At 40.9% G+C, this 67,093-nt stretch overlaps 12 protein-coding genes across 17 annotated transcripts; 7 read left to right on the top strand and 5 right to left on the bottom strand.

The window, feature by feature from the left end:
* Window positions 1-870: 870 nt before the first annotated feature.
* Window positions 871-4,651, bottom strand: LOC116205566 (F-box/kelch-repeat protein At3g06240-like). 4 transcript variants are annotated; one of them, XR_004156532.1, is made up of 3 exons: window positions 3,391-4,651; window positions 2,029-2,116; window positions 871-1,372 (listed from the first exon to the last, which is right to left on the bottom strand). XR_004156532.1 is itself a non-coding variant. In XM_031538194.1 (2 exons), the coding sequence occupies exon 1, from the start codon at window positions 4,541-4,543 to the stop codon at window positions 3,437-3,439; it is 1,107 nt and encodes a 368-aa protein (XP_031394054.1). In that variant the 5' UTR covers window positions 4,544-4,651; the 3' UTR covers window positions 871-1,372; window positions 3,391-3,436. The 4 variants fall into 4 exon arrangements, 3 of the variants coding, with proteins under 3 accessions (XP_031394054.1, XP_031394053.1, XP_031394055.1); XM_031538194.1 differs by lacking the exon at window positions 2,029-2,116; XM_031538193.1 differs by lacking the exon at window positions 871-1,372 and having other exon boundaries at window positions 1,912-2,116.
* Window positions 4,652-9,666: 5,015 nt separating this feature from the next.
* Window positions 9,667-11,755, top strand: LOC116203756 (F-box/kelch-repeat protein At3g23880-like). 3 transcript variants are annotated; one of them, XM_031535659.1, is made up of 2 exons: window positions 9,668-10,112; window positions 10,341-11,755. In XM_031535659.1, exons 1-2 carry the CDS (start codon window positions 9,869-9,871, stop codon window positions 10,991-10,993), a joined length of 897 nt encoding a protein of 298 aa, XP_031391519.1. In that variant the 5' UTR covers window positions 9,668-9,868; the 3' UTR covers window positions 10,994-11,755. The 3 variants fall into 3 exon arrangements, with proteins under 3 accessions (XP_031391518.1, XP_031391519.1, XP_031391520.1); XM_031535660.1 differs by having other exon boundaries at window positions 9,898-10,112; window positions 10,198-11,755; XM_031535658.1 differs by having other exon boundaries at window positions 9,667-11,755.
* A 146-nt stretch (window positions 11,756-11,901) lies between these two features.
* Window positions 11,902-18,058, bottom strand: LOC116203755 (probable sugar phosphate/phosphate translocator At1g06470). The gene is made up of 13 exons (XM_031535657.1): window positions 17,772-18,058; window positions 16,600-17,306; window positions 16,329-16,498; window positions 16,110-16,195; window positions 15,926-15,975; window positions 15,056-15,123; window positions 14,798-14,898; window positions 14,476-14,488; window positions 13,823-14,007; window positions 13,621-13,707; window positions 13,244-13,338; window positions 12,741-12,902; window positions 11,902-12,388 (listed from the first exon to the last, which is right to left on the bottom strand). Exons 2-12 carry the CDS (start codon window positions 17,130-17,132, stop codon window positions 12,782-12,784), a joined length of 1,509 nt encoding a protein of 502 aa, XP_031391517.1. The 5' UTR covers window positions 17,133-17,306; window positions 17,772-18,058; the 3' UTR covers window positions 11,902-12,388; window positions 12,741-12,781.
* Window positions 18,059-19,865: 1,807 nt separating this feature from the next.
* Window positions 19,866-21,663, top strand: LOC116206359. The gene is made up of 3 exons (XM_031539204.1): window positions 19,866-20,234; window positions 20,335-20,414; window positions 20,905-21,663. The coding sequence occupies exons 1-3, from the start codon at window positions 20,070-20,072 to the stop codon at window positions 21,512-21,514; spliced, it is 855 nt and encodes a 284-aa protein (XP_031395064.1). The 5' UTR covers window positions 19,866-20,069; the 3' UTR covers window positions 21,515-21,663.
* An 881-nt stretch (window positions 21,664-22,544) lies between these two features.
* LOC116206356 (ATP-dependent zinc metalloprotease FTSH 2, chloroplastic) lies at window positions 22,545-25,938 on the top strand. The gene is made up of 5 exons (XM_031539200.1): window positions 22,545-22,701; window positions 23,310-24,526; window positions 24,610-24,923; window positions 25,040-25,280; window positions 25,382-25,938. Exons 2-5 carry the CDS (start codon window positions 23,342-23,344, stop codon window positions 25,721-25,723), a joined length of 2,082 nt encoding a protein of 693 aa, XP_031395060.1. The 5' UTR covers window positions 22,545-22,701; window positions 23,310-23,341; the 3' UTR covers window positions 25,724-25,938.
* A 153-nt stretch (window positions 25,939-26,091) lies between these two features.
* LOC116206357 (pentatricopeptide repeat-containing protein At2g41080) lies at window positions 26,092-28,356 on the top strand. The gene has a single exon (XM_031539202.1). The coding sequence runs from the start codon at window positions 26,225-26,227 to the stop codon at window positions 28,220-28,222; it is 1,998 nt and encodes a 665-aa protein (XP_031395062.1). The 5' UTR covers window positions 26,092-26,224; the 3' UTR covers window positions 28,223-28,356.
* Window positions 28,336-34,609, bottom strand: LOC116206355 (probable alpha,alpha-trehalose-phosphate synthase [UDP-forming] 7). Its single transcript, XM_031539199.1, has 4 exons — window positions 34,354-34,609; window positions 31,849-33,878; window positions 31,016-31,289; window positions 28,336-28,914 (listed from the first exon to the last, which is right to left on the bottom strand). Exons 2-4 carry the CDS (start codon window positions 33,828-33,830, stop codon window positions 28,600-28,602), a joined length of 2,571 nt encoding a protein of 856 aa, XP_031395059.1. The 5' UTR covers window positions 33,831-33,878; window positions 34,354-34,609; the 3' UTR covers window positions 28,336-28,599.
* A 1,125-nt stretch (window positions 34,610-35,734) lies between these two features.
* LOC116206360 (ras-related protein Rab11D) lies at window positions 35,735-37,027 on the top strand. The gene is made up of 2 exons (XM_031539205.1): window positions 35,735-36,104; window positions 36,387-37,027. Exons 1-2 carry the CDS (start codon window positions 35,884-35,886, stop codon window positions 36,823-36,825), a joined length of 660 nt encoding a protein of 219 aa, XP_031395065.1. The 5' UTR covers window positions 35,735-35,883; the 3' UTR covers window positions 36,826-37,027.
* Window positions 37,028-37,042: 15 nt separating this feature from the next.
* LOC116206361 (60S ribosomal protein L11-like) lies at window positions 37,043-39,035 on the bottom strand. Its single transcript, XM_031539206.1, has 5 exons — window positions 38,808-39,035; window positions 38,588-38,695; window positions 38,452-38,494; window positions 37,881-38,076; window positions 37,043-37,429 (listed from the first exon to the last, which is right to left on the bottom strand). The coding sequence occupies exons 1-5, from the start codon at window positions 38,949-38,951 to the stop codon at window positions 37,231-37,233; spliced, it is 690 nt and encodes a 229-aa protein (XP_031395066.1). The 5' UTR covers window positions 38,952-39,035; the 3' UTR covers window positions 37,043-37,230.
* Window positions 39,036-40,099: 1,064 nt separating this feature from the next.
* LOC116206358 (shaggy-related protein kinase eta) lies at window positions 40,100-44,879 on the bottom strand. The gene is made up of 12 exons (XM_031539203.1): window positions 44,716-44,879; window positions 43,457-43,549; window positions 43,117-43,176; window positions 42,755-43,027; window positions 42,595-42,669; window positions 42,450-42,506; window positions 42,021-42,161; window positions 41,857-41,907; window positions 41,676-41,771; window positions 41,113-41,196; window positions 40,831-40,932; window positions 40,100-40,691 (listed from the first exon to the last, which is right to left on the bottom strand). The coding sequence occupies exons 1-12, from the start codon at window positions 44,794-44,796 to the stop codon at window positions 40,596-40,598; spliced, it is 1,209 nt and encodes a 402-aa protein (XP_031395063.1). The 5' UTR covers window positions 44,797-44,879; the 3' UTR covers window positions 40,100-40,595.
* A 9,748-nt stretch (window positions 44,880-54,627) lies between these two features.
* On the top strand, window positions 54,628-57,188 carry LOC116205728 (AP2/ERF and B3 domain-containing transcription factor At1g50680-like). The gene has a single exon (XM_031538374.1). The coding sequence runs from the start codon at window positions 55,712-55,714 to the stop codon at window positions 56,192-56,194; it is 483 nt and encodes a 160-aa protein (XP_031394234.1). The 5' UTR covers window positions 54,628-55,711; the 3' UTR covers window positions 56,195-57,188.
* A 4,625-nt stretch (window positions 57,189-61,813) lies between these two features.
* LOC116205501 (phospholipase A1-IIdelta) lies at window positions 61,814-64,660 on the top strand. Its single transcript, XM_031538127.1, has 3 exons — window positions 61,814-62,209; window positions 63,348-63,653; window positions 63,771-64,660. Exons 1-3 carry the CDS (start codon window positions 61,982-61,984, stop codon window positions 64,506-64,508), a joined length of 1,272 nt encoding a protein of 423 aa, XP_031393987.1. The 5' UTR covers window positions 61,814-61,981; the 3' UTR covers window positions 64,509-64,660.
* The last annotated feature ends 2,433 nt before the right edge of the window (window positions 64,661-67,093 follow it).

Here is a 67,093-nt window from a genome sequence, read left to right on the forward strand (position 1 = left end):
GACACCCACAAATTCGTATGAAACTCCCCACTGAGAAAGGAAAGAAAAGAAGAAAACAAAATTGAAATTGAGATTCCCACTTGGGACAACTTCGGTATACAGGCACTACTGGTCGGTGAGCAAATATTCGGTTCATCCAAAGTGAACGAGGTAAATTCGATGATTGATTGCACCGTATCATCAATTATTAATTTATTACTAAACCTGTGGGCAAAAAGTTAAGGCAGTACTTGGTTTTTGTTACTCCACCCAATTAAACTCTATTATTTATAAATTTAACAACACAATCATTATTTTTTTTATCATTTTTTTAATTTAATAATAATTTCTCTTATGTATTTTTTTAATCATTTTTATAATAAATTTTTAATAATAAATTCTCTAATTATTTTCATAGACATATAAAATAATTTTTTAATAATAAATTTCTCATCTTTTTTCATATCTATTTACACATACATTATATATTTTTACATATCAATATATTTATCAACACTTATAATCATTTCACAACATCAAGTTGAGTTGGATTATTATCCAATTCGAAAACCAAACCCAAGCTAAGTAATCTACTAAACTATTAAGTGAAGTTTCTCGAAATGTGTGTAGTTGATTTCAAATTTACATAACTTATATTTGAAATATGTATAATTTATTTTGGAATATGTGAAAATTAACTTTTTTTTTAATAATTTCCTTCATTTTTAGTAATTTACTAGAAATTTATTAATTTATTTTGATTATACGGTGAAACTGATTGCACTCCAGATGTCCCCCGCTCAACTAATATATATACATATATATATATATGTATATTTATGTATTTGGGAAAATTTCACCATGTAGCATAGTTTTCAAAACTTTTTCACATTGTAGCACAAATAAAAATAATTTTACTAGATAGCACAAAATTTTAATTTTTTTACTGCCGATAACATTCCGTCAAAAAAAAAAACAAATGGCGTACTGACGTGGCGCTTTTTTCGCACAAACCGTGCTGTGGACGCCATGGGAATGTGCATGGGACTCACTCCCTCCTTCCCTGTCTTTCTCGTTGACTGCATTTTCCATCCAAAACAGGGCTTTTTGACAATGTAATTGCTGCCCAGGTAAAATCTGCCACTGAGCTTAAAAGACAGCATGAATTACCAGTAAATGTACCCAAAAGATTACCAAAAGAGGACGAAGAATTGTGAATCAACTGGGACGACGGAGAGTCCAATTTCGAAGACAGGAAGCAGAGCATGTTCTGCTGCTGCTCCTCCTGCTGCTGCCGATGATGATGATGATGATTCCCGACGGAGAAGAAAACGGGGGAGGAGCCATCAGATTGCACAGGAGCTCCAAGCCTCCATCACTAGTTCTAGCCCTTCTGTCATTCATTAGAAACAAGGACCAAAAGCTCAATCAAGAAGACCAGACCTTCAATTAAAGCCTCTACTGTCCCGAGAATTACTTTATATTCACAATCACAATCAATAAATTAATTTTTAAACACTTAATTTATCAAATGGCGACTCACAAACAAACCAACTCAGGGCCCAAATCCATAATATTTTTTTTTATTTTCAAATAACAATGGTATCAAACTCACCAATATTTTTGCTTGAACCCCGATTGCAATGTACAAATTTTAATTCAAAATGTCAGTCTAGATGTCGAATATAATGAAAATTTTCATTCGTAAGAAGTTTTACAGACCATAGATTTTTCGTCATATATTGTGATTCTAGTCTATAAGTAATTATTATATATCCTTGATTTATACTTTCACTTCGATATATCCTCAATTTCATATGGGACTTTGTGGTGGACACGAAACGAAATTTTCCATGTCTAGGTGGGTAAGAAAGTCTGAAAGCGTAGAACTTTTACAATAAACTTTCTGGCAAAAAAAAAAAAAAAAAGAGGAACTTCCAAAAAAAAAAAAAGATATATAAATTTAAAAATTGGAAGGTGATGTAACAAAGTTGCTAGGTTCATCAAAGTTCAGAACTACTAGTTTTGGGGTCCGGTGATATCTCGTACATGGTGTATGAAATCGTAGGCCTCCGACGCATTAGCTCCTCAAACAATGGCCTCAGCCTCTGTTTTTTACCCGTAGCGTCTTGCAGTTCTAAGAATGAAATAAACACAGATTTGATATTTACTGCACAAATTATATCTGGAGAAAAGATCACAATATTGTATCCCTGATGGATTGAACTTTCAATCATAGGCAGAAGAACGTGAGATGTAATACAAAAACAAGGACCATGACGTCGACTGACAAGCAAATATCGATTCAAGTGATATGACTTTGCAAGCATGAACTTGAAACTTTTCTATCAGAGGAGCTAAAAGTCCAGAAGAACTACGCTGACATCTATGGTGTCCTAAATGCAAAGGTAATCGTATCTCATTCATGCATGTATTGTAGGCCTCCCCCTTGAATATTCGTAACATAAGTTAACACTTGCAATCAGTGATTAACACTTGCTATCAGTGATTGACACTTGCTATCAGTGATTAACACTTGCTATCACTATCAGCAGCCAGTAAACATAGTCTCGGTATAAACACATGCGGCAATAATCAGAAACGCAAACAAAATGCCTTGTCAAAACTTATAAGTCTACTGGATATATATTCACTTCTCTGAGTAATTCTGCCTGTCTGTAGACTGCTGAGAATATAGAATGAACACAAACAATCTGTTTATAATCCTATATAAAGTTCAAGAATCCGACTTAGTCAGCAAGAATTCCACTGAATTACGTCATTCCAAATCCCAATAATTACTTCATACAAGTATCGTGCTTGAATTGAAATCTTGCCAAAATAGCTAGAAAACAGTCCATAGTTTTGAATTTCAAACAGTAGTCTCGAATTCACAGATCTTTTCGTCTTTCATATAACATGATCCTAGATGTTGAGTAATATGAAAATTTTCATTCGGAATAAGTTCTCACCCCGTCATGCATAGACTGGGGTCAGCGGGGCTCATGAAGTATATGACTGTATGATGCTCTTGAACTATCAAAAGAACTTTGAACTTAAAGTCGCGCAACACATTTCATATTGATGACAGAATTGCTTTCAGGATCAGGAGCCTATGATTGCATTATCATGCTTCACAGTTCACCTAAGTACCAAAGCAGCTTGAACTTTACATCTCATAAAATTTCCAAATGGGATGAAATTTTGTTCCTATACACATACATACATCAATTAGACATGGGACTTCAGATCACTGCGAGGGTTGAAAAGTCGATAAAACCCATATGCAAATCCACATCTTCTATAGGGGTCCTAATCTGTTGGCAGAACATCCGGCTCATTTAGATCAGAAAATGCATGTCATACTCCAAACAGAGGCTTCCAGCAACAAAATACATTAACGAGCCATACCTAGAGATTTTCCGGTGGAAAGAGGAACAGAGTAGAGAACGCCAACTTATCTCGTGAGCGGAACTACACTCTCCACGTAGGGATGGAAATCGAAGTAACATGGAATCTTCTCAGCATCAACACGTTTGTTTTGGATATTCTGGTTATTTACTTCATAGACAACCAACTTTCCATAATTGTTTTCCATAAGAAATTCGCCCCTTGCTCCCCAGCCCACCGGCCTGTGAGTTCCAAAGGTTGGCTCAATTCTAGCTAGTCTAGTCCAAACGTCTTGAGAAGCTCGAGAATTCCTCACCCATATGACGAGGCACCTATCTCCCCTCAAGCGAGAATAGACTACCAACCGAAGTGATTCTTCAAATACAGTGAGCCTCTTACAGTCTCCATCATCCTCCCCGAGATCAGGAAGGCACTGCCGCTCAAACTTATCATTGCCCAGGTCAAAGGACAAGACAACCTCAGAACCTTCATGTCTGCCTCCGCAAGCAATCCAATGAACAACTCCTTCAGCGACGGTCCCGTCAAGCTTATAAACAATATCACAGTTTGGAGCTGGGATTTCTTTCCATAGACCATCTTTGAGTGAGAAAACCTTGGCTCGGTAACCGTAATGCAGCTTGCTTCCGCTATCGATGGTCGCGATGATCCTAACCAGCTTGTAATCATCGATTCCACGATGGTAACCGAATCCATAGTAAACCCCCCTGTATACCGAGGTCCGGGGAACTTCTAAGGGGATTGAAGGATCGGCCAGGAGCCTCGATTCTCTAGTTGCAGGGTTCAATAGCGAGACGCGATAGCCAGGGAGGTCGGATACCAAGCAAACAATGCCATTAATTGAGCCGACGACCCTAAAATATCCGGAGCGGATAGGATGCGGGATCTCGACACGGCCGATCACCTCGAGGGTTTCGCAAGAGAGCAGCGAGATGAGGTACTGACCGTGGAGGTCCGAGTAGTAGTTTGCCAGGAGAAAGCGGTTGGAGCCGGACCGCGCCAGATACTCGGCGACGAAATGAGGATCGCCGACCAGAGAGCGCCATGACCGGCAGACGGATTTCAAGCACATCAGCGATTTCACGGGGAGTCTGGAGAGGATATCCGCCAAGACTTCCACGGGCAGCTCAATCATTTCTCTTCGTCGCTTGTCCATCGATCAGAATGGGGAGCTGGGGGCCGCCGTCGCCCAAAGGATATATTGTCAGCTTTTTTCCGACTGTGGGGGTGGCGTTCCTATTGGCCTTGCGGGTTAAGGAAAAATTTCACCTTATAGCATAGTTTTCAAAACTATAATGAAAATAATTTCGCCACGTGACACAAATTTTTAAAACTTTCTTAACGAAAACGAACGGAATGCTGACGTGGCTTCATTTTCTAAGAAGCCATGTATACGTGGGACGTTCAAGTTGTGGACGCGTGTGGGACCTACCCCTCCTTCCCTCCTCGTTCCGATATGTCTTTCTGGCTCCCTTGCACAATTTCATGGCCATGTCGAGGTCAGCACTGTCCTCAACCGATCACGAGGACATGCCGAGGTCGCCCTGTTCACTTTCAAGCCGAGGAGGTGGAGATCGAAAAGAAGAAGATGAAAGTGCGGGAGCGGGAGCGGGTCATCTGTCAAACATCAATTAGGGTTCTATAATAATATATGGGTTTCAGGGGGTTTTGGCCTAGTTAACTGGCGGCAGTACAGTATCCTCGTTTTAATGTTTGCTCGTATGAATATGCATACTGGTCTTTGTGTAACTGGAGGTTTTTGGTTTTGTCTGAGTTTTATACTAAGGAAGTTCTGCTCCAAAGCTGTACTTTGTATGTCTTTTTATCCGTCTTCCATAATCCAACATGCTAGCAGTGGCAGGGACTAAAAGAGCATGGATTACTTAGGGCATGTTTGGTTTCATAGTAACATTCTAAAATAACATTTTGATTTTGAATGATGCTAATTTTGACCGTTTGTTGGGGACTTGTGGACCCCGCATATTCAGCAATCCTTTACAAGCGTTGGACCTCTGTTATCTCTAACCCGGCCCCTACTCCTCCCCTTCCTTCATACCCGCTCTGTATCATTCATCAGCCGGCCCCCCTCCTTCCCCCCGCCCCTCTTCCTTCTTTGATCGACAACTTTGCCGACTTCTATCTCGCAGTGAGTTGTTGTTCAAGCGAATCTTTTTGCACCGGTCAGCTTCGCGTGCATCCAGCCCCCTCCCCCAACTCATGTGTCTCCTCCCCTGTCAGTTTGAGCAGCAAAGGCATTCGGCAAAATCCGGGCCCCTACCACTGCCATCTCTTCTTAAAAGGGTCGATTGCGATTTCACGGTTCCATACCCAAATCCAAGGTAATTTCTCCGCCACATTTTACTCAAGAGTCCTTCCAATTATATCTGATACTCTGTGATAGGGTTAGGGTTGCATTTCACTTGTCTGCCGTGAGTAGAGGTCGCCCTGTTTTGGCCGATTTTTTGCAAGGAATTTTGGTCAGTAGTGAGTTGGAATGGTTCCGCTTGGCTGCTTACTATGTAGATGTGCCCTGTGTTGGTCAAATTTTTGCAACAAATTTGGGACAGTAGGGAGATGGAATGACAAGCTCAGTCCTCATTGCTGTCTGAGTTGATGTCGCAAACTGTGTTGGTCGATTTTCCTTGGGCAACAAACGGTGTGTTTGGAAAGTATGGAGTTGGAATGTTTCTGCTTGCCTGCTTACTGTGTATATGTGCCTTGTGTTGCTCGATTTTTTGCAAGAAATTTGGCATAGAAGTTTCCTTGGAATGGTTGTATTTCCGAAATTGTTGGTGCCTTTGTTTGTTGGTTGCTGGCTGCCATTTCTGTTTGTTACGCTAAGCTGCATATTATTCTTTACAATGGTGCCTCTGATTGAATGATGTTGTTGCTGCATTGGAACATAATGTGCTTGTGGCCTCGCTGTGGCATTCTTTCCTTGCATTTATCTATCAATGTCTCTAGTCCGTAATACATCTTGAATTCCTAGCTTCTATATGTCTTGCATGTATGAGTGTGTATTTGCCTAGTTAACCTTTACTGTTGTATGTGCATTATTAAGTTATCGGCACTGCTCTGCAACTGAGATGGCTCCCAAGGGTGATGGCATAGTTGAGTGGACAGACGAACTTGAGAGTGCTTTCGTTGACATTATGGTCGATAAATTCCAAAGGACGCATACATCAAGTTGGAAATTGAAGGACTGGGAACAGATAAGTAGGGAACTGGAAGAGAAATTCCCAGGTGTGATTCTTGGCATCGACAAGGTGAAAATAAAAGCACAAAGGCTGAAGACACAGTACACACAATTCACAGAGCTGATTCGGCACACTGGAGTAGGTTGGGATGGGCCGACTAACACCGTGAAGGCGAATCCTGATATTTGGGACAAGTTTATCAACGTACTCTACCGCTTACTTTTTCTTAAAGTTGCCTATTTAACGCAAAGTCGTTGTTACTAAGTATTGCATGTGTATAACATGTAGAGGCACATAACTTCAGGACTTTTCGGTCAAAAGGATGCAAGCATTATGACGCCTTACAACTGATGTACAAAACATCGACAGCAACAGGGGGCCTACGAATTTCGTCAACCGACCCACCTCATAGCCCCCGATCCTATGCACGCATAGAAGAGGAATTTCTAGCATTACGGAACAGCCGTGGCAAAGAGCCTATCGATCTTGCAGAGGGATCCGGCGACAGTGATGACCCAACTGATGAAGCTGAGGAACCTGTCGTTACAGGGTCGAGGCGACGAGTGAGAAAGAGAGGTTCAAACAACAAGTCGCAAGTTGTAGGAGTTGATCGACTTGTACAAGGAAAGTAAGGTGAAGAAGGACAAAGCGAAAAATTCTACCCCTCCGGAGTCAAAGAAGAGCAAGTCAGTGACGAGCCCCGAGAAACCAGCATAGAACAGCATCAGAGAAGCCATGGTTGTCCTCAATCAAATTAAGGGAACAATTTCTATACGCGAGTATCTCGCCGGTACAGCACGTATTACGGAGGATGAACGATGGCGACAGGCGTTCGTTTAGATGTACGATGAAGCTAGGCGCGAATGGTTGCACAACCTTGTTCATCCTTGAACGCCCGAACGTTTCTCCTCATATGTGTTTGTTACTTTCGGTTTTTTCTGTTATGACATTAACCAGACCCTTGTTTTCCTTTACTGTTATGTTTGAACCTGATTGACTTTGCTAATGCATTGGCTATGTGTTTGAAATGTTATTCCCTTCGTCAATTCGTGTTATTTGTTGATAATCTATCATGTTAACGTTTGTCAATACAACTCGTCACCTTCAACGGAAGAGGATTATGGCAAGGTATGTGAACTCACTGCGATATGATAATTCATCCAGCGATGATGACGACAGCAGCGTAGATGATTTGCCCGTCCTTTTGACGATCCACGATGCAATGTCTGAACAGCAAGTCCCCCGTGCACGTCCATGTAGAACGTCGGCACTACGAGGCAGTGAGTACATTAACGAAGTGCTTTCAAATGACACAACATGTTACGAGAATTTCAGGATGGACCCTCACGTATTTCATAATTTGTGCGACACATTAAGAGCAAACTATGGCATTCGAAATACAAGGAAATGTATGACCGTCGAGGAGATGCTTGGAATGTTCTTATTGGTAGTTGCACATAGCACTCGATATGCCGTTGTTGCCGAACGCTTTCAGCATTCTAAGGAGACAGTCTCACGAGCATTCAATTTAATACTTCAAGGACTTCATTCGTTAGTGCCAACGTACATAAGACCGAGGAACGTTGAGGAACAGCCTGAAATTCGTGGGTGCCGACAATGGTATCCATTCTTTAGGGTAATTATCGTACAACTGTCGAAATGAACTTCTATTCTTTTATTATATGTACTGTAACTCGTATTGATTTTTATTATTACTGCAGCATTGCATCAGGGCAATTGATGGGACTCATGTTAAAGCTATTATGCCAGCTTCGGTGAGAGGCGCATATCGCGATCGAAACGGTGACATAACGCAAAATGTTCTAGCTGTTTGTTCCCATCAAATGATCATCACTTATGTCATGACCGGATGGGAGGGTTCGGCACACAGACTCTAGAATTCTTTCTGATGCCGCAACGTTACCGACATTCCCTGCACTACAAGGCGGTAAGTTGTTACTTTCCATATACCATGTTCTCTTGTTAAGCTCTTATGTATTTCGATAAACATATGGAACTACAGATATATACATTATTTGTACATGTCTGCACGCAGAACAATATTATATAGTTGATGCGGGCTTTCCAAATATGCCCGGTTATTTGGCCCCTTACATAGGACAACGGTATCACCGCAGTGACTTCAATAATGACAATCCTCCAACGACGATGGAAGAGTTGTTCAATCAGCGACACGCATCCGTTCGTAACCTAATAGAACGGTGCTTCGGTGTCGTGAAGAACAGATTTGGAATATTGCGGGAAATGTCAAACTTCAGACCGCGTCGTCAAGGACAAATTGCGCTTGCCTGCTTTATGTTGCACAATTTCATTCGGATCAATAGTTATCGCGATAGATTATTTGAGGAGTATGGTGATGCGTGGCAATATTATGATGAATTTCGTAATCCGCCTCAACAAAATGGAATCCGAAATGATATTGACATGAGCAGTAGGGAGATGGATACAGTACGTGACCGTATTGCATATCAAATTTGGCACGTTGAAAGAGGACGAGCCTATTAGTATGTACAAGAACGGGTGGAGTTGAGAATTAATTGTAATGGAATTGTATTATAATGGAGTAATAAAAATATTTATGTGTGGGACCCACCTTTATTGACTTTTGATGTGTTATTTTGTTTTGTAGTTGGTAGAGTTGAGTTAAAATTGTAATTTTAAAATGATATTGTGAAACCAAACACTACCTTAATGAGGAAGAGCAACCATCTGTCCATGTTGGGTATAAGTCCATGACTCTACCTTTCTTTTGTTTTACAAATTGATTTTAACTTTATTTCACTTAACTTCAATAATGTTCAATTCAACCACACAATCATTACTTTCTCTCAATTATTCATTACATTTTCACACTTTTTCTCGTAATTCAACAATACAATCATTGCAACTCAATTAAAATCTAAATCAACAATACTTAACTCTAAAACCAAATAAACTATAAACGTCCACCCCATTTTGAGGATGATGGAGAATACAAGAAGCTTGCTGTGCTCGAATCATCACTCGTCCTGTATAATTCTATTTTCCCAGTACGGGAGAATAAAACTGACCCGGATCCGCCCACGCGGCTGTGTCGACCCGAACCATTGGACCCGATTCGCCTACCCTCCATGGGCCCCCTTCGTCTTCCTAACGAAATGAATCGTCGGAGAGTGGCCGTTCGTCTCTTCAGCGTCTTCTGCTGCCACACCCATAGCCCATAGATTTCTGCTCAGCGCTCTCTCTCCTTAACCTTTAACAATTCTGCATCCTCCTCTCCGTTGATGGATGGCGAGTCGACGCCTGATTCTGCTTCGGAGCTTCCCCTAGAGTTGACGGCGGAAGTCCTGTCGAGGCTCCCCGTCAAGACGCTCTTCCGCTTCAAGTCCGTCTGCAAGTCATGGCGCCGCTTGATCGAGTCCCCTAGCTTCATCCCCCGTCACCTGAACCACTCAGTCATTCGTGGCGATGCCGGAGACCCCAATGGCGCTCGATCTCTCCTCGTCAAGCGCCGCTGCCGCGACACGGGTAAGACCCTCATCTCCCTGCTCTCCGGCGAAAATCTGGAGCTGGTTTCCCCCGTTGATATCCCCCTTGACATGTATTCGCCCAGCTTAAAGGTCATCGGGTCCTGCAATGGCGTCGTGTGCTTGTCTCACGGCTACGACGATTTCATGTTCCTGTGGAACCCTGCCACTCGAGAATCTCGGGTTCTGCCCAAATGCATAAATTCTCATGAAGATCTATGGATATCAGATGTCCCTTCCGCCGTCACCCATGGATTTGGGTACCATCGTGCTGTTGATGACTACAAAGTGGTGAGGATCGCGTTCCAGTATTCCCGAGGCAGGCCGTGCTTCCGAGCCAAGGTGTTCGCTCTCAGCGAAGGTTCGTGGAGGGAAGTCCCTGCTTTACCTTGCAAAGTTTACTCCTTGGATTGTGTAGCTTTGAACGGAATCGTATATTGGGTTGCTTATAACTGCGGCTCGGACGACATGGAGCTCATCTTGTCGTTTGATATGCGGGAAGAGGTGTTCCGACGAGTTTATTTGCCTGATTTGGGATTTAAGCCGGATGGAAGTTGCATGAAGCTCGCGGTGTGTGAGCAGTCGCTCTGCTTGATGACTTACAACTTCAGAGGAAGGGCGAAATGCTTGGATTTGTGGGTGATTGATGGTGGAGTCGGGGAGGAATCTTGGACGAAAAGGTTGAGCATCGGACCCATCATCGGGGTTCGTATGCCATTAGGTTGTGGCGCAAACGGTGAGATTTTCGTGGAAAAGAGTAACGGGGGGCTGGCTATTTATGAGGCGAGCAGTGAAACGGTTCGAGATCTTCCCGTTAGAGGGTCTGCTCATAGCTTAGATGCCCATTTCTACATCGAAAGTCTAGTTTCCATCACAAGATAAGTTTGAAAGCAAGCTTTACTGAGAGGGTTAAGATCGTATCCACAGGCGAGTCAAGCTCTTTGCTTCTTGAATGATGACCTTGATGGGAGACGTGGTTCGGGTTCTGCATACTGAGGTAACGTTTCGAGTACTGGAGGTGACGGTTGTATGCGACATGACGAGAATGTCGCGGTGAATGCTTTGTGGATGACAAGTGCTGCAATGACCCATTTGTACTGGAAATTTATCCAGTACCGGACGGAACCAGTCCAGTTGAACATAGTCGATTGCACTGTGCTCGACTATGTTCAACTGGACCGGTTCCCCGGGACCGGATAAGCTCCCATTTGTAAGTGCCTGTTATTCTCAACGCTGACAGGACGTGAAGATGAAACCAGACATTGAAAGCATTGGGATTGAAAGGTCACAGACAAGACGGAACCAGTCCAGTTGAACATAGTCGATTGCACTGTGCTCGACTATGTTCAACTGGACCGGTTCCCCGGGACCGGATAAGCCCCCATTTGTAAGTGCCTGTTATTCTCAAGGCTGACAGGACATGAAGATGAAACCAGACATTGAAAGCATTGGGATTGAAAGGTCACAGACGAGACAACTTTGCATGATTTTATCCAATAAGTTGTTCATACTCCATTCATTTAAGTGCGATTTTGATGATTGGAAATTGCTTGTGTAGATACGTTCATCATCTGTCAAGATTGATTCCATAACTCAAAAGTATAAATATGCATCCGAATGCGCGACATTTGCTAAGTTATTTTAGCTTTAACTTGCATCTTGGATATGAAACCCGATCAAGTGACTTATAGCCGGTCCAAGCATACGATTGCAAGGCTTATCTTCATTCCTGAGAACAAAACAGTGCTTATTTTTGAAAAGGAGAGCACAATTGTAATCATACAATTGACTAAAGCTTAAACCCCGAAAAATTTGGGCACATAAACATCGTATCCATTGGTCTGAGACGCACTTTTACATCTTCATTGTTAGAGTGGCAATACTCGCAGAAGGAGATAACATTACTCAGTACAAATGCCTCTTACGTAATGGTACAATATACAGGCAAAAATAGCATCCCACGGTCGGGATCGGAAGAAGAAAAAGGAAGAGGGAACCCAGGGGGGAAGAGAAAAAAACTAGGATAGCAATGAATCAGGAATTACATAGTACTCAATGTCGTCTAAGCAACAACTGCAAAGCTATTATGGCGATCCTATATCCGAGCCTCATAGAATAATGCAGCCACTGCTCACTGCATATGAACTCCCTGCCCAAAGTTGTCAAAATTTGCAGTCATTGCAATAAATCCACTTCAAGTCTTGCCTGAAAAGTTAAACCGAATCAACCAGAGAAGAAGAAGCTGAGATAGATCCTCAGGAGCTCCACCGAGCAGACCTGAAATCACAGAAACATCCCCGTTAAAGAAAGCATTACCAAGCAATAAAACACATGGTTGGTGGCTTGACGGGTGATTTGAGATGGCAAGGCAGGAGTAGGTCTTGCAACTTTTAGCCGAAGAAATCAAGATGTACCATAGTAATGTATATTTGAACTGAGAAATAAAAATACAAAATCTTGGAACTTTCTCACTCTTTGCATTTGCTGCTAAGATTTGATCTACTAATTCTGTGATTCCAGTTAGTGAGAGGGATCTCGAACTAAGAAATAGATTCTAGAGGCTGTTCAGGGTAAATGGAATTTTACAACTTTCTGGGAAAATTCAGGAAACGAAAGATCTCAAAATTACTTGAAGTTCGTTGAACCAAATTAAGAGAGCAGGTGAAGCGATCAGGTGCCATCTTCTTGCTCCTCCATCTCCTCAAGAATAACATATTTTGCGGCAGCGTTTCTTGCAATTGATCCTTCTCCCTCATCTTCACAACTATGACCTTCATGCAATTTCTGATATCTGCAAAAATGTGATATGGAGTAAGAAATGCATGTACTATGATGAGGAATTGGCTCCAAACCAGGATCTATAAACTATAACAGAACCAGCATGGGCATTCGAAATCTGAGATCATCAAGAAGAAAGAATAAATCATGAACTTGGCATCACTTAGTCCAGAGTCAATATGTCAGAGCCTATCAGTGAAGAGAATAAAGAAAAGGTCCATAAATTAGAAGCAAACAATACAATTAAAAGAAACCCAAATTGAGTAATCTTCCTTATTCAGTAAAGAAAAAGAAAATCATCAATTTGGATAAATTAAATCGATAAGTAATAGAACTGAGTTGACTATCACTTACTTGTACCAGTTGAACAAACTCACACCGATCATAATTGTCAAGAGACCGAGTCCTTTCAACCAGGTAAACTCGTCATGGAAATAAAAGACGGCCACCTGAAAAGAAAAATCCAGCATCAATTCTCCAATCTACAGCCTTGTGCTTCATTCATTATTAGTTATGATATTAACAAACAACATTTTCAGCGGAAGTATTTACAAATAAGACAATGTCAGGATCCTTTACGTCAGTTTCCATACAATACTCTTGGACATTACCATTCTCTTGGTGAGAGATCATATAACGGGGAATTTGGAGAATCAGCCTAAATTGTAACTCAATGATTTGGTTTTCACAAGCTCATTTAACAATAATCAGAAGAGCCCACATAAACATACCAATATAGTGACTGCTTCCTTGACAACACCAGCAATTGTCACTGTAACAGCACTAGTCACCGAGACAAGAATGTATTCTGTTAAAACCTGCAATAAGATGACAGCGCCAACGAAATCATCACAATTGCAATAACTGAGAAGATGCAGAGAAAAGAACACGCCAAGAGAATGGTCGGAAGAAAGTTTTTGACCATATTCTTACCATAAAAAAGGCCAATGTTCCACCAAGAAGCATCAACAAGCAACTTCGCATGACATGCCATTCATTATTGAAGTAGTTGTTCTTTCTGAATTCCTGCCATGGATCCACCAAGAGGGAGAGAACAGCAGTTGCCATAGCCATCATTGGAGTAACATAGCCCATAAATGTAATTGGATCTTTCAACCCTGAAACAGATGAGCGAGGCATCATCAGAATGACTGTTTTTCAAAGCAATCCCAAAGTTCATCATCTAATAATGCAGATTGTATCAAACTGGGGAGGGAATTTTAGATTGCCAAGTCAAACAAAATGTAGTAATTATCACTTTTCCAGCTGAGGATGACTAAGCAGCTAAAAGGTAAAGTTCTCATTTTCTCCCGTACAAAAGCGGGACATAGTTAAAAGTTGGCCTCTTACAGCTTTTCTGCGTAGAAATTCCTTAAACATAAGCTATAGGTGCTGGAAATGATGATTAGAAACCTGTTCATGGCACACACTGTTCGACTCAATCTATAATGACACAGAATTTTAATATTATACCAAAGATTAGGTTGCTGTGCTGTCTTTATTTATTTTACATTAACTGCACTCAGCATATTGTTTAATTGTTGTATCAGATACGAATGTGCAAAAAGAGCAGGGTAAAGAGTTACCATAGTCTTCTTTCTTCAATGTGAAATGTTTCAAGAGGCATCGCCAAAAGTCCAAAATGCAAGCCAACAAAAGTAAGGTAAGAATAATCGGGAAGGATAAAGCAAGAAAAATCAGCAATGAACATCAAGTCCAATAACTTGTAAATGATGAGCACTGAGAGGAATAGATAATGAGCACTATAAGAGGAATGAAATACACCCCAAGGGTTGGTGCAAGTAGACAGGATGCGTGTACACTTCATGGATCATCCGCGAAGTCATGCACCCATAGCCCTTGGTGAGGCCACTTATCAAAAAATAAAATAAAATACAAGTAGCATACCTGAAGGAGTATCTGCGTCATGCACCAGCGAAACCCAGACATAACAGCAGCAAGCATAACAAAGATAAAGCCCCAAAACTCAAATGCAGCCTCCTTTGCAACTGAATACAAGTATGTGAAGTTAGCTCATAGACAGTTTACACACTAATGAAGCATCTTCATAAAGATGCAGAAGGCAGACTCCTCAGTATGAATTGAATTATTATACCGTACATGTATCATCTACATTTTATTATTATTGAAGCTTTCACCACATACCTGTTAATAGAATTCCTACAGAGATAACGGACATGATACCCAAGAGCTTAATGCTGGGGGACTCTAACCTTCAAAGTTGAAGAAAAAAGTTTAAGTCAAAGAACGGGTGAGGGAAACGTAATTGCTTGATAACATCCATTGATGAGAACATGCATAAAGAGAAAAGGATGACCGCAAGATTTTATCTTCCATGCATGTATGAGAAGAAAGTAACACGAGATTCAGCTGTCCGTCAGTGTGAAGCAAAACTGAAGAAGTCAATTGTTGCTCTCAGAAGCAAAGAGAAGGCTTGTATAAAAAATTCACTTGATGTTTTGACAAATGCTAAGTATCTAAGATTCAATAGCGATTAGGTCAACTGGAAAAAGATAGGTTACTTTTGATATGAATCTCAAAAGGACATTCATTCCAACACCAATTCAAAATCAGAGAAGGTCATCGATTGAGGTGGGAAAAGGATAGTTATGACAACTCCTGTCAGGTCTAGAGATTCAGACAGTCTAAAAAGGTCATGCAGGGAAGAGATTGATGGGATCGGCTTATTAGCAGCTGGACACCTTTCTGGAATGGAAATAGTTTAGAATTCTGCTCGTAAAAGGGTAGACTAATGCCTTCCCCTGCCCTTCCCTCCTCTACAAGGGGCTATATACTCTTTCATTACATGTATATGTGACCATTACGGGCTGAAGCCAATGAAAATGATATAGCTTTGGACAAATTTATGGAATTCAAAATTGTCTACAACATTAGGATATTATTACTATATGGATGATCGCATGGACTGATGTAAATGCGGAAAAGAAATCTGTGTGACATATTCTCCTATATTAATGCAATCTCGTAATCAGATGAAACGATGTAGAATTGTACCTGAAAGCAAAAGCAAACAATAATAGAAATATGGGGGCTGCAGATTTACACTGCAAATCAAAAAGAAGAAAGAGAAGTAAGAGGCCAGCGAGATAATCAAAGTATCATAATTTAATTCATAGAGCACATAAAGAAAGGAACTTCAGAAGGGGGGGGGGGGAGGAAACAGAGCGGATTAACCAACCATTGTGGCAAATGTAACGGAGATTGATACAAGGGAAGCATTGCTGAGGTCTACATCCATTGCCGTTGCAAGTGCAGTCGGTACAACTGTGAAAAGCAAATTCCATCTGCCGCATTAGTTGATAGACAGTTAATAAATTAATGAAGAAGTCGCGAAGAAGAACAAATTGGAAGCCTCGTCAATGACGATGATAATATCAACATGATGTAGTGAGTTTACCTTTTGAAAAGTAGTCTCTCCATGACATAGTAACACTACTTTGATGTCTTTTACATCTATACCATATGATGGCCCGTGAGAGAACAGCTTGCATGGTGAAATGGACAGTGTTCATCAAGAGAGGAGCTGGGAATCTTCCCATGTCATCCCCCAATAGGGTTTTATTATACCTACCCAAGAAAAATAAAGAAATAAAAGAAATACTGCGTTAGGACTTCAATGAATTTGGCCATCCTTTTGCAAGATTGACTACAGAAACGAAAGTACTTACAAGGTCAAAAATGTGCTGAAGGTGTACCAAACAAGTATGAAAAACAACGTTTTGAGCACATTAGCGACAGAGAAGCTATCAGAATATTGTGATGACACTTTGTGACTACCGGTAGAGGTGGGGCCATCTGCATCAATATTGAGGAAGCGTCTCTGTGTTGCAGACCCATTTTCGACATCAAAAGATGCATAATGTTCAGATGTATCTCCTTCAACGGGTTTAGAGACATCACCCATGTCATGACTTCCATTCACGTGCATGGTTTCAGGAACACGTTTACTATACAGGTGTTTACTCTCGCCTAGAAGCCCATTTAGCAGCTCATGCTGTCGAAGAATCGGCAATTCAAAATCAGATTCATCTAAACTTAGGACAGAGCTATCTTCTGGTCCTTTCAAGTGAATGCTACAATCCTCACTGCACCAACGTGAGAAAGATGGCTCTCTGCGTAGACCTGCGACTAGAGTTGCACTAAAAGTGTAGCTTTTCCCAGTTTGATCAACCTCTTCTTGACCTGGATCATCTGCTAACATGTCCCTCCTACACTAGGTCAGATCCTTGTAGATATCCTGTCATACAAGAATCTGAATTCATATGATTTCCATCAAATGTTGCAACAATCTTACTATGATTCCCTCCACAAGGTTCTGCTGGTATAGTCTTCAAGGCCTGACTAAACCAATACGAACTAAACAGGACTCCAGATCCTGCTTCAAGGAAAAACTTTACACAGTTAACAAATCTAGCAAGCCCCTCACTGAGCTTCTAATCCCAGATTAAACAAGCAACGTAAAACTCACAACAAGAAGCAGAACATAGACAAGATTATCTTTTTCCATTGCCCCAAGAAAATTCACCAGGTGAATGTAAGATTTAGAGCCCACATTTTTGGTTTCAAATACCCAAACCCAAACATTGTCTATGTCATAATTATTTGTCAGGTTACAATGCGCGCATTGAGAATACAAAAGCTTCTTTGAGCAGACTCTCCAAAACTTCACGAATTGATTTGCGGTCAATTAACATGTGGAATGAAATGTCATCGCCCAACCCCATTTGATTTGACCGACAAATGCCAATCAAGAAACAGCTCAAGACGACACCATACACGAGAAACAACAACATTCGGCAGCATCAAACAATCGAACAAGACGTGGTGATTTTCAGCTCACCGGGGGACAGGCAAGGAACAACTGCTCCTCTCGTCCGGATTACAATGAATCAAATTGAGCTCGATGCAGGGGAGAGAATCCGGACCGACCGCCTCCGGTGTCGGAGAGAAAATTTTCCGAGCTCGGAGCTTAAGGAAAGCTGAAAAAGAGAGAGAGAGAGAGAGAGAGAGAGAGAGATCCGATCTGATTCGGGCGTTTGGCCTTAGGTTATGTGCTTTGGGTGAGTCGGATTCCGCTGTCTGGTTTTGGGTCTGTAATCAATTTGTCTCCGGCGGCAGTTGGGCTTTCCATTTCCATTCTTATTTATTGCGTAATTTTCAAGGAAAAAATAATAATCGGAAACTACTTTTCTCCTCTCTTCTTTTTTTTTTTTTTCCCTTTTTCCTTTTTAAAATTTTCCAACATCGCCCGACTTATTCCTACAGCCCATATGAGCAAAACACGAGGGACATTAATTCCAAGAGATTTGATCTAGTAATTAAGGAGGGGTTTCAGTATTCACCCGATCCCGAGTTTGAAACCCCTTGGAGTCATCGAAGCGTTTTTGGCGTAGTTACCCGCTCCATGCGTCATCGGAGTTCACGGAACCTCGAGAATTAGTCGAACGAAGTCTGAACATCTCGGGTTAGCCAAAAAAAGACACGAGGGACAAGTGATCTTGGCCACACGAGCAGTAGAAATATTCTCCTACATCATTTCATAATATTAAGTATTAGTCAAGAGAATCTCACCACTGGATTATCATCATGCACATTCTTGCCCGCATTATTATCATGTTACTGATGAAAAATTATCAGAATGTTTCCTCTAAATTACAGCTCAAAGAAGACTGCTAAATTCTCTTTGTGTGGATAGAAGACTGCTAGATTCATCATATGAGAAAATATTATCCTTTTTTCTTATTATGAGAAAATATTATCGTAAGTAAACGAAAATTCTCATAATTCTCAAATTTTTTTCTCGAGAGGTTTTATAGAATGTCGATGTTTCATTATGCCCTCCTGACTCGGAGCATTTTATTTATTTATTCATTTTGCTTGACCTTACATATTTTGCAAAAATATTTATTAATATCGCTTCATTTTCAAAATATACAAATGGGATTAAATATATATATATATATAATAATCAAAATATCTGACAAACGTGCGTTGTTTCAAATCAGGAGAGGATTGCAAAATATTTATTAATGGGGGTAATTACGTAAAAAAAAACATAACTTTTACTCAAATTATTCATTCTACTACGACCTTTCGGAATAGAGCAAAAAGACATGACATTTCATTTTTATCTCAAATCTAGCACGCCGTTAAATATTATGTCAATTATAACGGTATCGACTAATTATACATTAATAATACCACGTGTCTTCATATTATTCAATGTTGGCCCCTCTCCTCCTTAGCTTCAACCCAACCCTTCCCTTTTTTTTCCTTTAACTTTCAGCATTACTTTTATTAAATAAAAATAGTGGCGTTCACTCATCGAATAATATAGCGACACATGGCACCGTTGATACCTAGTCAGTCAATACCGTTAGAATTGATGGAATATTTAATGGTGCGCTAGATTTGAGACTAAAACGAAACGATATGCATTTATGTGCTATTTTCGAAAGGTCGTGATAAAATTGCAAAATTTGAGCTATAGTCGTGCTTTTTACATAATCAGCCCTTATTAATATTTCTCAACACGTGCGCATATCAGGACACAGTCTTAAGCTTCACATTGCAAAAAAAAGAGAAAACGGCGAATTCCACGATGCAAAGATCAGGCGAATTCCCATGATCTCGTACGTTGTATGTAATAGGGAGGTTGGACCTAAGCCGAGCTAAAGCCTGCAAGTTCAGAGATTCAGGCCCAAGACCAAACTTCAGCCTAAAAATTTTTCCAGGCCCGCTCGTAAACCGAACTGATCTGTTACTGAATGGATTTTGCGGCGGAAAATGAGATTCCCTGTCGGAATCAGATTCCTGCCTCATGGGGATTGAAAATTCTGTTGATGGAAGCATTGCACTCGCCCAACCGTCAAGCAGCAGCAGACTGGACAAGGAATCTGTCTTTCTTTAAAATCAGACAGAGACGTAAAGCGAAGATCAAAGAGGGAACATCACAAAAGCAAAAGCAAGGCGGAAGCGAAGAAGATCACAGCAAGAAGGGCACAGATTCATTTCCCATTAGAGAGAGATCATCAGAATGCTTATGAAAAGCCTATAAGGAGGTCCCTCGCCGAAGCAAAGCATCGGAGCCCCCCCCCCCCCCCCCCCCCCCCCCCCCCCGGAAGTTCGAAACCGCACCATGAGCGGCGGTGGCTGGCGAGGTGCTAACGACTTTGCTCTGGCACCAGATGAATTGGAGGCTGGCTGGGGATACATCAGCTACCCTCCGACTCCGACTCCGACTGGCCGCTCTCTGGATCCAGGAGTCGCGGTGTTCCCCCGTTCTGTTTCCTCTAATAGGAATGTAAGTATATAAACGTTCCTTGTCGGGTCGAATTTGTCTGATCGGACATTATCATTTGTTTGGGATGTTGAGAAATAACTGTTCTGTTGTTCTCGACCAGGGTACCGGCAGAGGAGTTTTACCGGAGCCAGGTTGGCCGACGGATGTGCGAGTGGTGGCAGGGCCCTTGAGTTTAGCTGGGTAAGCTCAGATTTCATCTTAACCTCTCATTGAAGGCGTAGGGCGGAAGACCAAAGGCACAAGGTTCCTTGCTTGCAGGGCAACCCATGTGGGGGTCGCATCGGTCTTAAGTTCACCGTCGATATCAAATCTCAGCAACCGAAAGGCTGTATTGTGGTGCCGGATCCCGAAGTCATGGATAATAGTCTTTTACTGTCGGATAATTTCTCCTGTCATCGATTGTTCTTCACGGAAATTTGCATGAATTGTTGATGAAACTCTGCACAAGCCCGGCAAGGTGCTTTGGAAATGATTTAGACTTGAGAGACTCATCTAATCCAGAACAGAAGCCGAATCTTTGAAGAAGAAACCGTGCATAATTGTTTCATCGCTCGATGTTCGTCAAGTTGATTCGAGATTAAACTAAAATGATATGTTAGAGTGCTTGTCCAAGCATGCTTCTAAGACTGTAATATGTTGAACCCCTGCTCTTGTAATCTTGTGTGTGCAGCCCGCAAGCAACCCAGTCTCAAGTTCCAGCGCCCCGATCCACAGTTCCGGAAAATGTGAACCCCTGGAGGGCCCGAGTGGCCATGCCAGAGCCTCCGTCTCCCCAGATATTCACAGGCCAGTGGGGAATGCCAGAGCAGGCCCGATCCGAGGAAGACTCAAGACTAACACGCGACGAGCAGAAAGCGGTCCTAAAGAAGTTGAAGAAGGAAATCTACAACCCTAGTCCGAAGAGATTCTCAAGGAGGGTGAGCCTGTACTACAGAGAGCAGGCCAGAAACGGGGCCTCAGCGGCCATGAGGAATGGACCCGACGACGATGATGACAAGAGATGTGCAATCTGCTTGGAGGATTTCGAGCCCCGGGAGGAGGTCAGGGTTACCCCTTGTGACCACATGTTCCACGAGGAGTGCATCTCCCCGTGGGTTAAGAGTCACGGGCAGTGCCCCGTTTGCCGGTCAGTGTTCTGTGACAGACTGAGGCAGAACCAGTCCTCGTACAACAATAACAACGCTCGGACTTTCATGGGTAATGAACTGCTCGCTCAAGAGATTGCTTCGATGATACAGGTGGTGGAGGAGGCTATCCGAGGGGGCAGGATAGGCCATTGATACCATAAGCGTTAAGGCTTATATATGCATGTAATTAGATTCATGTCTGATGCATAACACTTGTGTTGCAATGTCTACATACTATTGAGAATCAGAGATTCGGACAAATTACTATGCAGCGTGGAATAAAAACCGACTCTTCTTCAAGCCGTGATCCGTTTGCAAATTATACTCTGATGATACGCCCGATCGAAAAGCACTGCAGTTTTGCAGTCCCGGTTGAATCCAAACTCGGGCTGCCCTGCTGCAGTAACAAACACAAGTCCAAGTACATATGCCAGACGTTCACAGCAAGCGCACCCTCGATCTACTCAGAGGTCATGTCAATATTACCGGTGTTCGGAAAATGGTTTCTTTCAGATTAAGGCTTGGATCGATGGGCGGGGTCTCTATCCGAACTTATGTGTGGTGTGTGGATGGGGAGGGTGTAGCAGTGTCTTCCAAGTAAAGGAAATGCATCCGATGAGTGGTGGTGGGGAGGCCGCCCGTTAGTCAAAATTAACGGTCAAAGTCCGAAGAGGAAAAATCTCATTCCGATTCCTATCACTTGTTTGGTTTCAAAGTGTGATATTAAAATTACACTTTAACTTAATTTTATCAGTAATAAAACAAAATAACTTATACAAAGTCAAAGGATGGACTTCATTTATATCACTATTTTTTTCACAACAAAACAAAATAACTCATACAAAGTCAAATAGTGAACTTCATATATAATAATTTATATCATTCTTTTTCAAAATCTATTTTTAAAATTCTATTTTGAAATCAAACGCAGTACTAATTCCTCACCCAATCAAGAGACCAGTACGAATCAATCAAAATACTTGTCAGTGAGAACCTGTGAATTCATTATGGAGTCAATTTTTTATTTTTAGGCATTTTTATTAAGTGTTATATGTCTAAATGGATGGGTAATACTAACGTAATATTTGCTTGGAACGGAATTGGCGAAGAAACGGAAAAAATCTTAAAACAAGTCGACAAAAAAGCCAACGGCCACTAAGAAGCCGCCACGTATGCCGTAAAATGAAACCACATCCTCTCCCTCTATAAACACCCCCCCTTGCTCCCTTCCGAACTGATACTTCGTCTCCCCCCATCTGCTCACTGCGCCTCAGTTGCCCGGAAGCTCTGTTCTCTTCTTCCTTCAATTCCCAGCTCAAAGCTTCAATCTTCAGCTCAGGGTAAGTGTTATCTTTCGTCTTCTTACTGTAACTGATTGTGTAAAGCTTCAATCTTGAATTGCGGTTTCAGTTCATTTCATTCCCCCGCCTGTGTTTTCGGTTTCGAGAGACTGAGATTTGGATAGTGGTTGTCTTGAAAGCTGAATGGGGCATATAGGATTGATTCATGGTGGGGGAACACTTTGTCTTCGTTACTGTTTTGTTCCTTGTCTTTCAACTGGTGCGGTTCAATTGGGAGATTTTGATTTGTCCAATTGACCTTAAGTAACAGAAGTTTGGCCCTTTTGGTTCTTTTCGATTTTTTGTGGATTCCCAGATCCTCAAATGTCGTCCACACTGTACTCAGTGCGATTTTGCTAAAGATAAACCTTTATAGCGCGTCTATCCCGTAAAGCTAGTAGCTTTCAGAACAAATTTTGCGTGGGAACGTTAATAGAATATATCCGGCGTCAATATTTTGATTTGTGTATGAAGGATACCTGCATCAGCTCATAGATACGGCATACCTAGTTTGGTTTTCTGTTTACAGCAGCTATAGATGCATATTGCGGTTTCTGACATTGCGTGTTATACTAAATTACTGATTTTAGCTCTTTATATTTGAGCAGCACCTCTGAAGTTGTTTTACAGAGGATAAGGCATGGCGTCATCAATGACATGCCTTGTTGGTAACGGTCTTACCACCAAGAGCACAAAGTCAGATTTGACCAGGGGGTTCTATGGCAGAAACGTTCTGCCTTCATCTCGCCTTCCAACTCGAGTTAGGGCAGGGAAAACAGTTTCCATAAAGGGATCCTTAGAGCAGAAGAGGCATGAAGGCAGGAGAAATTTCCTAAAGTTGCTGGGGAACATAGGGGTAGCAGCACCTGCTTTGTTAAACAGTGGCAAAGCTGCTGCCGATGAGCAGGGGGTTTCTTCCTCTAGAATGTCGTACTCCAGGTTTCTGGAGTATCTAGACAAGGATAGGGTGAAGAAGGTGGATTTGTTCGAAAATGGGACTATAGCTATTGTTGAAGCGGTATCTCCTGAGTTAGGTAACAGGATTCAAAGGGTCCGTGTTCAGCTCCCTGGGCTTAGCCAGGAGCTCCTTCAAAAGTTCAGGGAGAAGAACATTGACTTTGCAGCCCACAATGCTCAGGAGGACTCAGGTTCTCTGTTATTCAACTTGATCGGGAACCTCGCCTTCCCCTTGATATTGATTGGGGGTCTGTTCCTTCTGTCAAGGCGCTCATCAGGAGGAATGGGAGGTCCGGGCGGGCCTGGGTTTCCTCTTGCCTTTGGACAATCCAAAGCCAAGTTCCAGATGGAACCAAACACAGGTGTAACATTCGATGATGTTGCTGGAGTCGATGAGGCAAAGCAAGATTTCATGGAAGTGGTTGAGTTCCTGAAGAAGCCCGAAAGGTTTACTGCAGTTGGTGCCCGAATTCCTAAAGGTGTACTTCTAGTTGGTCCTCCTGGAACTGGAAAAACTCTTCTCGCCAAGGCAATTGCTGGTGAAGCTGGTGTTCCATTTTTCTCCATCTCCGGTTCTGAGTTCGTTGAGATGTTTGTTGGTGTTGGTGCGTCTAGAGTTCGTGATCTGTTCAAGAAAGCCAAAGAGAATGCCCCTTGCATTGTGTTTGTTGATGAAATTGATGCTGTTGGGCGGCAAAGGGGAACTGGAATTGGCGGAGGAAATGATGAAAGGGAGCAGACTCTTAATCAGCTCTTGACAGAGATGGATGGATTCGAGGGAAACACTGGTATCATCGTTATTGCTGCAACTAACCGTGCCGATATCCTCGACTCTGCCTTATTACGGCCTGGCCGATTTGACAGACAGGTACATAATTAAATTAGACCTTACATACTATTCTTCAACCTTTGTCCGTTGTGTTATATTCCTTAGTTAAATTTACTGTGCAGGTAACAGTTGATGTTCCCGATATTCGGGGAAGAACTGAAATTCTGAAGGTGCACGCTAGCAACAAGAAGTTCGATGGCGATGTTTCTCTTGATGTTATTGCAATGAGAACTCCTGGGTTCAGTGGAGCAGATCTTGCAAACCTGTTGAATGAGGCTGCTATACTGGCCGGTCGTCGTGGAAAGACTGCCATCTCTTCAAAAGAGATTGATGATTCTATTGATAGGATTGTTGCTGGAATGGAAGGAACTGTGATGACGGATGGGAAGAGCAAGAGTTTGGTGGCATACCATGAAGTCGGTCATGCCGTTTGCGGGTCAGTAAGACATCTGTACTTTCTCATTTTGATATTTCTTATTTTAGTATGTGCCTGCCCATTTCACGTCTCAATTGACTGCTTGAGCTGAGCTGATGGCAATCTTCTATTAATAGGACTTTGACCCCTGGGCATGATCCTGTTCAGAAGGTTACGCTGGTTCCTCGTGGTCAGGCACGAGGTCTCACCTGGTTCATTCCAGCTGATGACCCCACCCTTATCTCGAAACAACAACTCTTTGCGAGAATTGTGGGTGGTCTCGGTGGCAGAGCTGCTGAGGCAGTGATCTTCGGGGAGCCCGAGGTTACCACTGGTGCAGCTGGTGATTTGCAGCAGATCACTGGTTTGGCGAAACAGGTGAACTGAATGTTTTGGTTATCTACTTGAAAAATTACATCGAGGAATTCTTATATGACGGTAAACTCATGTCGGGGTATTATGTTTCACTTTATCTGCAGATGGTGACTACATTCGGAATGTCCGAGATCGGCCCATGGTCCCTGATGGACTCGGGGGCGCAGAGCGCCGATGTCATCATGAGGATGATGGCGAGAAATTCCATGTCGGAGAAACTTGCTGTGGATATTGATGCCGCTGTCAAGAGAATCTCAGACAGTGCCTATGAAATTGCACTGAGCCAAATCAGGAGCAACCGGGAGGCCATGGACAAAATTGTGGAAGTCCTCCTCGAGAAGGAAACAATGACAGGAGATGAGTTCCGAGCTATCCTGTCGGAGTTTGTGGAAATCCCGGCTGAGAACCGGGTTTCTCCATCAGTCCCAACACCAGTCTCGGTCTAAGGCAGCCTGTTCGATGACACCTTAGGGCCCTCACATCCTATTATTTGTTCAAATGTATAGTGTATGATATCATTAACTGGTCTTATATAGGCAGAGCACATACTGCTCTCTTGTTTCTGCAGTTTTTGAGCTGTGACGATCTTGTACACTCATCCGAGACAAACGATTGTTCGATATTGAATACCGAAGCACGAAGCTTGCGACTGATTGGGGCATTTGCTTTAATTGAAGTGGCTGGCGGGGAATTCACAAGATGCAAACCAAATCATCCTCATAGAATACTCAGTTGTGATATTTCCTCAGATCCCAAGAGGGAATCAGATTTCGTGTCGAGAACATGGATTCTGGCACCTAATAGTTGTTCGGAATTGCATTCGCTTCCATCTCTCCGTCCCAAATGAACTAAAATGGTTGTTCGGAGTCGCCGGGACTCGAACTTCTGCCATTGCCTATATTTTTATAGACAAAGAAATATGTCACGTCGGCGTTGATGCGTCCTCGATGTTGGTCTCGTCTCGTCTCCTGAGCATCGGAACCATCAAAACCTCACGCTTTGTCTCGTCGGCTACGTCTCCTTCCTTAAACCCTCCGAAGCCCAACGCTGAGTTCACCGATCTCTGCTCTTCAGGGCACCTGAAAGAAGCCTTCGAGAGGTTCAAATCCAAAATATGGTCCAACCCGAATCTCTTCTCCCACCTCCTGCAAGCATGTATTCCCAAGAACTCACTTCCCTTGGCCAAGCAGCTCCATTGCCTGATAATCACCGCAGGGTGCTCCTCGGACAAGTTCGTGTCCAATCACCTGATGAACCTGTACTCCGAGTATGGAGAGTTGGAACAGGCCGAGGCTTTGTTCGACTGCATGCCGAGGAGAAATGTGATGTCTTGCAACATACTGTTGAAGGGGTACGTGAAGATGGGGGATTTGGAAGGTGCCCGGAAATTGTTTGACGGAATGCCCGACAGGAATGTCCCCTCTTGGAACGCGATGATCACGGGGTTTATGCAGTTCAGGCGCAATGAGGAGGCATTGGATTTGTTTTCCCAGATGCATAAAGAAGGTTTCTTGCCTGATGACTTCACTGTGAGTAGCGTCCTTGGGGGCTGTGCTGGGCTGAGGGCCATATATGCTGGGCAGCAAGCTCACTCATACGTGATAAAATGTGGGCTCGAGCTGAATATGGTGGTGGCTAGCTCGTTGGCTCACATGTACATGAAATGTGGGAGTTTAGGGCAAGGAGAGGTTGTTATAAGATCAATGCCGGTCCGACACGTGGTGGCTTGGAACACCCTTATCGCAGGAAAGGCCCAGAATGGGTCCCCAGAGGGGGTCTTGGACCAGTACAACATGATGAAGATCGCGGGACAGAGACCTGATAAGATTACCTTTGTGAGTGTGTTGAGTGCCTGCTCGGATTTAGCCACATTGGGACAGGGGCAACAGGTTCACGCTGAGGCAATTAAAGCAGGGGCTAGTTCTGTAGTTGGAGTGGGGAGTTCTTTGATTAGCATGTATTCAAGGTGCGGTTGCCTGGAAGAATCGGTGAAGGCCTTCTCAGAATGCAAAAAAAAAGATGTCGTTCTCTGGAGCTCGATTATTGCTGCACATGGTTTCCATGGGAAAGGGGACAGAGTGATCGAGTTGTTTGAGCTAATGCAGGAGGAAGAAGTAGAGGTTAATGAAATTACCTTCTTGAGCTTGCTTTATGCTTGTAGCCACTGCGGCTTGAAGGATAAGGGAGTCGAGTTCTTTGATATGATGGTAAAGGAGTACGGTCTGAAACCAAGGATAGAGCACTACACCTGTATGGTGGATTTGCTCGGAAGATCGGGGAGTTTACATGAAGCCAAGGCAACAATTAGGACAATGCCCTTGAAACCTGATGCTGTCATATGGAAGACTCTTCTGTTTGCTTCCACAATCCACAAGAATGCCGACATGGCGAAGAGAGCTGCTGAGGAAGTTCTCAAGCTTGATCCTCGGGATTCGGCCTCTTATGTGCTTCTCTCAAACATACACGCTTCTGCTAAGAGGTGGAACAATGTTTCTGAAGTCAGGAAGTCCATGAGAGATCAGAATGTGAAGAAGGAACCTGGGATAAGCTGGGTCGAGATCAAGAACCGAGTTTACCAGTTCATTATGTTTGATAAAGCCCATCCACATTATGCGGATATCAATATATATCTTAACGAGCTTATCGCAGAAATGAAACTGAGGGGTTACATACCTGATATGGGATCAGTCTTGCACGATATGGATAATGAGGAGAAGGAGCACAACTTAGCTCACCACAGTGAGAAGTTGGCCATTGCCTTTGCTTTGATGAACACTCCCGCTGGTTCGCCATTAAGGGTTATGAAGAACTTGCGGGTCTGTGGAGATTGCCATGTTGCTATCAAGTATATATCAGAGATCAAAGGCCGGGAAATTATTGTTCGGGATTCGAGTAGGTTTCATCATTTCAAGAATGGGAGCTGTTCATGTGGGGATTACTGGTAAAGCAAGCTCCCGGATGTACGATTTTATTTATTTATCTCATTCGCTGATCTCATTCTGCATTTGTTGACAACTGATGTAAATGTTCGGCATCATGATGGACTTAAGTAAACATGAGAAAACAACCTTCTCTTTGATTCTTTACTGTTAAAAGAATTATCAGTTAAAAACTATAACAAGTGTGAAGCAAAGAAAAGGAGGGGAAAATTGAAAAGGTAAAATGTGAGAGGACGAGTCTTGGGGGCATGTAAAATGACCACATCACGGATTCTACCTTAGCATTCGCTAGAGGGACGATGATCGTGCTCGAGCTAGTCCCGAAACATAAAGAGGCTAGAATGAACTATCCAATCAAAAGAAAGAAACCCGCAAATCTCAACTCAACTCGAGCTCTCATCCTTTTCCTCTTCTGAAGAGAGTGCAGGATCAGATGCCTCAGCCAGGCTTTCAAGCATGTTAATCACCTCGCTCGGGTCGTCCAAGTAATAAGTAGCTTTGCTTGGTTTCTGTCCCACTGTGCAAGCAAACACGGCGGTCTTGGAAGAAAGAATATTCCTTGAGAATGCATTCGCTATTATTTCAAACATATCTTCATCAGATCTATCATCGCCAATGCACAACACGAATTCGGTTTGCTTCCCGCTTTCAGTCATCGATGTGAAGATCTTCTCGGCAACAAAGCCCTTGGTAGCTCCCTGTGGGAGAAAAGGGAAAGGTAGCTATCAGATTACTAAAATTTTGTGCCTCCACGGACATGGAAAAGATTTTCTTGCACGGCTAGATGTAACATGACATTTTTACATCCTACATGCTATCACAATCGACTGCTGTATGTCCCACATTAACTATGATGAGGGATGCTCAATGATCATTTCTTATGATTCATTCGACGCAAAAGAATCTTTGGCACTTATTCTAAGGCGAGAATCTCCCAATAGATGGACATAAGCCCGAAAAGCAAACTAGAATGCATGAAGTTGAAAGCTAATCCTGATACGATAATGTCCTGGAGCCTAAGACAATATGCCTAGCTCATGTTAAAACCGAATAAGACAGTACCTGAAGGTTCACAAGCGGCTGAATATTTATTCCATAAGGGCTTATTCGATCCAATCGTACCACGTAATCCTTTAAAGGGTGTTTTGAGTGAGTTATTGAAGCTTCACGCTTTTTTTCCTTTGAATTCAAATTCCATTAAGTAGTAAGTAGCGCCTTAAGTTCAATTATTTTGTTTGGAGTGAACAAATAGTTAGTTTATCGGAATCAAAGTCAAAATCCGAAGAATGTATTTTTTCTTTGGTGACATAAGATTTAATTGTAAATTGTATAAAATAAAGAATCATGTGGACAATTCTTTTTTTTATACCGATATTACTGATTAGTAATCAGGAAACCTCTATCAACAAGATAAAAAAAAAGAAAATTCTGCCTTATGCGAAATTCAAATTAGGCAAATAAACCGAATTTTCTTTTTCCTTTTTGCTGTGTATGTATATATAATTCAAATATAGAAAATATAGCTATAGAGTATCCTTTCTCTCGAGAAATCTCTAGTTTGGTTAAGAATTCCTCTTGTTGGATCGAATTCTAATGAATCTTTCGAGAATTTCTAATGAAATAAAAATGAAATAAAAATTGGAATTCAAATGATAAGACAAGAATGGATTTTATCATACATATATTTTTCTATTTCATGTAGAAAGATGAATAAGTCTTATTTATTTAATTATACAATCTTTAATTAGACATTCCTTGCATTTCTTTATTATATATATACTCACTTAGATATACTTAGTATAATTATATACGAATTATAATTATTATAAGATATCTTTATAACAGGTACAAATATTACACCGAGGTACCCATTCTATGACAAACTTACCCTCTATTTTTGTGCCTTTAGTAGGCCTAGTATTTCCGGCAATTGCAATGGCTTCTTTATTTCTTCATGTTCAAAAAAACAAGATTGTTTAGATCCGATGGGTCCCAATCTCATCTATTTTTTTTAAGACTTAAATATAGATAACACAGATATCTATTTAATAAAATATGGTGTAACATACGGCTTCTTCCAAACATAAATGAGGGCGCTATTATGTATGCGTAATAATATGATATGGGTAAATGAGTTATGGCTATATTCAAATAGATCGGAATCGAGGCGGATATCTGAAATGTCAAGTCAATGTATCTATATGGATGTAGATATCTATGGGAGATCATATAAAGTGAATGTTATTATTTTAGTCCTAACCGATTTGATCAATTACTCCTAAAGAGTTACATCAGAATGGCGCTAGTTGATGAGAGTTACTTCGGAAATAAATAAAAAAAGGAAAGTAAAATCCATTTGGACTATTTTCTCAATTCCAATAAAATGCAACTGGATCTAGTATGAGTTGGCGATCAGAACATATATGGATAGAACTTATAGTGGGGTCTCGAAAAATAAGTAATTTCTGCTGGGCCTTTATCCTTTTTTTAGGTTCATTAGGATTCGTATTGGTTGGAACTTCCAGTTATCTGGGTCAGAATTTGATATCTTTAGTTGCGTCTCAGGAAATCCATTTTTTCCCACAGGGAATCGTGATGTCTTTCTACGGGATCGCGGGTCTCTTTATTAGTTCCTATTTGTTACGAATTAACTAATTTAGAAAGATGCTTTGTCACGAGATTCCATGAGCGACAGGAGTTGGGTCGTCTTTCTGTCTGTGCTACCTAAGAGCTTAAAACTAACACTGATTAACTTCACCAAGCAACATAATAGTTACTAATGTAAAATAGAGCTTGTACCTGTGGCTTGACTTCAACTATGAACTGACCACTCTTAACGGAGACAGGTTCATTTGCTAATACACTCTCGAGATGGTCCAACATCTCCTTTGCTTGAGCAGATCCAAAACCGAGATCAGCGTCCCGGTATTGCCATACGAGAGCACTTTCCTTTACTTCAATTGAAGAACCATCAGTAGCCTCAGTATACAGCTTCATCACCGGCTCAGCAATCTGCATCCACCCAAAGTCGGAATTTTGACCATGCACTTCCCAATCTTCCTTTTGTGACCATCTGTCAAGTGGGAAGTCAAGCCAAAATGAAAGGAAAAACACAATTAATACAGGATTAATTGAAAAGGATTAAATAAGCACTTCTGAGCTAGGTCATCTGTTCAGCAAATCAACAAGCAAGAGGATCCGCTTATCATAATTAAACAAGGCAGCATTATTCCTATGTCTTCACATTATCTTTTGTTATGTCTTACGATAAATATCTCCAACCAGATTTCCATTTGGGCAAAGAGATGCAACGAAGTTGGCTTACAGGTCGATAATCAATGGGGTGGCTAGTATATCTACTTCAACAATACTATATGAACTTTGTTATTATCAGAAAATTTCCTACAACAGCAATTGAGGTGAAGTTCCTCACCTAACCCAATAATCATATCTATTGCTCAGCCACACCAAGCAATAAATTTACTTTTTAGCCTAAACTGACAAGAAACATTCATATTTGGAAAAAAAATTTAACGCCAAGATTAACTAAACAGTCAACAGGTTAGACCTAACTAATGAGAGGTCAAGTATCCATTGGAAAAGCAGTCAAATAGATAACTGGGAAGTCTCACCTCATAAAGTAGCCATGTTCTGCGGCAATCCCGAGTTTTTTACATGGAGAGAACCACGAACTCAAGCTGTCCTTTGTCCTTCCACTGACAATAAAGACACTGTTTCTGGGGTCTGCACAGAGGGTGTTCAGAATTGAGACAACTTCCTGACTTGGTGACTTAAGAATCGAGTTCTGGGGCATCACAGTGCCATCATAATCCAACAGTATGGCTCTTGTCTTAGCCCTACTATAAGCCGATACAATCGCAGCTATCGAAAGTTTTCTGAAATTAGGATCAAGTGCCACAACTCTGAACCCGAAGCTAAACCCAATTCCCCAGCATCTCTTCCTAAAATGGTCAGCGCATATCCTACCCATATCTTGCAAGAAACTGCGGGCCCAGTAGGCTACATCATGCCTCATGACATACCGGTAGTGTTTCTCATGTCTCAGCTGCTTTTCCGAGTCTGCCATTGCAATGGCCTCATTCATGGCCTCCCCCGTGGTTTCCACATTCCATGGATTGACCCGAATTGCCCCACTAAGTGAAGGAGAACACCCAATAAATTCTGATATCACTAGCATACTCTTTTTTGGCCCACTGTTACTCAAATGAGCCTCAGAGTCGGATAATCCTTGTCTACATGCGATATACTCGTAAGGGGTAAGGTTCATGCCATCTCTCACAGCTGTAACAACCACACACTCAGCAATACTGTAGTAAGCAACCTTTTCACTCACTGAAATCGGGCTATCTATGAAGATTATGGGCTCATACCCAGGGCGGCCAAATTCCTTATTGATCCTTTTACAGCTTTCTAGAATCTCTGTCTTTGTATCATCTATATTTGCCCCACTTCCTCTGGCAGGGTTTACAATCTGAACCAACACTGCCTTTCCCTTCCACTTTGGATGTTGCTTGAGCATCTGCTCCATGGCCAAGACTTTCAAGTCAATCCCTTTAAAGATATCCAAGTCGTCAACACCAAGCAAAACTGTCTTTCCCTCAAACTGGTGTCTCAGCTCCGCGATCTTTCTCTCCTCATCAGCCTGCTTCATAACCGAGGCAATACGACCCATATGAACACCAACAGGCATAATCTTGATACCAATAGTCCTTCCATAGTATTCCAACCCAATGTAACCTCTCTTTGACTGGTATTCCAAACCTAACATCCTACTGCAACAGGAAAGGAAATGCCGAGCATAGTCAAAGGTGTGGAAACCGATAAGGTCAGAGTTTAGCAATGCCTTCAGGATTTCTTCTCTAACAGGAAGAGTCCTGTAGATCTCAGACGAGGGAAATGGGCTGTGCAGGAAAAACCCCATTCTTACTCGATTAAATCTCCTCCTCAGGAAGGTTGGAAGCACCATCAAATGATAGTCATGAATCCATATATAGTCTTCATCAGGGTTTATCACCTCAACAACTTTTTGGAAGAACAACTTATTTGCAGACACATATGCTTCCCACAAGGACCGATCGAACCGGCCTCCTCGGTCCGCCGAAAATGGCAACATGTAATGAAAAAGCGGCCACAAGTGCTTCTTGCAGAATCCATCGTAGAACTTGTCTAAGATATCAGGCGGGAGAAATGTTGGGACACATTTGAATTTTTCTAGCAATTGCTGTGACACATCATCCTGTTCACTCGGATCGACACATACTTTCAGTGAACCAACATAGAAAACCTCCATATCTTCTGGAAGTCCATCCTTAAGCTGTAGAAGCAACGAGTCCTCATTCCAGCTGAAACTCCACCCTTTATTGTCCGGACTTCGATTTGCTTTCAAAGGGAGCTGGTTCGCCACAATTATCATCCGATCAGAAGAAACTGAAGAGGGGTTATCAGATGCCACACTTTGGGCCTGGTCATCATCAAACTCGGCAATATTTCCTGGGACAGTCATTACCCTGGGAAGCCGCTTCCTCTCTCTTCCCATGGCAGGAAAATTCCCCGAAGCTAAATCTAAAAGATTGGTATACGACTTTGACATCATCTTTACGGGACTTGAAATAGATATCTTCACTCAGAAACTCTGCAATGCCTGCATGCATAAACCAGCCATTTCACAGGTTAACTATAAAGAAAGCAAATACGAATCAAACCAAAATTCCCCGGGGACGCAAGACTCGAACATTCATATGCAGAGCACTAAAAAAGAATCAAGGAAGCTTCTCAATTGAGGCAACCACACAATTTTCAACCCAATGTCAAAAAAGTTGCAAAATTCAATATGAAGAAAGCCCAAGATTTATCAGCAGCCGAGGTCCAATCCGCTGCCACTGGATCAAGAACCCACAGAGCATCGGAAAACACCAAATTGAACCTCAAAAAACACAACCCCAGATCATCATTGACAGATCCACGGCACTGCAACAGCTCGCAATGAAGATCAATCACCCCCCTTTACGACTCAAGACCGATCCCAAAATCGCCAGAGAACTCCCAAACTTCAACAACCGATCCATCGCAAGGGGAAATGCACGGCGGTAATTGGGCAATGGGCAATTGGGACTGACCTCAAAAGCGGATCCTTTCGGACGCCGCGAGCATTCCCGACAGCCGAAATCAAGAGTAACAATCAAGATTGCATAGCTACGACCGAAGAAGAAGCATGAACAATCTAGGGTTTGCTGTATATTATCTCTGTGCGTATGTATATGTGCGTGTCTGCTGTGTGTATGGAAAAGAAGAAGAAGAAGAAGAAGAAGAAGGGCCTAGACGGGATCTCCTCTGAGTAATTTCGTTTCCGTTGCGCAAAAAATCACCGAAATGAGTATTCCCATAAATTAATTGAAATAAATAATTAACTCATTGTGGTCAGAATAATGAATAATTAATTAATTAATACTTCAAGAAACGTGGCGCCCTCGTCTTAACCTCACGCGTGTATGCAGCCGACTAACTGACCGGCCAATGAGGGAATGACAGCTCGGATGATGGGGGGGGGTCCATCTCGTCCTGGGTAAAATCGTCTTTTTGATTTCCCGGCCAATGGGATGTGGCGAGTGACTGGTTAAGAGAGAGAGAGTGGATAAGGTTGTCATGGAGAGAGGGGGCTGACTTCGCACGAGCGGCCAGCTAACCCCACCCGCGGAAGGGACACCCGCGGGTTCACGCGCCACCAGGACGGACCGAATACGAATGGAATGTCGAGAGCGCGTGGCCTTCCTCAGAGTTTGGGAATCGTACGGATGCACCAAGCATGTTGCGCATACTGGGTGACGTGGATGAAGAACGGGGTGCCACGTGGACGTCCGACACGTCAGCATCGGATGGCGTGAGGGCCTTTTTGTGCCGGGAAGTTTTGACGGGAGAGAGAGACAGAGAACCAATTTTCTTATGCGCTCTATAGAAAATTATTATTATTATTACATAATAAATCTAATATTATGTTTTATAACTTGTATGTACGGGTTATGTAAACATTCTGCGTACAATGGGCAAATGCTTCCACACAAGTCGTGAGGATGATCTAATAGAAAATATTCTCCTCAATGATTCTGTCAAATTGAACTTGATCTTCACTGTAGTTTAAGCACGAAAGCAAACCATGTTTAATAATTCTACAAATTTACATTTTACATCAATTTCGAATCGATAATGTAGCTAGAAACAGATCGTGTATTGAATCTCTTTCTCGGAAATTATACGAAAAAAGGAAGCTTTGTGCGCTAAGCTAATCTCCACCGTCGAATATTCATTTTGAGTATTTGTAAAGCTTGCGGCCAGCGTCCTCCTCCAAAGTGCTGCAGATTTAATTAATTAATGCTTTCGGCTGTGTTCCCACCGAAAAAATAAATAAAATTGCTTTCGGTTGGGTGCCATCTTAGATTGATTCCATTTGAGAGCCAAACCCAAACTCCGACCAGATTTCGAAGATATTTATGTTTCCTCAAAAGGAAAAAAAAAAAAAAAAAAAAAAAAAGAAGAAAACAAAGCATTCCCCACTTCCTCTGCAACTTCAAATCCCACATCTTGTTGGGCTCTTCCTCCTTCCATTAGCACGCCAGCCAAGAACCCAAAAAACCCATCTCTCTGCGACAGCGATGGCGGGTTACAGAGCAGAAGACGAGTATGATTACCTGTTCAAGCTGGTGCTGATCGGGGACTCCGGGGTCGGGAAATCGAACCTGCTGTCGAGGTTCACTAAGAACGAGTTCAACCTCGAGTCCAAGTCCACCATCGGCGTCGAGTTCGCCACGAAAAGCCTCAGTATTGACGGCCGAGTCATCAAGGCTCAGATTTGGGACACCGCCGGCCAAGAAAGGTGAGAAATTCTTTCTGCCCAGTTTCCCAACATGGGCTTTCCTTTGAAGGGTTTGTTAGCATGTTGAAATATCGCCGGAGACACCGCCAAAAAAAGCCTGATAAATTAGTCGAACTGGACTTTCCGATTCCGATAATGTTTGCTCCTGCTCGCTGATGCTATGAGCTGCAACAAATCGTAATTCGAGTGGAGTTTCCTTTGTGACTTTGTCGATGAACTCAGTGTTCTGAATTAGACTGGCATATCCCTATAGCTTATGTCTTCTTTCTGCTCTTTCTGCAGGTACCGTGCCATCACGAGCGCGTACTACCGGGGAGCAGTGGGAGCTCTCCTAGTGTACGATGTGACGAGGAGAGCAACCTTCGAGAACGCTGCGAGGTGGCTTAAGGAGTTGAGAGATCATACCGACCCGAACATCGTTGTCATGCTCATAGGCAATAAGTCGGACCTTCGCCATCTTGTTGCAGTCCCTACCGAGGACGGGAAATCGTTTGCTGAGAACGAGTCCCTCTATTTCATGGAGACTTCTGCGCTGGAAGCAACCAACGTGGAGGAAGCCTTTGCAGAGATCCTCACTCAGATATATCAGGTTGTCAGCAGGAGGGCAGTGGAGGCAGGCGAGGATGGTGCTAGTGCCTCTTCTGTGCTGACAAAGGGGCAGACGATCAATGTCAAGGAGGACGGATCGGTTCTCAAGAGGATGGGCTGCTGCTCGAGTTAAGAGTCGAATATGCAGGCAATAAGCAGAGGATCCTGTGTTTCTCAAGCCCTTCATCAGTGTAGCATAGCAATATATCAACTTGTACATGTCTTACGGAAAATCCCATCTTCTATGTAGACTTCAGAAATCCCGAACTTGAGAACGTCGATTTTTCGACATTTGATACAGAAGCTATAAAGAAAATCGGAATGAGTAGGAAGAATTGCAACAGAGTTGCTTATCGTCTTGAAAAATTGCTTCCATAACTAAATCTCAATACCATCAGTAAGTCACACGAACACCTTCCCAAGAGCAAAATTAAAGTGAAAAAACAATCTGCAAGTCTAGAGCAAAATCATGGATCCGCTATCATTTGGCTTAAGCCGAAACAAAAAATGAAATGAAAAATCTTCCTAGAGGGTCTTCTTAAGCAGTGTTGGACTGGGACTTGTTAAGGATGACACCCTCGTACTTAACTTGGAACCACTTCATCGCATCCTCCTTGGTAACCCTGTGCTGGATCCCAACACGGGACTTGCACCTCCTGCGGCGTCCCACTCTGTACCCAGGGCGCTCGAGGACAACATAGAAGTCCATTCCATAAATACCCGTAGAAGGATCATACCTGGGAAAGAAGCACGAGGTTAAATTGCCATTACAAGGAACATTTTCATGTTTATGTTTAGGCAAAAGACACAACCACCTTAAGCTAGAATGATTTGATTGCCGTCACACAACAATAGCTAGCCAAAAGGAAGAAACCTTCAATCTGCTTTCCCTATCGATAACTATTTCCCTTTCCACTTAGCTATGAAACACATTGCCTTTCCGAGTCACTGCACATACTGGAAACTGGCTTCTAAACCCAACAAAATTCTTACTTGAATCTCAGTCAAAATGGCTAGATATATGGATTTTGGCTTGTAAAAAGATCTTTTGTGCTGACAAATCTTTGCCAGGGCAGTGAATATGAAGAATGTCATTCCAATTGCGCAGCAATCCGGACAATATTGGGATCCCGATAATGAGTCTGAAAATGATTTTCTCAAGAGTTGGAAAGAGATAAGTGAACTTACTTAATTCCTAGATCAATGTGCTCCTGGATACCAAACCCAAAACAGCCGGTGTCGCTGAAGTTTCTTCTAAGCAGCTCATATTCCTTCACTTTCAAACCACTCTCCAGAAGCTGCATTGCCTTCTCACCCCTGACCGTCACATAGCACGCGATCTTTTCGTTACGCCGAATCCCAAAGGAACGAACAGTGTACCTCGCTACAGGTAAGAAAGAAAAAATGCAATAATGCCATCAGATGCCACCAGCAGAGTCAGATAAACAAGAACATTCTCTTCAATCTAGCTTGCATTGGACTCGGAGATGTAAAATAGAAGTTAACTCCACAACATTCATAAGTAAATCAATCCAGAGAGTATTCTGATGAACGAATTCACATCTTTTGGGATAAATATGATTGGATCGAATCCAAACAACATTCCAAGTAACGGAAACTAAACTAAAGCATAATGATTTTATCACATTCATCCAATTTCTACCAGTTAGCAGCAGCAGAAGGGAGTAGAAAACGAAGAGTCACAACCGTGATGCCAATGCATTTGCAGCCGACGAATCGGGAGAAGGAAAGGTCTTACCTTTGGAGAAAAGGGGCGTTTGGCCGCTGAGCTGCTCCAACACCTGCGCAAACAAAAGAAATGTTGAACTCTCATCAGAGCAGCAGTGGGAGAGGAATCATGGCCACAAGGCGAAATGGCACCACACTGAGCTGACCTTGGCGGCTCTGGTGAGGCGATCGCCGCTCTCGCCGACGGAGATGTTGAGGACCAGTTTCTGGACCCTAATCTCCCGCATCGGGTTCGACAGCTTCTTCTCCGACGCCTGCGCTCATCACGAAATCAAACAGAATGAGACAACTCGGCACGAGTCGATTCCGCATTGACAGAATGAAAGAAAGAGCTGCAAGGAAGAGGCGGGGAGAGGAAGGAGATACCATTGATGAAGGTCGATGGATGTCGGCCGGCGCGGCGGGAGGTGAAGTGAAGCGGGGAGGGCGGTTGGTGGATTGGAGTGACGAAGAAACCCTATTTCGACCAGGCTTTAAATATGAGAGTCTTCTTGGTTGTGGGCTTCTCATTTTGAGTCCATATTTTCCAAAAATTGCGAAAGCAGCACCTGATGTTTTCAATCTTGCAGAAACAGTCCCTCCTACAGAATTGCCTTCACCTCTCCGATATTAGGTGGCCCGGACCTGAAAACCTCAGGCCTGGAGGTCACCGGACTGGTTGGCGCTTCCCAACTGCAGTGCAGCTGCTCGAACTGAGCAGCCTTTGACTCTCTCTTAAATTTAAAATTTTCAAGATATGGGCAAGGGATATGACGTGGTTTGAACCCAGTTAGCTCAGTCATAGAAGATACGGCTAGAGGTGTGGGATCCTCCATTGACTGCCTCTACAGCTGATGTAAGGCAGCCGAGCGGACTTGGGCCACCTCAATATCGTTGAACTGTATTCTTTTACAGGGGCTCTTTTGAAAATTTTAAAAAGTCTTTAGCATACATTTCTAAATTGAAATTACGCCCCGTGCTACCTCATAAGAGAAATTATAGAAGCATCAATCTACCCTGATGTAGACTCGTAAATATGCGCCAGGCATCGCAACTCGCGAGATTGAGGTTACTGCTGTGGATGTAAGAATTAACGTAATTTGGGCAACCCGATCCCGCGAGTGATCCATATCACAATGCAGCCCATATCTTGAATCTTAAGCCTCAACCAATGCTTCAATTTGGATCGCCTATGACACTATTCCAGTATTAACAGATTACAAGAGACCGACTCCTTTTACTTTTCCAAAACAGCCACCAAATCGGAATATTTTTTACGATTAAATTTCGAAAGATCAATCGAGAAAGTGACAGTGCCACATAACATAGTCAATAAAGACAGTATGAACATTTGAAAAGGAGAAAAGGACAGCAACAAAAGGAAGGACTTATAGTGTGTTTGGATTGAGAGTTGAGTTGAGTTTTGATTTTAATTGGTTTGTAATAATTGTATTGTTGAATTATGAGAAAAAGTGTGAAAAAATAATAAATAATTGAGAGAAAATAATGATTAAGTAATGATTGTGTTGTTGAATTGTGAAAAAGTAATGAATAGTTGAGAGAATTTAATATTAAAAATTGAATTGAATGGTTAAAAATATTTAAAAAATAAAAAAAAGTAATGATTGTGATGTTGAATTGAAGATAAGTGGAATTGAGTTGAGTTGAAAATTGTTGCGAATCCAAACACACTCTTAATCATTAAACTTTGCTAAATCGACAACAGCTTGTTATAAAAGCTGGAAACAAAAGCCATAATAGTTCATAAGAGGGAAACCAAAAGCACAAGAGACACCAAAACTACTTTTAGTGAGCTCCTCTTCTGGGTAAAGGGGCCCTCTACTACACGTCTAAAAAATTATACACAAACCTGCAACACATTTCCTTCTTTATACTCCTAAATGCTTCAATCTAGAGTTTGGTTTTCACGATCAAAACAATTTACACGGAATAAAGTGGCAAAAACTTGAGTTGGAAATGCCCATAGATAGACAGAATGTCAGCACTTTCCTGTTAATGCCGAAAACCACAGGGCTCCTCATCCATCTTGCAAGGTGGGACATGCTTGGCACATGATTTAGACTAAGGCGTCCCTTCTTCTTTCCTTCATTCTAGCTCAATTCTCTTTAAAACGACTTAGTAATGATCGACCACAAGTTCTCCCACATTCTATAATCACGGGTTATCAGGATGAAGGAAATTGAGACCTGCCTGCCATCTCGCATGCTCGGGTATTAACCGGTTAATTAGCTCTGGTGAAGCTCCAGCTAGCTGAAATATGAATTAGTGTGACGATTAATGATGTATCCAAGTGAATTTCACAATTCATCTAAACTATGAGACAGGCAAAATATGACGAGTCCAAATAAAATGATTGCATTGTTAATAGATGGATGGGCAAAGTGCATACTTCTTGCTTGAAATTGAACAGGGGCGGCAATGGGCGACCATTTGGAAGGCGGACATTAGGCTCACGAAGCTCATCAAAGAAAGGATGCGCACATGCTTCTAGCTGCGAATAGCAAATGCACGATAGACTTCAGAGGGTGAAGCATCATTTATCTTGGATTTGCTTAAGTGATCAGACAGATCTTATTGGCACGTGGATGGTGAAAATTCTATGTAATAGATAGACAACAGATTCGAAAAAGTCCATAATATTTCCGAGACTGAACAGAAAAGTTCAACTCACAGCAGTACAGCGAAGGCTTGGTGAATACTGTAGAAGCCGTGAGGCAAGGTCAATTGCTTCTGGGGGCATACGTTTGTGAAATATCTGTATAAGGAAAGGCAATAGAAATATATATAAGAGAGCGTTCAAGACATCCCCTCACATGAGCTTTGAAATACCATTGATCTAACAAATTATTCACATCAAAAAAATTGAGAGAAGAAAAAAAAAATCCAACGAAAATTATTCATTCTTCGACACATCCAAAGCACCTAGGTCATCTCCTTTATGTGATGTGCAAACTGAAGTTCATTCATTTTTTGACAAGACTTATATAGAACCTTAGCTGTCACAATGTTGCCAAGTATCAGTCAGCCTATCTTATGCACAACCTACTAGTTAATTTTATCCAGATCCATGCTCTCTTGCCTTGAACATCTAATGGTTCTTTGGTGATAAAATAGAGCAACTCCATTTCTACACCAAACCTGTAATGCAAAAGTATGTTCATTCTATACTTCAAGGAGATTTAATCAAATTTATCCTAGGGAGTGCAGAAATAGTAATTGAATCAAAAGGCACACCTTGTGCCAAGGATAAGCCTTAATTTGGGGGAATCTGAAGTCTGTATAATTTGGATTCATGCATCGAATTTCTTCTCGAGTAGGAGTACCAAGGACCTACATGAAGGCACCTCAGAATGGTCAGACGTCAAAAGGTAGACACAGTGACTAGGTAACAGTTATCTAAGGATTGAGAATTCACCTTGATAATCTCTACAAGTTGGTCGATCGAATTTTCTCCTGGGAATAATGGCTGTCAAAAGCATTTGAAGTTACGAGTTGGGAAAGGAGCCTAGAGCACTGGTAGTACTACAACATATATTAAACTGCGAGCAATCTTGCATCTTAATGACCACCACGTCTAACCTCGCCAAGAAGAAGCTCAGCAAGAACACAACCAGCTGACCAAATATCAATTGATGTGGTATATTCAGTTGCACCAAAAATTAGCTCTGGGGCTCGGTAATAACGGGAGCAGATGTATGATATGTTTGCTTCACCCTTGACCTGATAATATCAATAAGAGAAAATTTTTACTGGATGACTCATTTATGCAAAAAAATATGCTGATCTTCAACTGTCGTGTTGCTAAGAGAAATGGTTCGCATATAAACTCAGTCAAAGAAACCGTGCAGTTTCTCTAGGGAAAAAGGATTTTTATTTTACTAATTAACAAGAATTATCATTAAAACATCTAATTGTATATCCCAGCTTGAAGTGAAAATCTTCCAAATTATCGAAGTGAAACCATTCTTGAAAAAAATACAGATTAGACAGAAAAGGAGCTGCACATACAAGAACTTTTGCACTTCCAAAGTCGCAAAGCTTGACTTGATGGGTAAGAGGATCAACCTGCATGACGTTATAGGATATGTCAAAAATATTATAGCCTTCACAAAGATGCTAAAAACACAAACAGAAGCATTATGCCATAAATTACCAAGACATTTTGTGGCTTCACATCTCTATGGCAAATCCCAGGTACCCCGTGAATATATGCCAGTCCTCGGAATATCTGCAAGTTAGTATTCAAGCAAATGGCATTTAGGCAATGATAGATGGAATTTAATAGCAACAGAAGAAAAGGCACTATATCATACTTGATATGTATACAGTTTCACGTAGATGAGTGGCATCCTTTGGTTCATACTGCTGTAATGCTTCAGAACCATATACATATTCTCAGGGATGTACTCCATAACCAAATTCACATAAAGCTCATCTTTACTTGTTGAAGAAAAGAAGCAATGCTTTAGGGAAACAACGTTTGGGTGATCCATCAAACGAACTATCTGCAGCTCCCGATTTTTATAGCGTTTATCCTGCAAGACCTTCTTAATAGCAAAAGTTTCTCCAGTTTCCAAACATTTTGCCTGAGACATAATGAGATTTACAGTTAAGGCACAAAGTCAATCGAAACAGAAAACTAGGCATTTTCTATGCTGTAAATCAATTCATATACCAGAAATACTACTCCAAAAGATCCAGTACCAACAACACGCTCTGCCATATAACTGATTGTCTGCAAAAAAAAAAGAAAAAAAAAGAAGCAATTAAATATTTAATATAAATTCATATATCTCAAGAACAATATGACAATGACTAAGCTCAACTTCAAATAACGCAGATAAAGTGTCCACTTTCAGGAAGAATAGCGGTATACCAACTGTACTAGTAAATATGCCAGTTTCACTTCAATGTATACCATTAATTTCTGAATACATGGACGGTTTTATTTCTTCTAGCTATTGTAAAACAACCCTACCAAATAAAAGGCACAATGACACCAAGAAAATTCTCACCCTCTTGGGTTCACCATTCTTTCCTCCGATAGTAGTTGAAATTAGATGACCAGTTACTGCATCATTACCCTTCATATCAGAAGTTGACATTTCCTGCACTTACATCAGCATACAATCAGAACAAGTACCAACATATTTTCATATTTTCTCAACAAAAATCCATTGCATTCATGGTGCAAAATACTCACAAATGGAAAGAAATCAATGAGATAGCTAATCATATGATTATATGTGCAAAATCACTTTTACATAAAATATTTATATCCGTCTGAGAGTTCATCTACTCGCCACTATACAACTTGGCAGCTTTACTTAAGCAGGTGCTGGCAACTTAGAAACAAAATGAGGGAAAGTGCCCTTATATATTAACTCCACATTTTTTTGGATGAACTTGAGCAGATTGAAGATTTAACAGTTCTTGCCAAAAGAAATTCCGACATTACTAACACAAACAAAAGATCCAAGCACAAGGATATACCCCATTGCAAGACATCTCAAGAACACAGGGGTCATAAAAGGGGGAAGGTAGAGGCCAGAAGATTTGCATAAAGGAGAGCTAACATAAGGTAGCCATCCGCACAAGAAAGCATCATGTGCAAGAGAAGGTACAGTTCCACACAATTAATTAACTAATGGAAAAGAATGAACTTGCATCCCCACCCCCAAGCTACCTCAAAGAAATATGGTTCATATCCTTGAAAAGAGAGTGGAATCAAAACCAGGCCCAGGGCAGACTTTAAAGGCAAGCTTACATGGACAACAAAAGACCAACATCAAAGCTCAATTCCGACAAATCCGAGTGTTATGTTCGGCTTCCAAGAAGATCAGACAACTGAAACAAAAGATCACCTAGCAACAACTACAAACAAAAGGCCGGTCTGATCTCCATTTCCTCGGTATTTTCCTCCGCCTCAAAACTCAAAGCACTAACCTAAAACGCGAAGCTTTTTCTCCATTTAATCTCTCTATTTTCAAGTGAATGGCAAGCAGAAAAATAAAACACAGAAGCAACAGTGCCGCCACTGACGAGACGTAAGCACAACAGTGATGGAAAAAATAGATCTCCAGCAAGCTCAGATCTTCGGCGGAGCGACCGGAGAGCCCTTACAGACGAAGACGGGTCAAAATTGGGGCCAGCAGTGAAGGTTCTGAACTGACTAGGAGCTGGACCCTTGAAGATCCAACGCGCAGAAACAAAAAGCAGGAGCAGAGCGTGAAGCGGAGAAGAAGGTTCCATCAACAGGTTCAGATGAGCAAACCTTGTCGGAGTCCTTATGCGGCGCCGGCGCCGGCGCCGGTGGCTGTTGGTGGTGGTCGGGCCCTAGGGGCATGGATGCCATGTTGACTGCAGTCTTCAGCTCTCTCTCTCTCTCACTCTGCAACCCTCGCCAGCTGAGTTTCTCTCTCCTCTGTGTCGACCATTGGAAGAGGGAGATAGAGTGAGAGAGAGAGAGAGAGAGAAAAAGAGGAGGGGAGAGGAAGAAGAATTGATAGGGGGGTTAGACCCACTCGCGGGGGGGAAGCGAGTGGGAGTCACGCCCCAATCAGTCAGCTTAATTAGTGCCCGCTCTTATCTATCTGTCGGGGGAGCAACGGCGGGGGACAAGGGAAATAATCAGGTGGGCTCGTGTCCACGCCAACTGTGTCGTGGTCCTTCGTTTGGTGAGCTAAAAGACGTCCATCCGATCACATGGACCAACCAATAATAATAACTCCTTACAATTAAGGTATTTTGTTCATATTAGTGATTAGTATTCTAATCTAAATTCTACCTTCAATATTTTATATATATATATACAAAAGTTGAGCCCGACCGACTAATCCAGGTTATAACACTAAGAGATAAAATTCTCACGATCATGAATTTTTTTTTTTCAGGAGACTCAAATTCAGAAAAATAATGAATATTATATCGTTTCATATTAGTAATTTATACTTTTGATATTGACTAATTATCTCTATCCTTTTCTCTTTTTGGATGAAGGCCCTTCTTGTGATTATAGTAAAGGAGAAATTTTCTAATTTTTATATGTTTAATCACACCAACTTGGTCTGAAATTGATGCGTTGATTCATCTCAGGCCTTGATTACGTGAAACATAATCGAATGGTTCTTTTAGATTAAGAGAATACATGTTATTCGAAGTCATTTTAGTAACAGGTTGAATTATTTACCTTATTTCATTCGATTTATAGTACGTTTTTAAGATTGGAGAAGCGTAAAGACCTAAATTAGATAATACACTTTATCCAGCCTACATGCATCACATGTACGTAGTTTTGTACTGTATGATCGGTGGTTTTTGATTCGTTAGGTCACTCGATAATCTTTTACACACCAAGAGAATGGCCGCCTGTCTTTGAACTACGAAATTGAATTGATCAAAATGGTCCTACCAATATTTTGTGATTGGAAATTTAGTCCCCACCAACTTTGGATATAGAAAGAAATTTTCTTCTTGGACGGATCATCAAATCTTCTTGCAATGCAATTATAGAGGCTGACCTCGGAAACTTTTCTCGTCTGTCCCACCCATAAAAAAAGCATCCATCGAAGTGGATTGAATGCCTATCGTTGATTCTCGTCCCTTCACCAAAGAAAAAGCTAGAAATTATTCGACGTTAAAAATGGGGTTTCTTTGTCCAATTCACACTAAAGAAAATGAATCATTAGTTACATTAATAATTTCATAAAAATAAGAAAATTATGAAAGTTTTTTCACCATATGTATGTGTTAAATCATGACTTCCCCTGATTTAGTTTCTTTTCATTTCAACTCATGTATGGTTAGCGCACATTCACCGACAATGTAAATTGTTTTGAGGATTAATTACCTCAAAAATCATTAATTTTACCACGTTTTCCAAATTTTGCCATGAACTTCTTATTTTTTTTAACAAATAAAATTACAAACGATCAATTTTTTTTGCCAAATCTATCTCCGTTAATTACGTTGGCATGGCAAGCAATTTTAGCAACCTGCAATTGTTATGGGGCTCAAATTTAAAATTAATTAATTAAAAATAAAATAAAACGTTAAAAATTCTAAAAATGGAGAAGGGGTGAGTTCCTAATGTTGGGGCATCAGCATCTGCCACGTACCCACCGACGAGGTTAACAAAATTCTCTCAAATTGGAGGGTAGAGGCTTCCATCCAATGGAAGTCGCGCAGCGCGGTCCGATCCTAGTATAGGTGGGTGGCCTGCGATAATGTCAGCAAGATTTCTTATATTTTGCCATAGGGCATTGTGCGTGGAATCGTGGACCCTGTGCGCGAACCTTGTAGCCACGGGTAGCAAGAGGGGTCTAAGAAGGAGGGGGTGTGAGGATGCATCAAGCCCCAATCGCCCTACAATCGTCACACACACACACACTCTCTCTCTCTTCAAGAAAGGGGTGAGAAGGGGGCCGTAGTGCATGGAGGCCCCAAGCGCGTCACCATTACTCCAGGGAAGGTCGCCAGAGACACGTAGATTTGGAGACTAAACTTTCACCTCCGATCCCATTTTCTTTCAACCCCGATTTGAGATGAATGGAAGTGAAATATTATTAAAAATTTTGGATTTATTAAAAGGACTAAATTATCCTCTTATTTTTACTGATAAATCCCATAAAAAAGGACAATATTGTCATTTACTTTAAAATTCTCTCCGTCAACCGAAAGTAATTTATGGTGTGTTTGGTTTTGGAGTAATATCCATTACTCTACTCCACTTTAACTCAATTTATTTTCAATTCAACAACGCAATTATTATTTTTCCTTTTTTTCTTCGATTTGTTTTTATCTTAAGCACCATTCAATTCAATTTTTAATACTAAATTCTCTCAACTATTCACTACTTTTCCCACGATTCAACAATACAATCATTACTTTCTTGCAACAATTCATTACTTTTTCCTACTTTTTTCCATAATTCAACAATACAATTATTATATCCCCAAATAAATATAATTATTTACAATTTAAACTCCACTCCGTTTCCAAAACAAAGCCTTACAATTCTCTCCCTTCTCCCCATTTAATTTATTAACATATATTCAAATGAGGTAAAAAATGTATCTCCCTTCTCTTCCCTTCCCCTTACTAAGCATATCCAAACATGGTTAAAATTTCTCGTCCCTTCCTTTCCCTTCCCTTCTCCTCCCCACCATTCCTCTTAATGAGTCGTATCCAAATAAAGTGTCAATTCAAGACTGCGCATAATGATATTCGATATATTTTACAAGCAATTTGATAAAAAAACATATATCTAAAAACTATATTTAATAATGAGTTTAAATTGGATCATTTTGTTTGCATATGAAAACTCTTTGACTTTATTATTATTATTAAAAGGGAACTCTCTTGCATAGGTTGAGTTTTCTTTAGGTAATATTTGTAATTGCCTCATATACCATATATATAATATCAGAATATATAATTTTTCTAAATTATACAAAAGAAATTATCTAAAGGGAAAATAGCATCCCATAGCACAAAATTTAGGCCATTTACACCTCCCAGTATGGTTTTTGAAATTGACACGCCATTGCATAAATTACCATCCTCCTTCCAGATCTAGCACGCCATATAAATTCCGTCCAAAACAATAATGGCAAGCTGAGGTGAACTTCAAGGTGGGCCTACCCTGCACACGTGGACACAACATGTGAAAATTATAACATTAAAAAAATTTAAAATTTATTAAACAAAAAAATTATTTTTTTTATTTTAAAGTGAAGGCAAGTCGAAGAAGGGGGCTCTCCTCTGCCAGCCGCCCCTCAGGGGGGGTCGCCGAAGACATGTTGACTCCTCGGCGACCTCCCCTAAGGGGGGGTGGTTAGCGGGGGACCTGTCGAAGTTTTGACAACCTACCCTGAGAGGGCTGGCCGGCTGGGGGAGCTTCATATCCTCAAGCGAGGCTACCCGGGCTCGACAACTCCTCTAAGGAGGGCGGCCAATGGAGGATTCCCCCTCCACTAACCTCTCCTGGCTAATTTTTGTAATATTTAATGTTGTATTTTTCACGTGGTATGTCATATGTGCAGACAGGATCCACCTTAAAGGCTAGCTCAACTCACTGTTAGTGTTTTGGACGGAATTTAAATGGTGTGTTAAATTGAAAAGAGAATGATGATTTGTGTTATGGCGTGTTAAAAATAACGAACAGTTGAGAAAATTTGATATTAAAAATCAAATTGATTATAATAAAGTTGTATGTGAGTTTATGTGTGGGGCCCACATTTTTTACTTTGAAGAGTTAATTTTTGTTATGTAGTGAGTAGAGTTAAAATTAGAGTTAAAATTTTAAAATCTAATTGTGAAACCAAACGGAGCATAGCAACCTGCAATTATTATGGGGCCCACATTTAAAATAAATTAATTAAAAATAAAATAAAACGTTAAAAATTCTGAAATGGAGAAGGGGTGAAATCCTAATGTTGGGGTGTCAACACTTGCCACGCACTCACCGACGAGATCAACAAAGTTCTCTCAAATTAGAGGGTAGAGGTTTATGTCCAATGGGAGTCGCGCAGCGCGATCTGATCCTAGTAGAGGTGGGTGCCCTGCGATAATGTCAGCAAGATTTCTCAGATTTGGCCAGAGGGCATTGCGCATGGAATCGTGAACTCTGTGCATGAACTCCACTGAGGGGTTGGTAGCCAAGGGTAGCGAGAGGGGTTTGATGTGGGAAGGGAGGGGTGTGAGGATGCATCAAGCCCCAACCGCCCTGCAATCGTCACACACACACTCACTCTCTTCACGAAAGGGGTGAGAAGGGACCGTAGTGCATGGAGGCCCCAAGCACATCACCATTACTCCAGGGAAGGTCGCTAGAGACACCTAGATTTGGAGATTAAACTTTCACCTCTGATCCCATTTTCTTTCAATCCCGATTTGGGATGAATGGAAGTGAAATATTATTAAAAATTTTGGATTCATAAAAAGGACTAAATTATCCTCTTATTTTTATTGATAAATCCCATAAAAAAGGACAATATTATCATTTACTTTAAAATTCTCTCCGTCAACCGGAAATAATTTAGGGTGTGTTTGGTTTTGGAGTAATATCCATTACTCTACCCCATTTTAACTTCACTTATTTTCAATTCAACAACACAATTATTATTTTTCCTTTTTTTCTTCGATTTGTTTTTATCTTAAGCACCATTCAATTCAATTTTTAATATTAAATTATCTCAACTATTCATTACTTTTTTCACAATTTAACAATACAATCATTACTTTCTCGCAACTATTCATTACTTTTTCCCATAATTCAACAACACAATTGTTACAACCCCAAATAAATATAATTATTTAGTTTAAACTCCACTCCGTTTCCAAACAAAGCCTTAAAATTCTCTCCCTTCTCCCCATTAAATTATTAACATATATTCAAATGAGGTAAAAAAAATTTCTCCCTTCTCTTCCCTTCCCCTTACTAAGCATATCCAAACATGTTTAAAATTTATCGTCCCTTCCTCTCCCTTCCCTTCTCCTCCCCACCATTCCTCTTAATGAGTCGTATCCAAATAAAGTGTCATTCAAGACTGCGCATAATGATATTCGATATATTTTACAAGCAATTTGATAAAAAAAACATATATATGAAAACTATATTTAATAATGAGTTTAAATTGGATCATTTTGTTTGCATATGAAAACTCTTTGACTTTATTATTATTATTAAAAGGGAGCTCTCTTGCATAGGTTGAGTTTTCTTTTGGGTAATATTTGTAATTGCCTCATATACCATATATATAATATTAGAATACATACATTTTCTAAATTATACAAAAGAAATTATCTAAAGGGAAAATAGCATCCCATAGGACAAAATTTAGGCCATTTACATCTCTTAGTATGGTTTTTGAAATTGGTACACCATAGCATAAATTATCATCCTCCTTCCAAATCTAGCACGCCATATAAATTCCGTCCAAAACAAAAATGGCAAGCTAAGGTGGACTTCAAGGTGGGCCCTCCCTGCACACGTGGACACAACATGTGAAAATTATAACATTAAAAATTTTAAAAATTATTCAATAAAAAAATTATTATTTTTATTTTAAAGTGAAGGCAGATCAGAGGAGAAGGCTTTCCTCTGCTGGTTGCCCCTCATGAGTGGTCGCCGAAGACATGTTGACTCCTCGACGACCTCCCCTGAAGGGGGGGTGTCTGCGGGGGATCCCCCTCCCCCCTCCCCCCTCCCCCGATCCTCCCCATTTCTGTCTTTTCCAAAAGTGAGAGAGGTGAGGCAGATCAAGGGAGGGGACTCCCTTTGCCGCTGCCCCCCTTATCTGCGCAACTCTAGCATAATTTCTCTGATATAACTAGCTCAGGGGAGGTCGTCGGGGACCTGTCGGACTTCCAACAACCTCCCCTAGAGGGGGCGGCCGATTGAGGAGCTCCATATCCTCAAGCGAGGTTACCTAGGGCTCGACAACTCCTCTAAGGAGGGCGGCCAAAGGAGGATACCCCACCCACTAACCTGCCCTAGCTAATTTTTGTAATATATAATATTGTATTTTTCACGTGGCATGTCATATGTGCAGACAAGATCCACCTTGAAGGCCAGCTCAGCTCACCGTTAGTGTTTTGGACGGAATTTAAATGGTGTGTTAAATTGAAAAGAGAATGATGATTTGTGTTAGGGCGTGCCAATTTCAAAAATTGGAGATAAAAATGGCCTAAATTTTATATTGGCGTGCTATTTTTCCTTATCTTATGCACTCTCTAGGAATGAGATATAGTATGGTGACACACGGTCTCACTTGTAACTAAGAGGTTTTGACTTTAATTTTATCCGGTGAAACTTCCCCTACCACGTTACTTTCCATTTCCCCATTATTTTACCATGTTAATAAACCTCCTTCATAACTGATAATAACATGCCCTCTGATTTTAGTAGTTGGCCTCACCGACTTTAGGAATTAGGTCCAAAATCTGTGTTGTTACTGTCCATAGTTTGGTTAGGAGGATTGGACTGGGACCTCGAGGCTTGATGTATGATAGATTCTCTGAATCTCACAATCATTATAATGCATCTGCCAATCGAATGTATGTCTGCTTTTGATTTTTGTAGTCAATCGCTTCTCTTCACTTCCACTCCGACGAACTTCGATATATGTATGAAATAACGGATATACTTATTTAATATGATGATTTACTTTGGTCGCCGTCTCGCAAGGCACTTTATATGTTAGAGGCCGACCCAGATCAAGATTTGTTAGGTCGAAATGGGTCTCGCAACGAGAGGTTCAGTTCAGCCCAACCAAATTATCAAAAAAGAAAAAAAAAAGCGAGAGAATTGATCAAAGTGATATTCTCAAAGATGACATATATATACTAGGGGTGATCGGTTCTGGATACCCTGTATTTTTCACGATACCCGGATCCTATCCTGTAAGGGACAGGTTCCAAAATTTTGGAGCCGGACCCTACCCTGTTGAATCCTGGAACCGGAACCTATCCGGAACCTGTACTATACCACAGGGTCCGGGTACCCTGTTGGAACCTATAATTTTTTTTGTTTCGCTAAATAAAACCGAAAATGACACATATATAATAAGTAATCACGCCAAATAGAATATCAATATAGATTTAGATTAATCCACAACAAAATATATATATATATATATATGTCTTATCAATTCATCAACAAAATTAAACATCCATAATACGATCTCTCACACCAAAGTGCCTCTGTTCTGATTCATTAGAGTAGACAGTAAATTTACTATTTCATCTTTTTATTTTAATAAATAATCGGTTCTGGGTACCTTGTAGGCAGGAACCGGAACCGGAACCGATTTTTACCGGTTTCTAATTTTAATACCCGGAACCTATCCTATTTTCAATACGAGCTACCCGGACCCTATCCTAACGGGTAGGTTCCAACCGGTTCCGGATATACCCGGTATCCGTGCACACCCCTAATATATACCTTAACCATATTTCACTTTTTTGTTGGTTATCATCACCTTTCTTAATTATTGAGAAGGATCGTTGCACTATTCCACATCGAATTCATCATATTTGAGAAGAAAATCGAATGAAGAGGCCGCTGTTGACATAGTTTATCATCAGTAAGCATTATCGAGTCTATGCAGGAATGGACATAGGATTTGGATCAAGGAAGTCGGAATTTTTGAAAGGCGTATAGGAAGTCAAATTTCCAAGTTAAGGGTATCAAATATAGCAGTAATTTCACAGAAAATTAAAGAATAATATCTAAATATCCATAGAGCGTCAAAATTTCTCGAGTTAAGGATACCGAGTAGCAGTAATTTCACAGAAAATTGAAGAACAGTATGTAAATACCCATAGAGCGTCAAAATTTTAGGGATGACGTATGATTATTGCCTCCCTCAGCTCATCCTTGAGTCTACGTCTCAGTAGATTAATCAAATATCAAGCAATTAAACAAGTATTACGCAGGGACAGAAGTAGCTGGCCACATATTATGTATTCACGGGTACTATACTCTCAACTATCTTTAGGTAAATCAAGAATTAAAAGGAGACAAGAAAATCAATAAGTCCGCGGGAAAGATTACCTTTTAAGTACATATCTAGAATGTTCTCGGAGGTCCTTTATCAACAGTAATTTTTTTTGGTGATATTAATAAAAATAAAGAGAAATTGAAACATCCTTCTAGTTTGTGATATTGCAACGTACGTAATATATTCATTGCATATCAGACTTTCTCCTTTGAGATCTGTCAGTTCTATTCTTCCTATTATGTCTTGCAATATCTATTGTTGATATCGCGTTCTTTCTTCCTTGGGTTGGCTTCTAGCCAAAGGGATATACATAGACTGCAGTTGTGGTATCTCTAGTTGCCATTGTATATCAAATATGAATATTCACCAAAGTCACTCCGCAATATTAATTATTGCAGTGAAATCTTTATCCTAATTAAGAGTGCAAATAAATTACCCAATATTCCATTTTTAATCTTGTTCGAATCTTTGAGTTTTCAGTATAAATTTGATCTCTAAGTTCCATGTTTCCTACGGAGTTAATTTCTCCTATTTGTTAATTTTTAATATTATATATTGTTTGTTTAATTCATTTCATAATTTTTTGTAATTTCTTCATATGTCGGACCAACAACCCACTATAACTTCTTATCAATCTGTTTCTTATATTAGTATAATTACTGCACAAATATGTACAAAGGGTGGGACATATACTGCTCGACAATATATACATCATCCATGCGTATGTGTCCATGGGAGAAAGAAGAAGAGAGAAGAAACTCATCCAATTTGCTCGTCTCAAAGAAAATTGAACTATGAAAATCCTAACAATATCTCTAAAATAGGTTGAGGATTAAATTCAGTCCAAAATAGGTGTCGAAATAAAAGCAAAAAAAAAAAAAAGCTCAGGGTGGAGATCAAAATCAACCTTTTTATTCTGAAAAAATCAAGCTTTTCCAGAATAAAAGTTATTCGACAGAAAGTGTTTCCATTTAAATATAAAAATTGTTTTCATTAAGGAGACCGTTAACTCAGACTATACAAACAAAATACACATTTTTTCAATGACATAAAAACTTAATAGGTTTCTAGCTTCAACCCAAAAAGAAAAGAAATAATTTACTTTCTGCTATATCAGTTGTCCTGGTCCAACATGCCGGGTGGCTTTCCTCTCCCAGTACAGTAAGAAATTTTATTTTTTAAAAGATAAGACCGTGAGATTACAAAATCTAAAAGAAAAGTAAAATTGATTACATGCATCTAGGTTTTCGAAGGAACTACAATTAAATTTCAGAAATACAAGGAGAGAAACAATAAAAGTTACGAGCTTGTTGACGACTACCCATGAATTCGCTATATTATATCAATAGATTTTTGTTCCTCTAGAAAAGGTTACCCAGCTAGATGGTTACATTGACTACGATCGATATTCCCGGCCCTTAGGGTTGATTCTATACAGAATTTAAACTATATACAAGGAAGGATACCATATACATTTGAGATCGAGGCAGTCAATTTTCAATTTGTTTGTGTCTGTCACGATTGTAAATTCGGCCACGTACAACACGAAATTTCAGGATCAGGAATCGGAATAAGTTTATAACAAATAATTTCATCAAACACCCTACTTATTGTGAACATAGATACAATTTTTATGTTCTCCATGATTAATTCCAGAGACTTATTTGATAATAATCCCTGGATGGATGGGGCAATATAATCCTATCCTCACTATTCCTTGAATATAATAGAGAAATCCACTGATATATATACACTGCAAAAATGGGGAAGGGAATTTCCTATCCTATCCTGCCGTCCTTCCTAAAATAAATACAAAAAATTTGGAAAAAATCAACTATAATATATATTCTACAATCCGGACATAGTCAGTCAATATAGGTCAATATGTCTGTGATCCTCTTGTTTGCCTTGTCTATGTGATTCTGTTGCTCATCACCTTGTCTAGGTTTCGGGATATTTAATTGCTCCTGTGCAGGGGTTACCTGAAGTGCTCAGATCAATGTGAGGGAAGGGAAAGGCAGGCCACGGATTCGAGACGCTAGCTTGTTAATTATAGGCCTTGGACGTGCTGGATGGGTGAGGGCTTCGAAAACTAATCTTTTATCGGTCCGTCCCAGCAGAATGCAGCAGCTTGTTACTATATCGTCTGACTGAGTAGAATTAGAAAACAACCATTAGGAACTATAAATGAATAGGTTTATGTTTCTATATGTTTTTCGTCTCAAATTTTGTGCGCGCACGCTTAATCCTTCAAGTGTTTTATTTATATATTGACCGGACAGGGAACTCATTATATGTACCAAGCAATCTTGGCCTGCGATTAGTTAAGATTAGCGTACTTTCGTTATTGTTTCTCTAAAATGGTACAATGTGCGGGTGCATACGGCGTATTTCATTTCAATTCAATTGGTATTTTTCTTTTTTGAGATGATAACTTGGCGTGTCTTCGTTTGAGGAATTCATTAATGGTCTTACCTTGCCGTACGTTGAATCAACATTTAACGTGTGCATGTGTAGGGGGATAATGGGGAAACAAACACTTTCCGATGGTAAAGCGGCCAGTGGCGAAGCCGGAGCCTCGGACTCGAACGGCAGCACTGTTCTCCAAATTCCAAGCAAGAGTAACCGGAACGGGCTCGTAAGTTCTCCTCCTCGGGCCGATTCAAGGGAGTTGTCCCCCAACATAATGGACCCTGGGGGGCACAGATTTATGCCAACCACCGACGAATTTAGCTGGGGACGTTCAAATCCAAGGAGAAAGCAGCCATGGCGTATGACTCAGCCGCAATCAATCTCCGGAGCAGACACTCTCACCGGAACTTCCCATGGACCACTGATTCCGTTGAAGAGCCCAACTTCCAGAGCCTCTTCAGCCAAGAAGCCGTGCTGAGCATGATCAAAAACTGGTCCTACCCGTCCAAGTTTGTGAGTTATCATCGGGTCCGCTCCGAGAAGAATGGCCGGTGTCGACTGGGCCCTGCAGGGCCAAACCCTGTTGTTGGCATCCAGGCCGGTGAAGGAGGAGCTGGTTTCTTGTGCAGGCAGCTCTTTCAGAAGGAGTTAACGCCAAGCGACGTGGGGAAGCTCAACAGGCTCGTGATCCCAAAGAAGTATGCTGTCAAGTACTTCCCCCGAATTTCTGGAAAGCATGATGAGGGCAACAGCAAGGAAGGTGGACCCGTGGTGGACAATATTCTTATTTTCTATGACAAATTAATGAGGATGTGGAAGTCCCGGTATTGCTATTGAAACAGCAGTCAGAGCTTCGTCATCACGAGGGGCTGGAGCCAATTCGTGAAGGAGAAGGCCTCGAGAGCCAATGACAGAGTGAGTTTCTATCTCTGTGAGTGCACGGACGACCCGATGAAGGAGAACCGGACATTCTGCATGATTGATGTATGTAGAAGCCAAAGTGAACAGCTGATAGGGGCAATGGATCGGAGGTCTTCGATAGGGAACGAGGTAGAAGAGGTGATCGAGGAGGAACCAGGGACCCCAGTTGGGAGTCCAAGTAAAGCCAACAAAGGTTTTAGGCTCTTCGGCGTGCAAATCAACTAAGGGCTTGTGTTGGTCGCCCTTTAGCTAATTAATGTCCTGGTAGCTTTCTCCTTCGATAGACTCTTCCTTCTTCCTTTCGGTTTCATACTCCCTTGATGGAGTTCCTTAATTTCTAACGGGAGTCTCTCGTTTTCAGGACAATTTGTGCAGTTCATGCTTTCGATTGAGCACTGATAATTCTTATGGTATCTCACCAAGAAATCGTATTCGACTTACTAAGCATTAATTACAACTACTACATACATCAAGGCATAATCCTACGGCATAGATTAATTATAAGCTGAGATTTTGTGACAGTTGAGAGAATATTACCAGTGTTCTTCAGTTTCTTCCGAAGCCTTAATTCGATGAATCCGAGGTTTCAGGATCCTGTGTTTGTTGCTGTTCAGAAACACTGCGTTGTAACACTGAAAGGAAGCGGGCGGGAAAGAGTCTATACAGTGACGGACTCAGGATTTGAATCTAGGGGTGGAGTCCTGGGAGTGTACATTGGAATGTAAATTCCCAAAGTTAAGGTGGCGAATAGCTGTAATTACACAAAAAATATTAAGAATAATATGTGCATTTCCATAGCGTGTGTCAAAATTTTAGGGATGACGACCGCCTCGGTCGGTTCAATCCTTGACTCTATGTCTCGGTAAATTAATCAATATCAACCATAAGATATAATTAATAATGTCCCTTGGACAAGTATTATATTATACAGGTATAGAAGCGGTTGAAACCTTATACAATGGCACCAAATCGATCAAAATAATCAGGTTAGATTTGGTCATATTCGCTTTATGTTTTGGGTCTGCCATCTCCCTGTTAGAATCCTGATTTATATACCGTTCCTACTCGAACTGGTTCAGCTAGAGAGAAGAAAAATTCGAATTCTAACCATAGCCAATGAATAACTATGTCGGTATGTCTAGTGCAGTCTATTTTCCATCTTTAGGCACAATAACATGGTCCAAAACCAGGTCAGGTCCATGGGGTAAAGCCGCGGTCAAGAACATTAGCCCCAATTGATTCGGTTTCAGTTCGGTCTACGTTCCTATATAGACCAACAATTTTTAAGCTGATAAACTGAAAGATAACTATGGACACAATCTTCCATAAGCATGATATTACTTGTACCAGCAAATCAAAGGCACTATACCTGGTCCTCCTACTTAGAACCGAACTAATCCGTAAATTGATCCGCGAACAATAGTGCGATGAATGAACGTGACGTTGGTCGTTAATGGCCTTCATTTTTCCCAGCGCTGAATGGTTCTTCATTGGAAATTTTGTGTATCAATCGAGACTGTCGAAGATTATTTTCCAAGCTATATTCCTTGGACTTGTTGGACAATTTGTGACCCGCGTCGGTTTAAGGAAGTGATGTGCACATTTCTTCTTTATAAAATAAAATAAAAAAATAGGGGGCTAATTGTAAAAGATTGACTTGTAGGTTGTCCTTTGAACTGTGGAAAAATATATTCAAGGGGACGTACAATTGAATGAACAAAGACGTTTTTGTTTTTGATAGAATAGATTGAATGAATAAAAAAACGTGTTGAAAGAAGAGTAGGGGACCGACCGATAGGTTGGGGGCAAAAAAATGTGTCTTTATTTTTATTTTATTTTAATATAATAAAATAAAAATTTTAATAATTAATAATATGTTTTTATATTTTAAAAACAGAAAAATGCTGAAATAGAAAATAAACTATTGTTTTCCAGAAGTCTCAAGATTGTTTCAAAAATCTGTCGACGTAAAACGCATCAGTCCAAAACTTCCCGAGTAGCCATGCAAATAAGCCGAAAATTTAAGAAAGAGAGTGCAGCGCAGTGACGTAGATACTTGTCCCTCAACCATGTTGCAAGTTCGATTTTCGCAATAAGACTACTCTTATTACTTCATTCACTGTTAGAATTTATATTTTATAGTACTAATTTTATAAATCTTTTTGTGATTAAAAAAACTAGTAAAAAATTTCGAAACAATAGTTTTTAAAAAAAATAATGATTTGGTAATAATCTTTGCCAATAGATAGCGAATACTAGTACATTAGTTAATAATGGTCCCGATCAAGCTGACCAGGCAATAATCGACTTATCGTCGAGATGTAATAAAAGAATGCAAGTGTTCAAAGACACTTATAGAATCGAACTTAGAATTTCTTAATTTCAAGTTGAGTATGATGTCACTGTACCAAACTCTATTTCTCAATATATAAATTGAACTAAGATTTCCTTAATACCAATCGGGATACTTCATATAAGTCGTCTATACACAGATTCAGCACATTCATAGAAATTACGTTCCGTAATCTTCTAATAAGATTCGACCGAAAATTTTCAGAAGACTAGCAAACTGTGCTTACCAATCTAACTAAGTTCTTATATATTAGACAAATATATTTTTGGACAAACATACATAGAGTAAAGAGGCAATTTCGTCCCAGACTTTCACAAGTTGCATCAATTTCGTCCCTGACTTATTTTTTGCATCAATTTCGTCCCCGACTTTGCACTTTTGCATCAATTTCGTCCCTGACATTGCACTCTTGCATCAATTTAATCCATAACTTTTCGATTACATCAAATTGATCATCAACTTTGCATGGTTACATTAATTTAGTCCATGACTTTCCGCAGTTACATCAGTTAGTACTACAGTTGCATCAATTTGGTCATTCTGTGGGGTGGTTGCATCGACCATGTCCCAATACGACATTAATTTGGTCCATTGCCACATCAATTTGGTCTCTGCCTTTAAGTATTAATGCTGATGGCGTTAAATGATACAAATTGTTACATCAATTTGGTCCCCGTGCTACATCAAATTAGTCCCTTACTTTTTTTAACCCATCTATCTCTGTTTACTCTTTTTCTTCCTCATCTCCTTCTCATTCTTCTTCTTCGACACAAATCTCACATGTTACGGCCCGGCCATTCCCGAGGCTGAGGACGACTGCCTTCAATCTGACTAACTTTGGGGTGGTGGGCGACGGGGTGATCCTCAACTCCGGAAGTTGAGGTGTAGCTCATTAGGTTCTAGAGAAAGAAAGCTTCAAGGCTCGTTAATGGCAGATCATCGTAGCTATGTTATTTGACCGGAATTGCTATATAATTTCATTTCTTATATCAGTAGGATGCTATAGAATCTTACATAATCGAATTTGGTTGAGTCGTTTGAAAAATATCGCATTTTAAAGTCGGTTGCGGACCTAATGAAAAGAGGATTCGAGCTAGTTTTTTCGACCTGTTTTCTCCATATTTTTCACTTCCGTTTGATTCTAAATTGTAGCCTGTTATTTGAGGTTTCCACAGACACCTAGAATACAGAAATTCGAGTCCTGTAGAAATATAAATGCTCTCCCGAAGTTGGCCCAATAATCTGTCCTGTGTTGTTGGTGCTTGTGACGCCCAATAGTCCCCCTCCCTCTGTCGATGTCTTCAATTGCGATTTCGACCCTCAATCCATCCAATTTCGATTGCTCTATCCTCTAATTCTTTGATTCCCAGTAAAAATCCATGAATTCTCGTTCTAGGTCTTCTCGATTCCGACCATGGGAGCCTATCGGGACATGATTCGATTCAACGTGGGCGACCGAATTTTCGAGGACAACCACCATGACCCTAGCTAACGCCGGCTGAAACACCTACTTCGGGGCCGTCTTTGACGACAACTGGGACATCCACTCCGATGGGCCGCAGGAGATGTTCATCGACCAGAACCCCGACTGCTTCGCCTTCCACCTCGACCTCTGCATCGACGCCTCAACATTTCCCCGAACATCCCTAAGAAGTCTAACTACTGGGAGGCCTCCTTCTACGGCATCCTTGTCAAGGACGAGGGCGGCCTCGGTGGGGGGTAAAGGTGGTCGAAGGAGAGGGCAAGGTCGGGGCGGATCTCGCCGGGTCAAAGGAGAGGGCGGTCTAGGGAAGATGAATAGTGGAAGGGGAGGAGAAAGACGATGAATAGTGAACATAGAGGAGATAGGGTGTTGGGGCAAAATTGAAAAAAATTAAAAAATTTAGGTTGTTTTAAAATTTTAAAAAGTTTGTAGTAAAGTTTAGGATGTAATTGATGTAACGAATATCATTTAATTTTTGGGTTACATCAATTTGCCCAGTCGTTATAGTAATTCAGTCCCTAAACAAATTAACAGAGCAATAACGCCGTCTGTCCTTTAGCCATTCAGACTAGATTGATGTAATCGAAGATCGATCTGATGTAACGCCAAAACTCATGGACTAGTATTGCGAAAGTCAATGACTAAATTGATGTAACCGTGTAAAGTCAGGGACTAAATTGATGTAACCGTGCAAAGTCAGGGACGAAATTAATGTAAAAAATAAGTCATGGACGAAATTACTTATTTACCTGACGTATATATTGTCCTCAATTGGCATTTGACAATTGAAAATCACATTTCCGTTCCGTCCTCAGCTGATGAAGTTTCTTTTTTTTATGGTTGGCTTTTTTCTTTTTAATATCGTAATATTTTTGAAAGTTTATTGGACTCCACAATTCAGTTCGAGCCACGTCGATTTACTAAAAGATAAAGATATCCCAATAAAAATTTATTTTATTTATATGATTTGAACCGAAGATCTTGCTTATATCGAATCAAATGTCAGATTAGTTGAATCAATTTACGGTAGCTGTATGGTTAGCTTTTTTTTTTAAACTTAACTCATCAAAGGCCTAGCCATATTAAATGGGCAGTGGGGCGGCAGACGACGGCGACGTTTCAAAACCTCTGTCGCCGCCAGTACGTTTCAGGAACAGGTAATACTAGGCAAAGACAAGGCAAACCCTCCTCAATTGAACTTTTCTTTTTTTTCCCCCTTGATCGAGACAACGATATGCACGTTCTCAATATATTGAATAAGACTTCAATTTTATACGGATATCAATTAGGTCTAGTCACGATATGCTTTATTGTATTTCGAATCTCTACGCGGTATGTAGGTATAGACATTTCGTGATAAGGAAATTTTAATTCTTTATTCTTTAACTAACAATTCATTCGTTCATTTTTCCATGAATGATGAAACAGCTTGGTGAGTGCCCCCAGAATTTATTAATACGGTCAACCCCGCATAACCAACCATATAGACTGTCGTCGTCTGACCTCTCCAAACAAACCCACCATTATAAATTATAATGTTATTAGTTAACAATAATAACAACCTAGCAATAGTCGTTATCAAGCGCGTAATCGGATCGCACGTCCCGATATAACACCGTCCCGGAAGATGGTTTCGCTAGTTGTATGATGGACCGCAATGCGAACGAGCTAGTTAAAAATAAAAAATTCACGTTATTTATGGCTGCAATATAATGGGGGGCCAAGTAAAAGGAGCACCACAGCCAAAGTGGCCTTATCCATCACACCCGATCACCAAAAGGTCGCTTCTCCTCTCTCTCTCTCTCTCTCCCCATCTATCTCTCTCGTGCTCGCTCACTCGCTGATCGAACGAACGATCCATCGATCAATGGATCAGTCGAGCAAGGATAAATCGGAGCAGGGTGGGCCGACGTGGGCGGAGCTGCTGGGGAGGGACGACTGGAAGGGGCTGCTGGACCCGCTGCACATGAGCCTCCGGCGGCTCATCTGCCGGTGCGGCGACTTCATCCAGGCCACCTATGACACCTTCATCAACGATCAGAACTCCAAGTACTGTGGCGCCAGCCGCTACGGCAAGAAGGACTTCTTCCAAAAGGTTTTTCCAATTTTTCCTTTATTATATTCATTTATTTATTATTATTACTTTACATGATAATAATCGTAATTTAACAACAATGGCTTTTTCCTTATTAATTCCATAAAAAAATATCGAGGAGTCGTATAATTTCTATCTCATACGTAAGATGGTCCTTCTGTTTTCATTTTTATCATTAAGTTTTTTTTTTCTAATTATAATTCCTTTTGGCTAGATTTTGATCATCATCCTTGGAAGTATTTACTTTTCAACAAATTAAAAAAAAATTATACCGACAACAAAAAAAGTTTTGTTTCAGACATATTGGGCCCTCGTAGAACTATCCGGAGAAAGCACGGGTCCCACTAACCAATCTTTCTTTGATGGTTACATATCATAATTTTTGTTTAAGTGCCTAAACTAGACTGATTGACGAATTATGTAATAAGCTCCCTAAAAAAGCACATGCATGATGGATTAAGCCTCTATCCTTCCGGGCTGGACCTTTTACTGTTTGGGGATAATTGTGGTATGCCTTGCTTTAGTATATTACTTTGAGTTGTCTTATTAATGCATTTGGACTTCCTTTTTGAATAGTATTTCACTCCGAATTTTTTTAAATCAATATGAGTTTTTTAATGAATATACCAATATGGATTAATTTAAAACAATTAACTCTTCATTGTACTAGATCTTGGGCCTTTTTTATAATAAAAAAACACTTGACTCTTCTTCCTCATGTAATTAAGATTCGCATTCGAGTATTTTAAATTGAAAATTCACTATTATAAGAGTTTTACTTTTTCGTGGGATGGTACTTCTCATACCTGAATTTGTTGGAATTATTAAAAAATTTCGGCAATCAGGTGGTATAAAGAAAAAAATAAAATTCTTTTCTACCCAAAAAAGTCTTTTTGGGTGAGACTCACGTTTCTCAATCTTTTCTATTCATTAGGGCTAATTGAGATTCGGACATGGACGTTACTTTTTTTTTTTTCTTTCTTTTTTTCTTTTTAATAAGTTGACATCGACTCCCCTGCCTACAAGTATCTTATGTTCAAGTATCCAAAGACGACGTTATGACCAATGAATTAAAATGCATATATAAGTTCTTGATTGAAGGCAAGGCATTCTTACTCCTGATGATAAATTTGGAAAGGTGATGATGGAGAATGGCGAGGACTACCGCGTGGTTGGCTTCCTTTATGGCACGGCCCGTGTCAGCGAGGCAGAGACTCTGATGTTCCATTCTATGTCACGCGAGGCTTGGGACCGGGAGTCCAACTGGATCGGCTTTATCGCGGTAACTTCCGACGAGAAGAGCCAGCAGCTGGGTCGCCGCGAGATCTATGTCGCATGGCGTGGCACAATCAGGGACTACGAGTGGATCAATGTGCTAGGCGCAGCGCCCGAGTCCATTGAGTCACTTCTCAATACCAAAGATGACAACAATAATGTGGCCAAGGTACTACTACATGTATAGAGATCGGACCACATCCATATCTATGTCAGCTCCGATATAATTATACGATGCTCGATGATGTAACGGCGAATGGTGCCTAATAGAAGGTTGAAATGACAGGGAAATGGTGACAAAAGTAGTAGCAGTAGCGATGACGACGATGACGAGAAAGTTCCAAAGGTCATGAAGGGTTGGGTCACGGTCTACATAACCGACGACCCGAAATCCTCTTTCACAAAACTGAGCGCCAGGACCCAGCTCCACCACAAGCTCACCGAGCTGAGGGAGCTCTACAAGGGCGAGAACCTGAGCATAACCTTCGTAGGCCACAGCCTTGGGGCGAGCCTGTCGATCCTGAGCGCGTTCGACGTGGTTGAGAACGGGATAAGGGACATCCCCGTTGCGGCTTTCGTGTTCGGATGCCCGGGGGTCGGGAACAAGGCCTTTGATGACCGGTGCAATAGGTACCCGAACCTCAAGTTCCTCCACGTGAGGAACAAGATCGACCTCATCCCGCACTACCCAGGGAAGCTGCTGGGGTACACTGACTCGTGGGTGAAGCTCCAGATCGATACGAGGAAGTCGCCGTACCTGAAGGACTCGAAGAACCCGAGCGACTGGCACAACCTGCAGGCGCTGGTCCACATCGTGGCAGGGTGGACCGGGGAGAAAGGTAAGTTCGAGCTGAAGGTGAAGAGGAGCGTGGCATTGGTGAATAAGTCGTGCGACTTCCTAAAGGACGAGTGCTTGGTTCCGGGGGCCTGGTGGGTGGAGAAGAACAAGGGGATGGTGCTCAAGGATGGAGAGTGGATCATGGATGATCCGGCCGAAGAGGACCGACCCGTCCCCGAGTTTTGAGCGCTCGAGACGAAAAGTTGTATGTAGTAAACACGATTGTTTCTTCATCGGTTCAACCCCTCGGGCATTGGACGCTCTGAATGTATGTTAACTCGTAAGCGTATAACTTTTTGGAAGGAGAGCCGATAATGCGATTCTATCCTGTTATCATCCGTACTTATTTCATTTATGTAGAATTATATATATAGTTGTAGTTCATGGTTGGTGCAAGCTGAATGCGGATGGAGCGGCAAAAGGGAACCCGGAAAAGGCAAGAGTTGGAGGACTCATTAGGGATGAGCACGACAAGTGGCTGGGAGTGAGGAAGTCGATACTCGAAGTGGACTCGAAGGTGGTATCTCCTTCGATCGATAGGACCAGCCTGGTGGCAATGGGCCGCTTCTTAGAGATATTTGTGCTTCGTGTCATCAAGATTGGTCAGTTGCACCGGAACATGTATATCGCGATGGGAACACGTGTCAATGATGACACGTGGCAGGTTATCATTTGCCTCCTCATCAGTCATCACGTCATATAAGGACACAACCGAAAAATACCCAAAACATATGTAGGCGAGAGTGTTAAAATAGTCGTAACACTTATAAAAAAAAAAAATTATTTACCCCTTAGTGAATTGATTCGATTCGACTAGATTAGTTATACTCCAATTAAACATTGAGATACTAGATTTGCCGAAAAAAAAGTGTTAAAATATATATATATATATATATATATTGTTATAAGTGTTGCGACTATTTCCATGAATTAAAGATATGTGCATCAAATACAACCCTCACCATTTCCCTCATTAGCTGAGACCCAACCCAAGAGCAAGACTACACTTAGCAATCTTACTCTGTACATGGGAGATCACACAAACCCTCTCTTTGACAGTATCTGCAATTTTCCTCACTAATTGATCCAGAAGTAACAGACTTTTTGAGAATTCAGGCTCTGTTTGGATTCAAAATTTTAACTTTAATTTTAATTCACTACACAATATAATAAAAACACACATTTTCCAAGTCAAAAATTTTAATTTTAACTTTAACTCAACACACCACGCAATAAAAATACGCATTTCTCAAGTCAAATTTATAATCTCATCTCATTTATCCTTTTTCACAATCAAAATCACAGTTACTTTAACTCTGAAACAAAACGCACCGTAACATTTCTATCTTGCCAAATTACACACGCATAAGAAGCCCAAAACAACTTCAAAATAATGATGTCCAGCTTCCTTCCTTTAAGGGCGATCAGCCAAGAGTATTATGAATCCCAGCTCCCTACTTGTCTGCTAACTCCAATTCTGAACAAAACACTCATCCAAATGCTTTTAGTGACAACACAGGAGAAGAAAAGGAAATCCTCATATTCTAGCATCTACTGCATGGCTAAGGACTGAATCAACTCGGCTTGGGGATCCCTACTCCTTTGGCCAATGCCAAGAACCTTCCTCGAGCACGAGACTAACAGTTGCCTGCTTGGAAATGGAAGGAAAATTCAGAAGCCTTCTGTCACAAATATCAACAAGCGGAGACCAAGAGGTACCCCTGCATCAAATCAAAATGAAGTCTTTGAACCATCTCCAATCTTGTTGTGTTGCTAGATTAGATTCACGTAAATACTGTCACGTCTACGAGTACCATTAATCAATATATAATAAATAATGAACGGAACACTTCATCAGATTCCTTTACTTATCTGACAATTTGAAGAAAATAAATAAGTTGGGGGGAGCTATTTTCTGTAAACCAAGTGAGTTGTGCATTCGAGTATTTTTCAAAGGCAAACTTAATCTAACGGTATTTTCCAAAGCAACTATCAGTCTATCCTTGTTATTTAATTAGAGTAAATTGCATTGGTAATCCAAAAAGTTTTATAAATATTTTAATATGGTATAATTTTTTTTTTTGCTACTTGATGTTACAAAATATTTCAAAGTTATTTCAATATAGTACAAACCGTCATCTTGCCATTGACGCCGTCAAGCCGACGCTGATGGTGCAAAATCGATTTTTGTGGGACGTTACATGATGATGCAAAATGTTTTGAAATTATAACTTAATAGTACAAAATGTTTTACATAAGTTACATGATGGTGCAAAATTTACAGATCTTGTAAAGGACAATTTGACGGCGTCAATGACGAGATGACGGTTTGTACTATACTGAAATAATTTTGAAACATTTTGTACTATCGAGTAGCAAAAAAATCTTTTTGTACCATATTGAGATATTTGTAAAACTTTTTAGACCACCGGTACAATTTACTTTATTTAATTACATCAACCCCGTTAACCACCCCTTAAAATATGCTTTCTATTCGTTTTTGGCTAAGTAAAATATGCTATCTATTCATTAAAGAATGTATTATTTGTAAAATATATGACGATTCTCCTCCATCGTTCGTACTAACCCAAATTGGAACCCTTACATCAAAACTAGTGAATATGTATTGAAAATGACATTTTATAATATTTTTTTTCTTTTGGCCACTAATAACTAATTTTTTCCAAAGCAACACAAGTAAAAGTACATGCATTGAAAGCACACACTTCAAAGCCTCACATGTCTTACCATATACAAATACGATATTTTCC

Source organism: Punica granatum, chromosome 4 (genome assembly GCF_007655135.1).
Source record: "Punica granatum isolate Tunisia-2019 chromosome 4, ASM765513v2, whole genome shotgun sequence".
In the NCBI taxonomy this organism is placed as follows: Eukaryota; Viridiplantae; Streptophyta; class Magnoliopsida; order Myrtales; family Lythraceae; genus Punica; species Punica granatum.

What these genes read in the sequence shown, in the direction of transcription:
- LOC116205566 (XM_031538194.1), bottom strand. Translation starts at nt 4,543, where the DNA reads ATGGACAAGCGACGAAGAGAAATGATTGAGCTGCCCGTGGAAGTCTTG.
- LOC116203756 (XM_031535658.1), top strand. Translation starts at nt 9,869, where the DNA reads ATGGATGGCGAGTCGACGCCTGATTCTGCTTCGGAGCTTCCCCTAGAG.
- LOC116203755 (XM_031535657.1), bottom strand. Translation starts at nt 17,132, where the DNA reads ATGTTAGCAGATGATCCAGGTCAAGAAGAGGTTGATCAAACTGGGAAA. An exon ending in TTCAGCACATTTTTGACCTT is followed by an intron (nt 16,499 to 16,599) that starts GTAAGTACTTTC and finishes TTTCTTGGGTAG; the next exon opens with GTATAATAAAACCCTATTGG. An exon ending in TGTAGGAATTCTATTAACAG is followed by an intron (nt 14,899 to 15,055) that starts GTATGTGGTGAA and finishes ACTTGTATTCAG; the next exon opens with TTGCAAAGGAGGCTGCATTT.
- LOC116206359 (XM_031539204.1), top strand. Translation starts at nt 20,070, where the DNA reads ATGAGCGGCGGTGGCTGGCGAGGTGCTAACGACTTTGCTCTGGCACCA. An exon ending in CTGTTTCCTCTAATAGGAAT is followed by an intron (nt 20,235 to 20,334) that starts GTAAGTATATAA and finishes GTTCTCGACCAG; the next exon opens with GGTACCGGCAGAGGAGTTTT. An exon ending in GGGCCCTTGAGTTTAGCTGG is followed by an intron (nt 20,415 to 20,904) that starts GTAAGCTCAGAT and finishes TTGTGTGTGCAG; the next exon opens with CCCGCAAGCAACCCAGTCTC.
- LOC116206356 (XM_031539200.1), top strand. Translation starts at nt 23,342, where the DNA reads ATGGCGTCATCAATGACATGCCTTGTTGGTAACGGTCTTACCACCAAG. An exon ending in CTGGCCGATTTGACAGACAG is followed by an intron (nt 24,527 to 24,609) that starts GTACATAATTAA and finishes TTTACTGTGCAG; the next exon opens with GTAACAGTTGATGTTCCCGA. An exon ending in GTCGGTCATGCCGTTTGCGG is followed by an intron (nt 24,924 to 25,039) that starts GTCAGTAAGACA and finishes TTCTATTAATAG; the next exon opens with GACTTTGACCCCTGGGCATG.
- LOC116206357 (XM_031539202.1), top strand. Translation starts at nt 26,225, where the DNA reads ATGTTGGTCTCGTCTCGTCTCCTGAGCATCGGAACCATCAAAACCTCA.
- LOC116206355 (XM_031539199.1), bottom strand. Translation starts at nt 33,830, where the DNA reads ATGATGTCAAAGTCGTATACCAATCTTTTAGATTTAGCTTCGGGGAAT. An exon ending in GAACATGGCTACTTTATGAG is followed by an intron (nt 31,290 to 31,848) that starts GTGAGACTTCCC and finishes CCCACTTGACAG; the next exon opens with ATGGTCACAAAAGGAAGATT. An exon ending in TAGTTGAAGTCAAGCCACAG is followed by an intron (nt 28,915 to 31,015) that starts GTACAAGCTCTA and finishes TTTCTCCCACAG; the next exon opens with GGAGCTACCAAGGGCTTTGT.
- LOC116206360 (XM_031539205.1), top strand. Translation starts at nt 35,884, where the DNA reads ATGGCGGGTTACAGAGCAGAAGACGAGTATGATTACCTGTTCAAGCTG. An exon ending in GACACCGCCGGCCAAGAAAG is followed by an intron (nt 36,105 to 36,386) that starts GTGAGAAATTCT and finishes CTCTTTCTGCAG; the next exon opens with GTACCGTGCCATCACGAGCG.
- LOC116206361 (XM_031539206.1), bottom strand. Translation starts at nt 38,951, where the DNA reads ATGAGAAGCCCACAACCAAGAAGACTCTCATATTTAAAGCCTGGTCGA. An exon ending in GCCTCACCAGAGCCGCCAAG is followed by an intron (nt 38,495 to 38,587) that starts GTCAGCTCAGTG and finishes TTGTTTGCGCAG; the next exon opens with GTGTTGGAGCAGCTCAGCGG. An exon ending in CACATTGATCTAGGAATTAA is followed by an intron (nt 37,430 to 37,880) that starts GTAAGTTCACTT and finishes CTTCTTTCCCAG; the next exon opens with GTATGATCCTTCTACGGGTA.
- LOC116206358 (XM_031539203.1), bottom strand. Translation starts at nt 44,796, where the DNA reads ATGGCATCCATGCCCCTAGGGCCCGACCACCACCAACAGCCACCGGCG. An exon ending in TGAAACTGTATACATATCAA is followed by an intron (nt 42,670 to 42,754) that starts GTATGATATAGT and finishes ACTAACTTGCAG; the next exon opens with ATATTCCGAGGACTGGCATA. An exon ending in TGTTCAATTTCAAGCAAGAA is followed by an intron (nt 40,692 to 40,830) that starts GTATGCACTTTG and finishes TTCATATTTCAG; the next exon opens with CTAGCTGGAGCTTCACCAGA.
- LOC116205728 (XM_031538374.1), top strand. Translation starts at nt 55,712, where the DNA reads ATGGCGTATGACTCAGCCGCAATCAATCTCCGGAGCAGACACTCTCAC.
- LOC116205501 (XM_031538127.1), top strand. Translation starts at nt 61,982, where the DNA reads ATGGATCAGTCGAGCAAGGATAAATCGGAGCAGGGTGGGCCGACGTGG. An exon ending in AGAAGGACTTCTTCCAAAAG is followed by an intron (nt 62,210 to 63,347) that starts GTTTTTCCAATT and finishes AAATTTGGAAAG; the next exon opens with GTGATGATGGAGAATGGCGA. An exon ending in ACAACAATAATGTGGCCAAG is followed by an intron (nt 63,654 to 63,770) that starts GTACTACTACAT and finishes TTGAAATGACAG; the next exon opens with GGAAATGGTGACAAAAGTAG.